This window comes from Ctenopharyngodon idella, chromosome 18 (genome assembly GCF_019924925.1).
Source record: "Ctenopharyngodon idella isolate HZGC_01 chromosome 18, HZGC01, whole genome shotgun sequence".
Classification (NCBI taxonomy): Eukaryota; Metazoa; Chordata; class Actinopteri; order Cypriniformes; family Xenocyprididae; genus Ctenopharyngodon; species Ctenopharyngodon idella.
Genome location: NC_067237.1, coordinates 10,392,197 through 10,464,285, shown reverse-complemented (window position 1 = coordinate 10,464,285; position 72,089 = coordinate 10,392,197). Strand labels below are relative to the sequence as shown.

The window sequence follows — 72,089 nt, the reverse complement described above, 5'->3', positions numbered from 1 at the left end:
CCAAATTATTTGCCATTATTATGTCAACACCTTCCACTGGCAAGGACACACCCCAATCACCACTTCTCCACTCACACGTTGAGATGACAACATTATTTTGTGTAGGAGAGAAGATAAGACATTTAACCCAATTCCTCTAATAAGCACACTAGTACCAGTGTCACTCAAAGAGGAAAATGGCAATACATCCTGCAAAATAAAGGACTCCAATGCTCCAGTGTCCCTCAATATCGTCACTGGGGGGGCACAAATCCGATGGGGGCTTACATGGGGCCATTCGATGCTAAGGCGGTGCAGATCAATCTGTCCACTGCTCAGGAGGTATCACTAGGGCATATTCCAAGGCTAAGGCACTCCTACAAAACCTCTCCCAAGCCCTGAGGGGGGAGTCAGTCTATTACGGAGTTTGATAAAATAATATTCATTTAGCCCGGTTCATCCACACTGTCCACCCCCAGTGAGCCCCACACAGGTGGCGGCCGCATCACCCAACGAACTCCCACAAAGCCTCACCCAAGCCCCAGGGGGAAGTCAGTCCATCAAGGATCAAGTAACAATAATAGTAGTAGTCTTTTATATATTCCAAAATAAACAATTAAATAACTAGATAAGTGAGGAGAGTATAAGGATGTGTATAGATTCCAATAAACAATAATAATAATAATAATAATAATAATAATGGTAATAATAATAGTTAAATAATTAATTTAAATTATGATCATGTATTTATACACTAATGTATTGACAATATCATTATATACACATATAGACATAATATATCATATATATATTTATATATATATATATATATATATATATATATATATACAGACATATATAGATTCATACTTCCGTTTCTTTCTTTCCATTTGTTCCAGTATTTTATAATTCTGCCAAAAAAAAAAAAAAAAAAAGCTTAACTAAAACTATATAGTTGGAAGAGTGCGTGTATCCAGTTTCAGGCGTCTAATATATTAAAATATGGAAGAAATGGGTTCCAGATGTTGGTAAATGAGGGCGTAGTTTTTTTTTTTTTTTACTGGTGGATGTGATTTTTTCTAATGTGATGTATTCTATAAGGGTGTTGATCCAATGGTTAATATGTAAGAAATTTTTAGATTTCCAATTTATTAGAATTATTTTCTTGGCGATAGTTAGAGCAATAAAAAGAGTATTTTTATATTTGGTTGGGAAGTTATCGATTTCTGTACTATTGCCAAGTAAACAGAGTGATGGAGATAGAGGGATTCTACAGCCCAAAATAGTAGAGTGTTTGTTAATGACAGATATCCAGAATGAATGAACAGGTTGACAGGACCATGTGGCATGAAAGTAGTCATCTGTGCTTCCCGACGTGCACTGTGAGCAAATATCAGTGTCCCTCAAACCCATGTTAAACAGTTTTCTTTCAGTGATATGTGTCCTGTGAAGAATCTTGTATTGTATAAGTTGGAGATTTGTATTGGTAGTCATAGAAAAAGTGTTATTACAGATTTCTTTCCAGAGATCGGTATTGGGGGAGAAATCTAAATCTTTTTCCCATTTTCCCATCGGTGTTACTATTATGTCATTATTGTTTGATATAAGTTTATAGAGTTTGGATATTAATTTTTTGAATGTTGTGATTTTTAATATGTCTTCCATTAACTGAGAGGAATTAAGTAGATTATTAGTTCTATTGATCTTTGATTTAATTATGGATTTAATTTGTTGGTATTGAAAGAACTGTTCCCCCCCAAGACCGTATCTCCGGGCTAATATTTTAAATGGTACCAATTTATTTTCTTGAAACAAGTGATTGAGATGAGTAATCCCTTTTTGTTGCCATAAAGAAAAATATATAGGTTTATTACTTAGTTGGAAGTCAGGATTGTGCCAAATTGGGGTGTGTCTACATGGTGCTAGTGATGAATTAGAAATTTTATTTATTTTCCACCAGGCTGTCAGAGTCGAAGTGATTGTAATATTTTTAAAATAATGCATTTTTTTAATTGAAGTAGGTAAAAAGGGAAGGTCTGCTATTGATGTGCTATTGCACTGATTTTGTTCCAGATCTATCCATAATTTAGTGTAATTGTTTTTGTTAATCCATATAATCATATATTGTAATTGGTTTGCTAAAAAGTAATGTTGAAAATTTGGAGCTTATAGGCCTCCTTGTGGTTTTGTTCTCTGCAATTTTACTAAAGATATTTTAAGTGTTTTGTTTTTCCAGTAAAAATGAGAAGTTAATGTATCTAATGATTTAAACCATTTATCTGTGGGTGTTATTGGGAGCATTGAGAACAGGTAGTTAATTTGTGGTTAAGTCTGGTTGGAGTATGGTTGATTTGTTCCAGTTAATTGTATAATCAGAAATTTTGGAGAAGATATTAATAATTTTAAAGGTTTCTTCTAATGAGGTGTGCGGATCTTGTAAAAATAATAGATTGTCTGCATAAAGACATATTTTATGTTGTGTGTTTAAATCTTGTATTCCTTTAATGTTATTATTTTGTCTAATTGCTGCTGCCAGTGGTTCTATGAAGATAGCAAATAAAGAAGGAGAGAGTGGGCACCCCTGTCTGGTCCCGCGATGAAGTGTGAAATTTTTTGACGTGATTCCATTTGTGGTGATTGTGGCCCTGGGTGAAGTGTATAATATTTTTATCCATTGAAAGAACGAATCTACAAAGCCAAATCTATGTAGAGTGTTGAATAAGAATGTCCAATTAACTTTATCAAATGCTTTTTCAGCATCGAGTGATACAATTATAGTTTTGGTTTGTTTTTGTTGGGCAAGGTTAATCAAGTTGAATAATCTACGGATGTTGTCTGAAGCACTCCTGTGTTTAATAAAACCAGTTTGATCATGATGAATTAATGTCGGAATGACTGACTCAATTCTTGTAGCTAGTGCTTTAGTAATGATTTTTAAATCTGTTTATTAATGAAAGCGGGCGATAACTAGAAGGATGCATTGGATCTTTATTTGGTTTTAACAAAAGGGTCATAGCGGCTGTGTTCATATGTGTCGGTATTGTAGATGTACTCTATTTCTGCGACTACTTTGAGAAATAGTGGAGATAAGATTTGCCAGAAGTGTTTATAAAATTTAGCTGGTAAACCGTCGGGTCCGGGTGATTTATTATTAGGCATATTGTCTAAGGCTTTACAGAGTTCATCTAGTGTGAGAGGTGCATCTAATACATTTGCCTGTTCTTTTGACAGTGTTGGCAGTTGTATTTCTTTTAAGAAATTATCTATTTCTGTTTTGTCAGGGTTATAATCAGAAGAATATAATTTATAATAAAAAGTTCGAAATACATTATTAATTTCTTGTGGGTTCTGAGTTGTTTTACCTGATTCAGTGAATATGGATGGGATAATTGCTTTTTTTTTTTTCCGCTTTAACTGATTTGCTAGATATTTACCAATTTTATTGCTATATTGATATTGTTGATATTTAAGTTGTTGGATAATAAATTGAGTTTTTTTTATTCGTAATGCTGTTAAGCTCTGCTTTAAGATTATTCATTTCGCTTAGTATTGTTTCACTGTGGTTAGAAGAATAAATATCAGTAAGGTGTCTGATTCTCTGTTCCAAATTAATTTCCAATTGTTGTTGTTGCTTTTTCTTGTATGATGAGTATGATATTATTTTACCTGTAATCACTGCTTTACCTGTTTCCCATAATAGTGATGCAGCTTTAATGGTATCGTAATCTTGGCAGTCAGAGAGCGAAAGAGCTGAATAAACTTCTTGAGCCCTGCCAGTGAGCACGCATTGTAAAAGCAGTGTACGTTCCTTACTAGGTCAACCTCTTGCCTCCGCTATCCGCTCAAACAATATAAAAAAAGATATCTGGGTCTCGATCATTAAATTTAGGGACTAAACGTAAATTTCCAGCAGTGTCAAACATTTGGAAAGCACTCTGAAAAGCATCAATTGAGCCGCCATTCAATCCGCCTTCCCTTATATCCAAACGGTATTTCTGCAGCTCAGTATTTGTCTGTTCGTTTCTAGTCTTTTCACGCTCTACTTCCAATTTCAAGCTGTAACAGTAATAACCGTTCCTGTTGCTCAAAAGTTAAAGAGCCAACATGAGATTTAACTTGACCGGCAGTAGCTGGCATTTCAAACAGTATGGACTGCTCTATCAGTTTTAAGTGTTTCTCTAACTGTACTATCTTTCACCCTCTTATCTCCAATTTCAATTCCATAATGATCCGCAATCTTGAATAATTGATCTTTTGTACACGAATCAAGCAAAGTTCCAGAATGAGAACTAATAAAATCTTCGACATGCTACCACTTTAAATACAAGCTACAACATAGGTGTGTTTTACAAACCCCAGCAGGAGAAATAACAAGTTCCCTTTCCCCATCTATAGAAGAAAAACTAACTAACTCAGCCCTAATCTTCGTGTGGTTACTGGTGAGGGGTATTTAAGCATCAACTCCCGCTGGTACAAGAAAAGCAACCAGCACGCTGGCGACTCACTCATATCACGGATATGCTCCCGAGACAATTGCTCTACTCACGGTCACCACACAAAAATAACAAAAGTTACATTACACTACTCGTTCCAAAAGGGAACGAGCAGCTACACCTAACAAGGGAACACCAATACTAATCAAAATTCCCCCCACGATAGGATTTGCAAAATCACTTACCTTCTAAAACTTCGCATCAAAAGACAGCCAAACTACGGATACAGCAATCCATCGCATTCCGTCCTTGAAACAGCCAAATCCAACGCGTATTTCCTTCAAAATAATGCATAAAACATCCCAAGCAATAGCGCTATACAAACAATCGCTCTTCCGGTTTTACATTCGGTTAATCAACACGCCGAATTTCCTTACAAAATAACCAAACATAAAAAAAAAAAAAAAAAAAAAAAACACAAAGCGCTTTCAAATCACGTCAAAAAACAACAGGAATTTTTCAAAAATTAAAGGATGAGCTCCCATTTGTCACGGCCAGCTCGCAAGCCGCGACAAAGTAGACAACACGTTGGATGAGGGTCAAAAAGGAATAACATTTATTAAAGTAAGAATAAAATTAGGAATAAAACTAAATGAAAACAAAACAAACAACTGAAAGGAGAACGAGCACGACACGAGGAGGGGAGAGCGAGTGCCATCACACTGAAGGAAACTGCTTAAATTTGCCGGCATCAGCTCCAACACAGGTGTAAGTCCTCAGTAATAATGACGTCACTCACCCTGACACCATCCTGCAAAACAACAAAAGGAAAACAAACAAGCAACCAACAAATATGACCCATACTGGGTTCATAAATATATTTACCAAAATAATTTTCAGGTCTAGCAAAGAAGCATCTTCTCTTACAAAGCTATGCGATCACAGATTTTTTTGCAAAGAAGGCAAGAAAGGATTACAGTGAGAGTGGCGGGTACTTTATTGTCAGTACTGGGCTCGCAGATCATGTGGGTAGGGTACTTTTTACTGTGTCTCGATGACCATGTCTGTCAGCCACCACCAAAGACGATTTTTGACCCAGGAAAAACCCTGTTCGGATCCAAACGATTCTTCTTATCATAAATGACGTATTTTGATTCAAAACGGCTAGTTTCGCCAAAAAGTGACTAGTTTGCAGGTATGATAAATTAGAAAACTGAATAGAGCCAATAGTCTGGAAACACATTTTTCCATACATTTCCAGACCTGGAAATTACTCAAATCAAATTCCATACTTTTCCAAACTGCGTAGGAACCCTGCAGTTCGTGTGTCTCTCTCTTAAACCCTCTAGCGCAGGGGTGTCCAATCCTGCTCCTGGAGGGCCACTGTCCTGCAGAGTTTTGTTCCAGCCCTAATTAAACACCTGAACCATCTAATCAATGTCTTCAGGATTACTAGAAACTTCCTAGCAGGTGTGTTGAGGAAAGCTGGAGCCAAACTCTGCAGGACAGTGGCCCTCCAGGACCAAGTTTGTACACCCCTGCTCTAGCGCAACATGTCGAAGCATGTTTTAGACTTTTGTCTTAACATGTTTTAGACAACTGTGTGCTCTAGAATTGTTTTTTTTTTTTTTTTTCTTATAAAAACAAGTGATGAGTCAAAATTATTTTTGGTTACACTTTATTCTATAATGTCTTTGTTACAATGTAATTATACAATTAACTACTGGGTAATATTAACAACATGGTAATAAAATTGGAGACAAATAAAAAAAAAAAAGAGACCATTTTCTACCAAAGATGTGTGACGAACACAACAAAGTACTAATAATGGCCACCCCATGGACAAACTGAACAAATGAAATTTAAATGTACATTGGAGTAGCTAAGAAATAACATTGAAACATGAGGGGAAAAAAGACTTTGAAATCCTTTGAATGTTTCTTGAAACATGGCTCATATGCCTTAAAAAGTCTGTGATTGCCATCACAGTGAAAACACTACAGTTACACACAGTAATCACTCTACAGAGTCCACTGACTTTGGCTTTGTGCAATCAAACTCGTATCATACAAGTGAGATCCTACAAGACAGAGTTCAAAATAAACCTGATCCATCGTTTAGTACCCATGGGAAAGAACAAGATATAGAGAGTGAGTGCTTTGAACAGGGTCCAACTCCTTGAAACTCTGGACCATTACATTTCAATGATCCCTGGTGCCACCCCATTACATAAAAAAAAAAAGAGTCTTTTCTCATCTGCCTGGCTATTCTTTGTGCTACAGAACATTCTAGACGAGTCCCAACTGAATTCTACTTATGTTGATCTAAGTAGATCAACATAAGTGTTTCCAATAGTGTATGGCTATACAGGTAGGTCTGAAAAAGTTTACACCTCCTTATACATCAGTCAATCGGATGTTATAGTTTGGCTTATGCTGCATTCACTTCAACTTCCATTAAATTCAGTTCAATTTAATTCAGAAAGTTCCAAAATGTCCCACTTAGAAAATGTACTATGCCACTTGAAGTCAACCATCGAACTTGGAAACACAACTTGGGTTGTTGTAACATACAGGCCCGGTTTCACAGACAGTGCTTAGCCTAAGCCAGGATTAAGCCTTAGTTCAATTAGGGCATTTAAGTAGCTTTCATAAACGTTCACTAGAAGGAGGAGAAAAAAACAAACAAAAAACAACAACATTACTGGTGTGCATCTTGAGACAAAACAATGGCACTGACATATTTTAAGATCTGTCAGTACAAGTTACTTAAAGTTACAACAGCTCAAATGTGCATTTTAGTCCAGGGCTAGCTTAAGCCTTGTCTGTGAAACCGGGGGACAATGTCACACAAGTGATGGTGGAACCAAGGGACATGTGGCATCATCTTTTACAGCTTGGGTGCTAAATGTCTCTCTTTTTGACAGCTGTACATCTTCAATGCTACTGATAATGTTGTCATTTTTGTTTCTTCACAGTATGTCATGAGCATCATAGACAATGGAACTTCTTTGTCAAAAGTTGTAGATATAAAATGGGAATATCCCACATCTGACTTTGGATGGAACACAGCATTCGGGCTGGAGCTGGAGCTTGAATAACAGCCAATCCTATCCATCTAATTTTATGGGTAGTTAAAAGTTTGGATTATGGTTGGAATTTGAGATGGGGTTAGAACTATGTTTGTTTGACAAGAATGTTGTTCCTGGACCATCAAAAGATCTTGATCCAGAAACACATCCTACATGGCAAAATCACGGTCACCGTTTATTCTCCGTATAGACTTCCAGATTCTATGTACCTTCATCTTTCAAATTCACTGTAGGTAAAATATTATTCTGTTGGATCTGTCATAGTACCACATTCCCACAGAAGTCTCTTGAAACATCAACAAAAATGTATCTCCACCCAAGAGCTTCTAAGAGAGCACCTAACATGGCAGGATGTAAAAGTGGCAGCAGCTGCGCAAATACGCGTGCTACGGGTCACAATAACAGAGTGTATTCACCTAACAGGCCCAGTCTGAGGAACTTGGCAGGTTAGTCTCTAGCCTCCATGACCCCACAGGCTGTCAGAGTGAATGGGCCAACCAAGGGATAAAACCGCTTTTCTCCTGCTGGCTGCCCCAGCTGGGGCTCTCACCTTATGATATTTATTAGCAGAAAGATGGTGAGTAAGTTTGCCAAGAAATTTGAGGTCTTAGGGACTGTACTTTTCAAAAGACTGTGGCAAGGTCAAAAACGAGGCTGTTTCCTCTGAGGCTGTTTACTCTGTGAGTCAGGGAGAGAAATGAAGGTTAGTGTGGCTAATTCAACTGAAAGGCACTAGTTACTGAATTAGAAATTCATACTTTTTTTTTTTTTTTCCATCATGTTTTTTAACTGTTTTTGTAGCTGGTGCATGTCATATTCACCCACTTATTTTGAGTGAAAAGTGTTAATACAAATTCTAAATGCTCTTTCAAGAGAAACCGTAATATCAAATGGAAACTCTTTGTAAGTTTTATTTTCTTATTAGCAGTCCTTGTTAAGGCAAGCATCCCTGTTACTGCTCATACAGTACTGGTTCTGGTGGATTCAATTCTGCCCTACTTTTTTTCTTTAAAAATGCATACATCACATTACTAAATTAAAACTAAATTAAAGGTTGCAGGCAGCATTTCATTGTTACGTGTTTGTCTTTTATGTGTTTGTCATGTTTTTTTTTTTGTTTTTTTTTTTTTGTTTTTTTAATCTGACATGTAACTCCTGCACATGGTTATGAACCAGACATGAATGATATCTCCAATTGTCATATGTTCTCCATGTTTGTCCTTGGACTTTTGAGTTACTTCCTGTTTCTGTGCCATATTTGTAGTCCCTTGTAGTTTTTTATGTTGATTAGTCTTAATTGTTTGCTTGTTACCCCTCGTGTATCTATAGCCCTTGTGTTTCCTTTGTTCCTTGTCAGTCGTAGTGATGGGAGAAACTAAAGCTTTGAATCAATTAAACCAATTGCTTCGCAAAATGATTCACTGTTTCGAAGCATTTGAAATACCACATGCTGGTGACCCCTGCTGGCCAGATAAGTGTAAATGCCACAAAAACTCAGGCCAAACATGCACGGAAAAACCTTACACAAACTATATGGGCCAACTGATCAGAAGGAAGGTGCGACTACTGAAGAGAGGAAGGCAGCACAGGAGGTAGGTGAAAGTTTATTTCAACAATCAAACACTAATTTAAAAGTCACTAAAAGACTACAAACATGAAGCAGAGAAAACAGGCCGAGGCTTACCAATGGCAGAAATCGTTTGGAAGGAGGTCTGGAAATTTAAGTGAAAGTCCTGTTTGCTGATTGAGATTTTGTATTAAGGAAATATTCTTAATTGTAATTTGTTTGAAGTGTGTAAATCTCAAATACTATCAGTTAACAACATACAATGAATGACAATATTTGTAGTCAACCCTCTTTTTAAAATTTTTAGGTGCTTGGACTCAACAGCCCAAACAGTTCAACTCAGTTGGGAATCAATTCTCATATACTTTGTACAATAAAATAATAAAATAAAAACATTTGGAAAAAAAACTCAGAAGTCTCAGTTTGTTTGTAATCCAACAAAATTGAAGAAAACAGTAAACGATATTCTCAAAACAAAATATTACACACTCAGTAACTCAGAAGTTATTTCAACAGTCAATGAGTCAACGTACAGAACGTAGTTCTGAATTTTCACTTTTTCAATTCGATAAATCGCTCTTTCCCCTCAAAATGCTATAGTCTTTTCAGTTAGATGAATCAAATACTCAAGATTCACAGAATTGATTCAGTTAATATCAGTCCATGAATCAACTGATTTGGTTCAAAAGATTGTTGATTCTTTAGAATCGTTCGGTTCAAAGTTAATGTCTCTCCGTTGAAAGTTTGAAGGGGAAAAAGAAAAAGAAAAACTCAGTGAGTTTGCGTCCTATTTGTCCAAAAGCAAAAAAAAAAAAAAATTCTCCTACCAGTTTCGATGAGTTCAAAGACACAGTTCAACAGGCAAATCGAATCCGTGGGTGTTTATAAAATCGAAATCGAATCCGCCTGGAACAGGAGAAACTTTCATAGATAATCACAATCTCTCTCTCAAAAAAAAAAAAAAAAACCGCCTTGCAAAAACACAAAGCAGAAAAATGATTAATCTTCCATTCAAACACTTTCATCAACAAATACCATGTATACACTTTAAACATCATATTAACTCAACATCTCGACACTTATTGAACACATTGACACTTAAACATGACACTTTGTCACACTTCATTGACTCGTCAGCATTTTCACATGTAACTAACTTTAGCCCACGCGCAAATTAGCACTGGCTTGCGCACTATGCATAAGCGGCCTATATAAACACTAATAATTTGCTGCCGAATTTGCAACAGTTTTCTTGCATAATGTCAAGTTAATATTTGAAATATAACTCACCAAGGCAAGAATTTGATATCCTATTCAAACAAGGAAGTTAATTTGCGGTGCTTTGATGCTCCGTGGGTCTGCATCGGCCTTTATTTCTAATTTCGTCTTCTCACTCTGGCGACAGCTTCTCGAAGTTATCGCATTCACTCAGAAATCCAATCCTTTCGTTATATTTAGGACACTTTTCTCAAAATCTATCGTTCGATGCGGAGTTTCTGGAGATCACTCAGTTTGCACCTGCTTCGTCTCTCTCTCTCTCTCTCTCTCTCTCTCCCTGCTCACGCTGACAGTGGCGCCGGCGCGATTTGAATGCGCTGTTACCATTGGCTCATTGGAGTGTCTGTCACTGCAGCACGATCAATGATTGGACAAAACACTTTTCCTTCTAAATCACTCGATTTTCTCTCTTCTTTCCTTTTCTTAATTTTTTCATCTTTTAACATATCTTTTAACTCCTTTATTGGTAGCCTGGATTACCCGGGTTACATCTGTGCTTCTCTATGCTCTCTGTGTTTGTCCCAGGACTTTTGTGTTACTTCCTGTTTCTGTGCCATGTTTGTAGTCCTTTCTAGTTTTTCATGTTGATTTGTCTTGATTGTTCCCAGATGTTAGTGTTGTCACGATACCAAAATTATGACTTTGATACGATACCTGACTGAAATAGCTCGATACAGATACTGAGTTGATACCACGGCAAAAAAAAAAAAAAAAAAAAAAAAAAAAAAAACGATAAAAGTAATTGAATCGCATGACAAAACTTAAAATTCATTTTTTTTTTATAAAAAAAAAAAAAAAAATCACATGTGCAATTACTTGTGACCATTCCCTCACCTTTTTTTATTTATTTACTTTACAATAATTACATGCCACAGTGAATATTCTTACAGAGATGTTTGCAATAATCAACAAATATCAATATCACATCATATCAACAAATATCAATCATGCTAACATTCTGAACAGGTTGGGATAGGGATGGGAGACATGACCAAAATCTTATTTTGTTATGAGAAATTTATTTATTTATTTATTTATTTATTTATTTTATGAAATTTTATAATCACAACATAGTTATTTAATTTGACTTGTATCTGTTACTAAAGCAAAGATGCAATCAAACAATGACACATTCTATATAAGAAAAATACAAATGAAATAAACAGTGCTTTACATTTTTCAGGTAGGCTACAGTAGGTCTATTTAATAGTAGGATTCAAGAAGAAATTAAATAATCTAATGTAAAAAAAAAAAAAAAAAAAAAAAAAAAACTGCATAGACCACTCTATAAATTAACTATACACTGATTCTTAAAAAAAATATATATTAAAGTTATTCAGTCAAACACTGGGTGATTTTCTGTTTTCTTTTGTTGTTTGATTAACATTAATCACACAGACAGCAGCTGGTTTATTAGGCTACTGTCCCTTTAAGACCTGCACATACCTAATATACTGCAACACATCTGATTATCTTCTCAACTGTTTTGTTCCCTAGTAATAAGACATGCCCAACTCAGTCGACTGTGTTTAAGTGAATACTTGCCAGGATGTGCATTTTGAACCAGTCAGGGCTTTCGGTGCACGGCTGCATGTGCAGAGTATCGAGATACCTTTCTAGTACCAGTATATCATGCAACACTAACAGGTATGTCTTGTTAGCTCGTTACCCCTTGTGTATACAGTATATAGCCCTTGTGTTTTCTTTGTTCCTTGTCAGTCATTGTTTGCTGTTTGTTTCTTGTGGATAGCTGTTCTCCGAGATCCCCATGTTCCTGACCGTTGATTTGTTTGGATTACAATTAAATCCCTGCACTTACGGCGCTTTTCCGCTACATGGTACGACTTGGTACGGCACGGCTCGGCCTGCTTTACTTTCGGTTTGCTTTTCCACTGCATTTTACTACCGCTTCAAAGTGGGTGGGATTATAGACTGATCATTATAGTTGCGCCACCTCTACTGCCATGGATCCGCTCCTCGGCTACCAATGAGACGAACATCTGCACCTCGTCTACTGACCACGATGCAGCCATTTCTTTTTTCAAGTTGCGTGCAATGGTCATTTAAAGCAAGCTGTTCAAAAAAGTCATGCGAACAAACAATACGGTGGCTGTTACTGACTATTTAAATCTACTGGGTTTGGTGTCTTGTGTTTCAAATACAATGACGCTGACGATTCTCTCTGACCATTCAGTGATCTGCAGTGCTTACAGTGTTTACATTTTAGTATCGGTTTGGCTCACTTGGAACCTCAACCGAGGTGGTGCTATTTAAGCGAGCCATACCGTGCCGTACCGAGCTGTACCATACATTGGAAAAGTGCCATTAGATCCTTATCTTTGCATTCCTTGCATGACGCCAGTTTTGTGGCCTGCTGGAAAGAGGTGCTATTTTATTTGCATTCAGACATACTCTTTACATAACACATGGAAAAAAACAACAACATCATCATATACATTTACTTTCTGCTAAATAGGGAATATAATATCATGGACACTTGGGGATAAGCAGAAAGCCACACTCCAAAACATGCTTGCAACCACATAGTAATATTCTGGTAACCACTAACAACAATTAGTATCCTGGCATGATTATTTCTCTCTCTCTCTCTCTTTCTCTTGTTGAAGAGTACGCTCTACTAAGACATGGTAAAAGGAATAGTTCAACATCACTAGACAGACAGTTGTCTTAATGTGAAGTCTGAAAGGGTAACCCTGCGGCACTAAAAAGTAGCGCACTGTGACCTTTATATCCCATCCTATCATCTTCAGTCAGGAATGTTTTAAGTTAGAGTGCCCATCTCACCATATGAGGTTAGACAGACACAAAAGTGTGAAGAGAGATACACACAATGATGTTTGACTGTTCTTTTGATGAAGCATCAGATCTGCCTCCTACTGTAACTCATGTCTGAGCAAGACAGTCATCATTTTGGCATGCCTGTCAGATCCCGCTGACACTGAGGGAGATAGATCTGGCTCAACCAAACAGGAAATATGTTCCACAAAGCTGGTGGGTACCAAATGATGAGAAAGAGGAAAGTGACAGCAGAAAAACAAAAGATACAGTATTACTGCTTGTTTAGATTAAATAGACAGGATGGCGTAAGTTGTTTGTTTACCTGTACTGTGCAATGAAGGTTTCATTTGGCACATAAAAACAGTGGCTCTCAGTGTGTTGTGGTGGGTCACAGATTTGGTTTGTAGACAGCAAGGAAAAAGAATAATAAATGTAATAAATGCGGCAACTTATATAAACATGCATAATTATAACAGCAAAATAAAAAAGGCTTAACACTAAAAAAAAAAAAAAAAAAGTATATATTTATCATCAATAAATCCATTTTATTTGAATCAGAATTTTAACTAATTGAATATTGCTTGTTCCACAGCTAGGCATATTTTAACCATGTTCATACTTTTTATCTGAATAAATTGAATTATTTTTTACAATGAACAGATTTATGCTGATTCTAGGCCATTTGAATAAATGCATTTTGAAAATATGGTTATTTAAATAAAATAGCTGCAAGTAGTGGTCACAATTTATATTAACCACTTACTGCACACCCCCCATTTTGGCAAGTGGGGCATAAATGACATATCCAAAATAAAAAGGTTAGTGCTGATGAGTCATTCTGAAAATACACAAACCCAACATATATTTAGAAAGCCAACACTTGAGAGTTTACAGTTCAAGACTCGGAATTATTCAGACTGTCATTAATATGGATATTAAAATCAAACATATATATATATATATATATATATATATATATATATATATATAAAGAATATATTTTTTAAATGTACAAAATATGTCTTTAAATACTATGTACTTACATTAACATAATAAATATATTATTATATAAATTATAAATGGTATAATGTATTATTGCTGCTATTTTAGCTGCTGTTGAGGTGGTATATGGCAGGTAAGGTTAGGGACAGGTTGTGGTATGGTTAGGTTTAAGGGGTGGTTTAAAGTGTACTGGAATGCTCTACAGTGTAATTATAGATGTAATTACATGCAGGGGTCAGGAAAGTGTGCACTTTAAATCCCAAGGATGATGCATAATGCAAAAATAATGATGATAATAGACTTTAACACAAAGCTCAATAACACTACACAAAATACATAAACGTTAACGCAGAACACTGAACAGCAGAACTAGAGGGCTTACATACACAGGGCTAGATGATTAATGTAACAGAGGACAGGTGTGAACTAATCAGAAACCAGGCAAAACAGTGACAAAGCAAACCATGCAACTTGATAAGTAAAAGAAACTAAACATGACTGTGACAGCAGGTTTATGTTACATCTTATGTTGTTAAATTAATGTTTATTGCATTATTTTAGTGTCATATATGTTACTATGATGGTGTTTTGTATTTGTGAACTTTAATTTATCATGTGGCTTTCTCTTTGCCACCAGTGTTATGGTGGATGTCAGTATATGTATAAAAAAAAAAAAAAAAAAACAGCAGTGTGGCCGAAAAGGGCTATTGGATTTTATTTATTTATTTATTTATTTATTTATTTTTGTTTGCTTACTTTTTACCTTGCTTGAAAATCACAGGGGTGTTTGAAACTAAACTTAGGACAGTTGAATAGCCTTTTTACTATGATATTTTGGTGTAATACTTACTGTAGTAGCCAGAAATCCTTAATCATCAATATTTTAGTGTTTTATTTAAGGATGTTTTGTTTATTTTTGTAAGTAAAACAATTGAGGTATAGTCTTAGATTACTACTTGATGTTCAATATAAAATCTAGGTCCTGAAGTAAAACCAGTTAAGAATCATGCATTAATAACTAACAAAAGTGTACTTTGACTCATGGGAGTGCCATTTTGGCACCAAATAGCGTAATCCATAAAGTTAAATGAGTTATTGCTAAATTGGAATTGACAATCTCTGAGTGAAATAATATATACTCATTAACAAAGCATCTACAAATTATTTATGTAATTTCAGCAATGTTTTTACTTGTAATATTTTACTTGTACTTCTGCTGCACTTCCAATATCCATTAGCAAGTAACTCTGAAACCAATAAATGTCACTTTGGCTTTCACCTAATTAAAACAATAGATTTCACACAGCAAACTGTGGTGTCATTCACAAAGCTCTTTCTCTCTGCGCTGCAACTTCCTCTAGCCACTTATGCAGAAGGATGGCATAAATAACCGGCATTAAAATGCCAAGCAATTGGTACAAAACCACATTACTGAAATTAGCTAGCACGCACTACTGTAAACAAGACTGACCACCTTTTTTTATGGGCTGGATAGGTGGGAATACTGTAGAAGACCATAACTGAAAAAAAAAAAAAAAAAAAAAGTGACCATAATCAGGTTTCACTGCTCATCATCACAGTCCATGGCTGTGTCCTAAATCACCACTATTCTCTGCAATATTAGAGGAGACATCCATTTTGTAGAGGTGCCCGAAACCATAGTGGACCTTATCGAGTACACTCATTAAATCCGATAATGTGCTGCAATAACAAGCGTACATGTGATGTACACTCAGCGGCTAAAGAATACCCATAATGCACTGTGAGGGTGCCCCAAATGAATACCCACATCCCTGCAGAAGAGGCTGAAAATGCTCGTTCAGGCAAGCACTGCGTGTGACATTCACAACTACCCTGTCAGCTTTTTTATTTTATTATTACAAGCACAAACTACGTCAAAGCCAGCCCTTCCAGGGGCACTCAGTGTCCAAATTCACCCCTTCAAGTTGACTATATTAGTGGAATAATATAGTGGATGGTGAATGAAGGTATAGGGGCTAAGACACAGCACCGGCACACAAGGTGAGGCACTTTTATAATGCCTTTATGAATACCTCAGAAATCCATGTCTAATGTAGATACTGTAAACACTATGAGATGGACAGCATCATTTTTTTTAAAACTGATCAAAAATGGCATGCAGTAGTTATCTCGGGGAAAAAAATGGCCAGAAAAAGTTTATTTTGTGTGAAGTAATCTATATTGCTCTGACAGAGCACATGAAAGTTCTTTATCTAACACAATTCTCTCCACACTAACTGGCATTTACATGGACAACAGCTCCACCTCTTGACAGATTATTAATATAACACAGGATCTGTCTTCAGTATTCTCTTTTGTTATAGGCTACTTTGTACTCCAGAAACAAAAATTATCTTGAACATAATGAAAATAGGAATGAAAATATAGTTAATTTAAAACAAACTGTATTGATTGGCTCTAGGTTAAAGATAATAAGGTAAAAACTAATGTACCTAATTATATTTCAGGATGTAAATGAAATTAGAAATAAAGTGTCTGTAATTGAAATGAAATGGACACTGCTCAATGTAGATATGGATCCACTCCAAGGAACGCAACACTGACGGTTAAAGTGTTGCATTAAAGTGTTGCATTCTTGTACAAGCCAGTGTGTTTTCTGAAAACACTGGTGCAACACTGGCCGAAATGAAAATGAATATAATAATAATAATAATAATAATAAAACATTAAAATGAATTACAGCTAACTACTGAAAATTCTCCATTACTTTTTTACATGTATGAAAAAAATCATTTATACATAATTAAACACAACAATGCTGTTTTTAGAGTTGTTTCAAGCATTCTTAAATGATATTAAGTTAATTCTAAGGGGCCATTTACACAACACAGTTTTCAACTAAAAACGGAAAACTTTTTATGCATTTTGGCCATTCGTTTACACAACAACAGCGTTTTGGGGGCCTGAACATGCAAAAAAATGGGTTTGAAAACGATAGTTATGCCCAGTTTCACAGTCTAACCAGACTCCACAGTCTCACACATCTAAAGCTTATAGGCTGGCCACACTATTGAAGATTTTAAGCCTGATATACACCCACTTTAGCCCGAATTAAGGCTTGTTTCTAAAAAAAAAGAAAAAAAAGAAAAAAAAAAAAGTAATTTATTGCTTGTCACTAGTTAGTCCTTTTAAAAGTAATGTTTTTCTCATTTGTTTAACAAAACTCACCGCCTTGCTCTGATGTCATGCCGAAGTGTGTCAAAAAATTCTCGCGAGGGCGAGGCGGCCTCATCGGATTCTACAGTCGAGCGCAGTTGCTCTCCACCGACTGCGCTGACCAAAAGCACGAAGCATTGATCTGTTTTAAAATGTTTTATTTTAAAACTCTATCATGTTCGTGTAAAAATAATGTGCGAATAAAACTCTCTGACAGTGCGATATCTCTATGGGTTATGTGATTGTTGTCATTTATAAAAAAAAAAAAAAAATATATGAAAACATGTCTATAATAAAAGTAAAAAATGATTGATACACACATCTTTCGAATGGGAATAAATAACAAGTACTTTGAGTGTATTGTTCATTATGTTTATTTTCATATAAAAGCAACAGAACTTAAATTACATCCATTTTATCAGCAACACAGCGCACGAGTGTGAATCCCGCGATATTCGCCTTTGATCTCGTAGGTGTCTGATCCACTACGAGAACAGAGAACTGTCCGTCTTGCCTGTGTAACGGTGTGTAAAAGTGTTAAATTGATGCATAAATGGGGACAGCGCCATCTGTCTGCTGCGTGATGGCATTTAGCACGTGAAATAGGGACCGCCCACAGCAGAGATAATGAGACATGCTGTGGGTAAGTCGCACGTTTTCAGCAGCCGGAGAATTATACGTTAAAATGATTAAAAACACATAACTAACTGCTCTATTGCGGATTTATCCTGCAATGAGCCACTTATAGAACTGTTGATATGTGTTTGGCGTCGAATGTGTTGTTTTATGTTGAGTTATTTTTAGTTTGTATTATGAGGCCTAGTCGTAATTAATTTGTGCATTGTCTCTGCTTTATGTAGAAGTCATTTAATTCTCCATGCTGTTTCCCTTATTTCTACGTGTTCTCCATTGTGCAGGTATGTTGTAAGATGTGTTGTTTTTATGTTTAATGTATTAATTAATTGTTAAAATGGAATTGTATATGTTCGCCGCTAGGTGGGGATGTTTACCCTTCGAGTTAAATTGAATTGAATTGTTAAGTTTTTCATTTATTTGTGATCAATTCTCTGAAAATGTCTATTGAAGTTGTCAAATTGCAACATTTTATACACTATACAATCACAACGCTTAAAGATTTAATTGATTTAAAAAGATTAAAAAAGAAAGTACTGTTTTAAATAAACAGCAGAGATAATGAGACATGCTGTTTCCCTTATTTCTACATGTTCTCCATTGTACGTGCAGCTCCGCAGAAAGACCACCGAGGCAAGACCGTCACACCTGCACTTTTTTTCACTCCTCCCCTCACTGCAGCCGCCTATTCAGGCGAGGCTAGGCGCATCTCAAACAAGCCTAATGTTACTACAGTCGACATGTGTGGTCTCGCACTCCCGACCAATCTACTAGTGTGTGTATTTGGAGAATTATAATGCTTAAAATTGGTTGAAACTGGCCTTATGTCTGTGGTCTCCCACAGTCTTAAAATTGGTTAAGATTTGAAAATCGTCTAGTGTATCCCAGCCCTTACTCTCAGCCAAATTCTGATTACCTGCACCTGTCCCTCATTAACAGGACCTGTATAAGCACACTTACCTCACAGTCACTCTTTTTCTGGTCTCCAATGTGGATATTGGATTCCTTACCTGCTCTACTCACCTGTGATATCTCCTGATCTCTTTGTGATACTCGGAGATCCCCCTTCAATCTTCAGTCTTCTTCCTTTGATATTCCAGTGATCTCCTGTTATCCAGTTACTTACCATAGTCCACGAAGAGATGTATGCTCTCCCTATTATCAAGCTCATATCACCAACAATACTCTGTCACCCTGGTAAATGAAAGAGACACTTATTCAATATATATCTACTTAATATTACTCTGACTACTCTATTACTCATCTGCATTACTGCTCTGCTTTGCTGTTAATAAATATACCAGTTTGGGTTGAACTTTGTGTTTTATTTCACATCCATATGTGTATACACAAAACAGAGTGGAAAGTCTAACTAATTTTTTACTCAGGAAAAAAATAAATAAATGTAGCTGCAAGCAGCGATGATAGGCCCAAGCCCCGGTGGCTTTAGGGCAACTGCATGACGGGCAATATGCATTTTAACTGGGTGAATGTACATGGAATATGTCAAGTCATTTGAATACGCCACATTTACTGCAGTCAGCTGGTGCCCCTATGTCTGTGAACCACAACAGCCACATCCATATGATCATTTAAATTTAGATGAATATCAAGTCATAGGATGTCATAGGTCACTTTCAAATGAGTGCAAAGTTATATTTTGAAGCTCAAAATGTTGTATTTCCAGTATTTATCTCAAGGTCTTTTTATATTTTTATTAACCTACCCTAACCTAATTATAAAACTATATTGTCAGTGTCCTACAAATAAACTGGTTATATGCCTTTGATCTGAAATATAGTACATTAATTTTAAATTCATTCAGGTTCAATTACCAAACATAAAATCGTAATTTAATTTAAATCAAACAATGATTTTACAAGATATGAGACCCTTCCTGTTTCTCTTTTTTGTCCTTACTTTAATCCCACACCCTGGCAACACCGTTTGAGATATCCTATAAACGTTCGCAATCTAGCATCTCCAGTGTCTTTGTTTCATGTTTCAAGTTTGGTGGTGATTGCATGAAGTCCCTGAGAGGAGTACATAACTCAATAAGCCTGATTATTAAAAAAAAATCCACATTCAAACCAAAATATCTGACTTCCTCTTGGTCAGAGCTAACAACCCAGAATGGCCAACTTCCTGTTGGGCAGCGCTTATGACTATGAGTGAGGAAGTTGTTCGGCTTGATGAAGTCTATATGTGTACTTATTTCTATACATGTAAGTGAAAGTGTGTATGATATGTGGCCAAGTTTTCGGACCGCATTCAAGGAGGAGCTGTGGAGCCGTCCTGCCACGCCCGGGTACCAGCTTCAGCCCGGCCTGGCTGAAGGCTGGCGATTCCAACGTGTGTGCAAAATTTCAAGAGTTTTCGAGCATGTTAAGGGCCCCAAAAGTGCCCAAAACTTTATTAACTTTATTATTATTAAGTAATAATAATAATCCTTAGAAAAACAGTTGGGCCCTAATGCTTTTGCCCCCAGTTTTCCCGAAGGACCATTGAGGGTTAATTTGCTGTCAATACACTTAGGGGAACTCCCTGCACTTATCTGTGCATTGGTAAGGAGACAGCTGAAACGTGCCATAAGAATTTCAATAGCTCTGTCAGAAATTGAGATTTCAATGCTCACACCACTAATCAGCTCAGGAACAAATCTGAATGAGTGGAGCAAGCCATCTCCTTTTATACCCATATGTCCAGGGAAGTGGCATGCAAATTCCACTCATCAATTCTCATTGGCCTTTTCCGAGTTATCAGAGGTGTTTGGGGCTCCCAAGTGCGACCCCTAGTGTCACTACATCGGCACAACGTTGAAGTGAGTGACAGATAATGAACCCATGTTATAAATGATTTATTGGTGCACATCTTTCTCTTTTTTCTTTCTTTTTCTTTTTTTTTTTTTTTAATTCAGTGCCCTCTCAATCTATATTCAAAGTAACTTCCCATTTATTCAGTGACATCTCTTCTTTGCTGACGTGTTTTTGGCTCGAGGGTGGGGCCTGACACTCACATAAGATCACAGCAATAGTAAATGACAGTGATTGAATTAATTCCTTCAAAATCAAGTCCCGACCTACATTTTTCTTGTTCGAGAAGAGCTCAACTTCAATTTCATGTCGACTTTAAGTGATTTAAATTTGAATAAAGGGATACAGAGGGTGTTATTGCATGATATTTTGTTCACAGTTGATGGGTCTAATTTATTGGTCTAAAATACCAAGAACGAAACCTACTCCATAATAGGTATTTACCATGGTGATGATCACTAGTAAAACCATTTCACCTTCTTGAGAATGCAAAGCAGAGTTAAACAAACTAAACTCAAATTGGCATAGTTAGCCACCGAAACCAGGTTTGTGCAACAGACCTCACATCAGTTGACTGTCTGAAATGTGTTTTGAAGTCTACTTCGTATGACAGCTTAAAATTCTAAATTTAATTATTGCAACGTTAAAAAGACCATGCATTAAAATTGTTCTTTGTAAGCCTGTATCCCTTCCTTTCTTATGTGAGGAAGTAATACAGTAATACAATACTTTTTTTTTTTTTTTTTGGACAAGACTCACACATTAATGATGCTGTACTTTTATTTTTCTTATTGTTGTTCTATTTGGTGGGTTTGTTCCTTATTATTATTATTATTATTATTATTATTATTATTATGCGATTCCCGTTTTCTACTGCCTGAATATGTCAGACTTCAGCATTTTTTTTTTTAAGAAATGTTCATTTTCCCTCCAGATGGAGGCAGCATTTCATTGCAGATGCAGACATGAATGAAATATTGTCCTCTTTTCTATGAGGTCCTGTTGGATGTAACCCAGAATTATTTCCCTGCACTACATGTAAGAATGGCACAAAAAAAAAAAAAAATTGCATTAACATCTACACTACCAGTCAAAAGTTTTTGAACGGTAAGGTTTTTTTAAAATGTTTTTAAAAGAAGTCTCTTCTGCTCACCAAGGCTTCATTTATTTGATCCAAAATACAGCAAAAACAGTAATATTGTGAAATATTTTTACAATTTAAAATAACTCTTTTCTATTTGAATATATTTTAAAATGCAATTTATTTCTGTGTTGGCAAAGCTGAATTTTCAGCATCATTACTCCAGTCTTCAGTGTCACATGATCCTTCAGAAATCATTCTAATATGCTGATTTGCTGCTCAAGAAACATTTATTATTACTATTATCAATGTTGAAAACAGTTGTGTAAACAGTGTTGAAAACTCTTCATCAACATTGATTTCATATATATATATATCAAACCAAAAAGTATTCAGACACTTTGACCTGACCATGTTTTGCTTAAGTGTTATCTGACATAATTGAGATTAATGCAAGTACTTACAAGTGACAAATATGGTGTTAAACATACATAAACATGAACATATTTGTGTAACTTTACGTACAATGTAACAATTCACAAATGAAACTTGCCTGTATGGAATCAGCTAAGGACAGGGCTGATCTCCTTTGATTCTTCTTATTACAACAGCACAAATCATGATGTTATTTTAAAAGTATTTTAGAGAAACTGAAAAATACTATGCAATACTAAAATATGTATTCATATTTCTCCATTATTTCAACAATCTCTGAGTTATTAGCTCTTTCTGTCTTCAGTGAACAATAGTTCACAAAATATCTTGACAAGCGACTGGATGGGTGAATCTCATGAAAGTATTACTGTCACAGTCACCAGCTCAGTTACCAGCACCAGCACTACATTTCCCAGTGTCCCTTCCGTTCCTCACCTGCACACGATGTCCAATCACCGGCACCTGCAAGTCATCACCTCTCATCAGCACTCCCTAGATAAGCAGTCACCATACTCACCACAGTGTCTGGTCTCATATGTCTATTGTGTTGTGTTGCCTGTTCCTGTATCTCCTGTTCAATTGCCAAGTAAAGACTTATTTGAATGTATCTTCTTTGTTGTGTGTTTCCTACACAAGCAATGCGTTACAGAAGACCGGACCACCCATGGATGAATGGGAAAGATTCTCTGTCCTTCACGTCCCTGTTTTTTCACCTTGCCGTCACCAGCCATCTGGAGGATGCAACCCTGAAAACCTTGTTCTGGATCGGGGCGAATTTCCATGGCCCCAGCAACCTCCCAGACACCTCCGGCTTGAACTGGAGGGAAACCGTGTTGAGGTGTCTGGAGAGCAAACGGCCCCGATCCAGAGCCCAGCCTAGCCCAGTTCCCAGTCAGAGACCCACCGCAGATGGAGTGAACGACTCCACCGTGACATCAGAGCCCAGGAGGAGCGGCCGAGCATTACATCACTCCGGAGCCTGAGGGGTATCCATCTGAGGAGAGGTCCGAGTCGGCAGTCCCATCCAGCGCCGAGTGAGTAGGTGTCGGAGATGAAGGGCTGGTCAGAAGCCCCGCCCACCCGCCCGTCACTGAGAGTGAGTTTACTAACACCAACTCAACTCCTCATCTGCCTAACCATTTTATACTGGACTCACTGGTCTCACCCAGCCTCCCTCTCCCACATCCTCTCCTAGATGTTTCGGTCAGCTCATCGTCCCAGCCTTCCTCCCAGACCCCAGCCCCGTCTGCTGTCCTGCCCGAGCTGTCCCCCATCGCTCCTGGTCGCTCCATCTACACCTCAGCCCTCCGGATCCCTGCATCCATCTCAGGGGGTCGTCGCTTCGGCTCCGTCACGGTCGTCTGGGTCGTCGGCATCGATCCAGTCCATCAGCCCTCCATCTGCGCCGTGGGTTCCTCCTCCGTCATCGACGTCGCCTCCATTCATCCCCAAGGTGGCGCAGAAGCCGTCACCACCATGGCTCTTCCCTCCAGCGCTCCACCGCTGTGGTCCACCATCCTGGCTGGGGACTGGGCCACCACCTGGCTCATCCTCCAGCTCAACCGTCCTCCTCCTGAGCCACCTCCAGCATCTTCTTCCATCTCACCTTCATCCACAGTACATCCCTTCAGGGGGATGTACTGTCACAGTCACCAGTTCAGTCACCAGCACCAGCACTACATTTCCCAGCGTCCCTTCCGTTCCTCACCTGCACATGATCTCTAATCACCGGCACCTGCAAGTCATCACCTCTCATCAGCACTCCCTAGATAAGCAGTCACCATCCTCACAGTGTCTGGTCTCGTATGTCTATTGTGTTGTGTTCATGCCTGTTTCTGTATCATCTGTTAAATTGCCAAGTAAAGACTTATTTGAATGTATCTTCTTCGTTGTGTGTTTCCTACACAAGCAACGCGTTACAATTACTAGGTCAAATTTTACCCTAAAATCAAATAGAAAAAATACTTTTCTGACTTTAATAAATAACACAGGACCAAACGAGTCACACAATATTAATACTCTAGTAATTACTATTAACTAACTAGAGGCACCGATCCTGGAAATGGTCAAGCACCCATGGAAAAACACGAAACATTCCTTTTTAAACAATAAACATTTCATTGCAGCTTTCAGACATGACTTTCTTCTTGTTTTTATAGTTCTTTTGAGGAAGTTTCTATGGCGTTACTTTAATGACAAATGTCGAGAGCGCATTATTGCAACACGAGATCGCATCCATGCAATGCGCGAGCATGAATCTCTCGCAGGAGGATTTTGTTTCACTCTCGCACAAAACTGGACATGCGCTCAAATATGCCTCTGCTTTCACTCAGATATTGTGTGTGTGCACTCAAACTTTGTCCTGTGCACTCATGAATCTCTATGTGCTCTTTCTCTAGAATTCTCTTTTCTCTCCTGGATTTAAGGTTGCCAGAAAAAACACCAGACTTTCACGATTGACTGATGAAATTACAGTGTATCTTTTTACGCATCCATCATTGTTTCATACATTTTCAAGCTGGTTTAAGTCAGCCAGTTCTCTGTATATTTATTTTATTCTTTAATAGTTATTTGAGTTATTCTAATTGTAAATAGGTATTAAATGGTTAAATTAATTTTATTTAGTGAACCACTAACGATCACCAGGTAGGCCACCAGGGTTAGGATTGTACTGTGGGCACCCACTGGCAGAAACATAAATCGGCGCCTATGCTGCCAACCATGGTGCCTTGGGCCACCTGGGTGCTATCAAAATCAGAGTCAGGCTCTGTTCTCTCAGCTTGGCCAGAGTATGTGTTATTAAGCAAAGGGGAGGGAATGCGTAGAGCAGTGCAATGGTCCACTGATGAGCTAGTGCGTACGTGGTGATAGGGGCATCCTTGTCCTTTAGCGGGAAGAACATAGGACAATGGGTGTTTCTGCACAAGGCGAAGATATTGACCACTGCCTGGCCGCATCTCAACCACAACAGACTCACTTCTTGAGGGTGGAGGTGCCAATCTCCATAGAGTGGGTTCCCCCTCAACAAAAGGCCTATGCCCCTGTTTAGAATGGCTGGGACGTGGGTTTCACACAATGACAGAAAGTGATCCCTGCTCCATACTAGAAGCTTGTGAACTAACCTGAAGCTTGGTGGTGTGCATCCCCCCTTGGGGCTTCATATGTGCTACAGCTGTGGTATTGTTACAGTGCACCAGCACATGATGCCCCTTCAAGGGGGGCAGAAATGTTTCAGAACCTTCCACACAGTGAGGAGCTCCAAATAATTTGTGGGGTTCCTTTTTCCCTCATAACAGCGAAGACAACTTAAAATACTGTAAGACATCATTAGAAACTATAAAGGGTCTACTGTTATTTGTGTACACTCACAATAACAACAAAACTTTGTGCTTTTGTAAAATAAAGTAAACAAATAGGGTGCACTTTCTACCCTCTCTGTCTCTGCAAACTTCTTTCTGAAACATTTCACAATATGTTCATATCAGAAAAAATAAAATTCTCTGTTTATGTAATTCGTATGAAACCAACAAGAGGTACAGTTTCTACCGTCTCTGATCACACTGCTGCTCCTCACTATGAAATATTATTGTTTAGCACATTAAAAACATCTACGTTTTTGCAGATATCTACAAACATGGTATTTCACAGTAAACACTGATCTAAACATTCTAATATTCATCAGTTGATCAGTTCAGTAATTGCTGCTCCATATTCTGCAATATCAATCTAGCTTACTGCAGTGTGCAACAAGTGTCTCATACCAGCCACCGAGCGAACGCACAGAGTAATGTTAAAGGGCACCTATTATGTCTATGATGTTCCCGAAGTGTGTATGTGAAGTTTTAGCTCAAAATACCCCACAGAGAATATTTTATAGCATGTTAAAATTGACACTTTTTGGGGTTAAGCAAAAACGTGCCATTTTAGTGTGTCCCTTTAAATGCAAATGAGCTGCTGTGCTCGGCCTAAGAGGGCAGAGCTTCAAGAGCTCATTCTCCGGAGTCAGGACGCACTATAATGTCAGAAACTGCGAATATATGCTGCATGGAGATAGAACAGGTATAGTTTAGTTGTTTAGTTGTATGTTAGCTTCATGCTTTTATCCACTATATTAATGCAAGCCTGTTGTACCGGACCCCTGTCCGTTTATTGTACTTCACACAAAATATGAAGTGTCCATTTTCACTCTAGAAAATCACTGTAAGAGCTTAATAAAACACAGTGCAAGTGTGCATTAAAATATTATCCATAAACTCTCTCTCTCTCTCCCTTGCATTATCATCAACATACACAGCAAAGTACACAGAAACACTCGTTACAATTAACAGTAGACAAATATATAAAGATCTTATGCCTTTTCTGGGGGTGCTAAATAAACTGGTAAACTTCATATTCGTAAATCAACTCCGATGAACTATAAAGAAGTGCATGCTCTCACCTTCATTACTGCCATATCCAGTATCACTCTGGAGACTGTAATCTAGATCACGAACAGTTGGTACTGATTCATCCTTGAGTAACAACTTTTTAGCAAAACCTGTGTTTTGTATTGACCTTTTGTATTGACATTCGTTCACAAAGCAGTATGGTGTAAAATGATTCGCGCAAGCATAAATGAATTTAGGTATATGGGGGCGCATTCCCTTCAAAAATAAAACTAATCCACTGAGTCTTCTGCGGCTATTAACTATGACTTTTGCCTCAATAAAATCCTAATTTACTGCTTACTGGCAGGAAAAAAGTTAAGCATTGGTGACGCAGTGCCTTGAGGGGTTGTGTAAGCTCTATCAACCAATAAATTAACATATTTCTATTAGGGATTTGCTGATCCGATATGGGTTTTTGTATTGGAATTTGGTATTGGTAAGACAGGAACAATCCAAATGCTGTGTGTTACCCATGGTTGTTACAAACATTATAAAAGCACAGAAGGTATAGTGTATTATATTCTGCCTTCTGTGTTTCTCTTATGAAGTAGTGTATAATTAGTGAGGTATAGATTTGCTAAACTGATCAAGAGAAAACAGTACTGGTATCAGATTGGCATCGGTATCGGGCATGAAAAATTGGTATAGAGCCACCCCTGGCTTCTTTACGTGCTTCAGACAATCATCATACCTGGAGTGTGTTCCCATAGCATCAGCCACTGAGACAGCATTTTTTTTCAAGGTTCGTGGATTACATATGTAACCAAGGTGTTTCTTGTTTATTAATGGTAGTTACTACAATAGTGTTACTTCTAATAAGTTTTCTGAGAAATCACACTTGTCTTTATGACACACTTTTAAAAACATCAAAAAGTAGTCAGCAAAAAGGAGGAGCAGCCTTTCAGCAAAAATAAAAATAAAAATTGCCAATCAGAAATTATCTCTTGCTATGAGTCATTTTGTGTGTTTGGGGTTACTTACATTTGGTTAATTGACATGTATACCGAGGGCAGGATCTTGAACAGAGGGAGTGTTAAGAGAGAAAACAGTACATAATTCTAATATTCCGCCACTCATTAGTTAATGTCAAGTTACTAAATAAAGATGGAACAGTATTTGAAAGTGTTACTGGTTTATCTTATAATGCATATTTTCAATGAAGCATAAGTGTTTAACTACAGTGTTTTCAAAGAGTCAGTTAATATCATGACAGAGAGAGAGAAAAAAAAGAAAAAGTTTATTAGAGATTTTTTAAAAACTCATTTTTTGTAAACAAATCAGCAGAAGTTTTCCACACACTGAAAAAAAAAAAAAAAAAAAAAAATATATATATATATATATATATATATACAGACCAAAAACTCATTTTTGTGCCAGGGATAGGTATAAATTATTTGTTAAAAGTAATAAAATCAAGAAACTCAAAGTAAGCCTTCAAAAGGATATTTCAGCATTGGAACTACCTAAAGACAAATAATAATAATAATAATAATAATAATAATAATTTTCGATGTTTTATTTATTTATTTTTTATTTGGAGCCCATGCTGAGTCTATTCCAGCATATCTAGATGATACACTGAAGAATCAGTTCTTGTCTTGTTAATGCTGAGGTTCAAGCAGCAAGGTGGTGTTACTGCAGTGATGGCACTTGGTGGTGTTACTGGCAGTAAGTGTGGCATTGTTTAGCTAAGATTGGTTGGACTGAAGAAGCAGTGAATCAGCTCTTAGACCCAACCTGCTCAAGTCTGTCTGAGTCTCTGGTCAGGATAGGGCTGATGCCCCTGAAGCTTGCGTAAGGCTGCTTTGGTGTCCCACTGTGGACTGGTGGGGTTCCTGTATCCATGGGGCAGATGTAATCTGCTGATTCATCCATCCTGAGCTTTCTCAGTTGTCTGAAGTGAGTAAAGCCAAGCTTCTTTGGCTAAGACAGAGAAATTAATAAAAATACAACATGACAAAAAACACAAACATGATTAATTTGCAACTGCATATACGTTGCATAAAATGGATGACTTCAATTATTGTTTGTAATATCTTACCCTGACTTTGGCAGTAGTGGTAAGGGGTGTGTGCCCACTGGCGTTGGCAAACTCTTGTTTCTCCTGTTGGGCCTGGAGCCCCACCAACATGCTGAAGTTGGTGGCGAGGTGGCGTCTGAGGAGGGTTTTCTGAGGAGGGATGTTGAGCAACATGGCCAAGGTCTCAGAGTGAAAGCGAGGCTCTAGGATCTGATAAGCAAAAACACACAACTTAAAAGACATATTTTACCCAAAAATAAACATTACATGAACATAATTTACTCACCCTCATACAATTCCAAACCTGTAAAACTTTCTTTCTTCTGTGGAATACAAAGGAATATATTTTGAAATAATGGTCAATAGGGTCCATAAAATATTTTTCTTTGTGTTCCACAGAAGAAAAATATAGTAAATATAATAATATAGTATAGTAAATATAGTAATATAAGTAAAATAAGTTTGGTTATCATTATCAAAACTGTAAAAATAGTAAATTAGTTTACTAAAGTAAAAATATACTAAATACATTAATATTCTGGTTACACTTTATTTTAAGATCAAGGAAGGGATAAAAGAAAATTGTAACTGTTGCTCTGGTCTCTTTTTTCTTGGGCTCTTCTTTGGTCAGGCTCTTCTTTTCCTCCGAGTCCCTTTCTTGGGGCACTCTCTCATTGCCTCCTCTTTTCTTTGTCTCTTTCTCTACACTCTCTACACTCTCTCTCTCTCTCTCTCTCTCTCTCTCTCTTTCTATCTCTCAGGTAACATTCTACATATATGCTGGGTATGATTATGTTTTTATCATCTCATACATTTATTTTGCAACTATTTTAAGTGTAACCATAACCAGATATTGTCATTAAACCCTTTCAATTACAGATGATGTGCTAACTAGTTTTGATTTGGTATTAACTTTGAAGTGCTACCTATTGCATTACAATATCATCACACTATAGCAACGCTCTCCCGCATATTTTGCTATTATAACTGCGCTTATTTCCATCGTTGGTATATATAGCAGTGGGTGGTAATAGACAGGGAATGTACAGTTTTACAACGTTTCTTCAGTCATTCGGCAACCCTGCAGCTTGAACCACAGTAGGCAAACCACCCTTACACTGTAAAATAAAGAGTTACCTAATATTCCTACTATTTGACATATGTCAGGGTCAACGTGATTGGTCTTGTTCTTGGTTTGGTGACAGGATCTTGACGTGTTTGTGTGAGCGTACAACTTAGAGATTGTTCTCTGGGCCGTGCGCTCTTATATCTGTGTCTTGAGTGTTCGGGGCATGATGTCTGAATCTTGACACTTTGGTCTAGTCTTGGTTCAGTTTTGGTGTTGGGGTCCTGACATTCATGCTCCATGCACTTCTGTCTGTCTTGTTTCTTGTTTTCTGTTTGGGCACATGGCAGATGAGGGTGTTTGTCTGCCAGGTGCTTCTGTCATGTTTGTTGTTGTAACACAGTTCATTTACGGGAAGAAGGAGGCAGGAACCGGTGAACGTTTGACAGACTTTAATAATAACATAAAATAAACCAACAACAAAACAAAAGTAAAATGCCAGCAGTCCCTCACGGCCGACTGCCAGCCACACAAACATAATAAAACACAACATAAAATCCAGGTCTGGTCCTCTCTCATCCTTCACTGTCGTCGCTCCTTCTTTTATGCTTCTGGAGCTCCTCCGTGAGAGATACGAGACCGGTGCCAAACGCAGGTGACGCTCTTTAGCAATCACACCACTGGCCTCGCACCATTCCCTCACGGCTCTCGCCCCGCCCTGCTTGTCACATATCCCCATCGCCCCACGAGACTGTGCTCTACTCCCCCCCCCGGGGGCCAGGAAATAGAGGGGAAAAAAAATAAAAAATCTTGGTCCATTACACTGTCGCTCAGTCCTCAGCCAGCCGAGAGGCTCTTCCTCACGGTGCCATGCGATGGTACTAGACGCTCGGTGGACGGCTCGATCCTCCTCCGTCCCCTGGCGGCCGGCGATGGCTCTTCCGGCTGAGGGCAGCAGGCAGTGAGTCCCCCGTTCCCTGCTCCTCCCCTTCATGGCGGACGGCAGCAGGCTCCGGCCCACAGCGAACAGCAGCGACTCCTCCGCTCCCTCTCGGACGGCAGCCGCCCCACCTCAACCCAGGAGCACGGCAGTGAGCTCTCCGTCCCACCTGCTGTATGCTCACTCCAGCACCACCGCCTCAGGCAACCACTCGCGGTCTTCATTCTTCCGCACTGCCCGACCTCCTCAGCACCACGATCCCCCTCAACAGCAAGGGCTCTCCGACAGCATGTCCCTCCTTCCTCCCGGGTTTCGGCAGTTCGTTTATACGGGAAGAAGGAGGCGGGAACCGGCGAACATTTACCAACTTTAATAATAACATAAAATAAACCAACAATAGTCCCTCACTGCCGACTGCCGGCCACACAAACATAATAAAACATAACATAAAATCCAGGCCCTGGTCCTCCCTAGTCCTTCACTGTCGTCGCTCCTCCTCTTATGCTTCCGGAGGTCCTCCGTGAGAGATACGAGACCGGTGCCAAGCGCAGGTGACGCTCTTTAGCAATCACGCCACCGGCCTCACGCCGTTCCCTCATGGTTCTCGCCCCGCCCTGCTTGTCACAGTGGTGTACTCTTCTGTCAGTCTTATCTTCTGTTTGTGAAAGCACATGGCTTCTTTCATGTTTGTTTTGCCATGTGCATTATTGCACATGGCTTTTTGTTTGATTCTGTGTGCCATGTGCTCTTCTGTCAGTCTTTAGTCGTGGTCCTGCAACCCTCGTTACCTGCATGGTCATTGGTTCATTTGCCTCACCTGCTCTCCCTCGTTACCCTTGTAATGGTGGTTTCCCTACAGTGGTTCAGGCTGCAGGATTGTTGAATGACTAAAGAAACGTTATCAGCATGGTGGTGTAAAACTAAAACCTATAAACTTAAGAAAAATTATTCTGAGATTTAAATGTACATCTTTGAGGGAAACCATTTTCTATCCAGATGGAAACTGTATCGTCAACGTACAGATTGCAGCATTTAAAGCAGATTTTGAGCTGTAATATTTATACAATCATGGTTGAGCCAAGTTTATCAGTCTCTTATTTACTGGAAAGGACAATTCTGCTATCCATATGATACATATGGCCTATTTAATGTACTGAAATATTTAAGCATCATTAGCAGTAGTGTTTTAGCGACCAGTGAACGTAAACTCACAATTAAGCCTCCATGAACGCCGCTGCCTCTCAGGTTTGGAGCATATTCAGCCAAATCCACTGACCTCAACCACTCCATCACTCGATGGTTGGACCATTGCACCACCTCAGAGGGAGATGTCTTATTCTGGAGAAAAATAATCATCAAAAAAACAAAAACAAAACAAATACAGTTTTTCAGTGTTAGAGCACAAAGAGTTAACTGAAGCTTTGACTCTATCCATGCATGCATGCATGCATTTTTAATTTTTGATTTGCCTTACCTCATCCCCTGGCCTGCGCCTCAAGCAGTTTGGGTTAAACTTGTTGACGTGGAGGACATGGATGGCACATTTAATGCTCAGATGATGGAGTTGACTGGTGACTTTCAGGAACAAGAGATCGTTCTGAGAGAAAAGAACATTACTTTCAGTTAAAATCTGGAAAAGAACTGTTTCATGGCATTTTAGATGGAGGGATAGAAGGAATGTTTGGTCTTACCACTGTTAGATACTGAAGCATGCGGCCATCAACCTTGCTTTCGTAGAATTGATCTTTGTACTGTGGTAAACCAATGTCATCAAGCCAACCTACAGAAAATTAGGAAGTGGAAGAACATATGCACTTATTTGAACTGCCAAACAGAAAACACGTGAAATCGCATATATGAATATTTATCTATGGAAAAATGTAATTACCAGCAATGGGTTGAGGTAAAAAAGAAAAAAAAATGCAGCTTTTAAATTTCATTATAAAAAAGATAGTTCGAACTCAACGTTCGAAGCTCTGTATTGTATCATGCCTAACAACGCCCCTTAGCTGTTCTAAAATCACTGTAAACCACGACGCCTTATTGCTTTATTTTAAAATGAAATTTACAATTTCTTAATAATTTTAATCATGTTCTTAAAATATTTGTACAAATCTAGCTAATTTATTAATATTAGTACATACGTGTAACCCAGATGTGATCCAGTTCTGATGGTTTCTCCATTGTCTTGTTACTAAAAGCTCTTAGAGCGAGTTGCAGCTTCTTTCTGTGCAGAGGATGTTTAATACAAATCTCCTGTTTAAAACAGAGCACAAAAGTCATCATAACTGTTGTACTGTTTCAATGAGACTTGTACACCAGTCTATCTTTGTGGTTGATAATACAATTTATTGGGATGTAAGAAACAAACTTACATCAAACAAAACAAACATCATGCTGCATCAAGTTGTTAGCATTTTTGTTATGATAGCTTTGCTGATATTATTATGGGAGCATTTAAGATTTGCTTTTGTCACTTGCTTGCAAACATTTTCAAATCATCTGCATATTACTTAGTTACTAATATAATCCACAGTGACAGGCCTACATAGATCTCAACAGCTAAATAACTACAATATAAAATGGTACATAAGAATAATAATAATAATAATAATAAACCTTCTCAAGCTCCTGTGGGGTGGCAGATAGGAGGGTTTGTCCACTATCCACCCACTGACGGGCCAAACTGACATACTGACCCAAACCACAGTCTTCCAGCCAACCACACACCTGCTCTGTCGTCCACTTAGAGAAGGGTGTGTGGGAACTGATGAAGACAAGATAATAACATGATAAGAGCAATAACAGTTCTTTATCTGTTATATAAAGGAGATTATGTCCCTCCAATGTCTATTGCAGCTCTAGAATGTCTATTCATTATGGGAACTTTACCGGGATGAGTGTCCAGAATCAGGGGTCCGTGTTAGCCGTGGCCCAGCTGTAGCCCTGAACCCTCCTCTCCTGAACTGAGTGGGCTCCAAGTCGTCTGACAGAACACCTGTCCTCTTCATCCTCAAAACAAACACACATTCTTAGATGCATGGATGATCTCAGAATTAATTAATTAATTACTTTATTTATTTATTTTGCTACACACAAATACACAGGGAAAATGGGGGTAATTGTAGGTGTTTTTATTATTATTATTATTTTGTGTGTTACAATTGTATAGAATTAGATTTGTGCCAAAATATATTGAATGTAACTTTTCAAGAGACTAATGAAAATATAAAGTGAAACTGAATAAATAAATAAATAAATACATGAATATATCAATAAATAATGTACTTACAAATGTGCTTCCAGAGTATATAAAATATTTATGAATTTTACACATATTTTGTATTTTATGTACTTGTGCATTTTGTTTAGTAATATATGTATATTATGAGAACACTGCACAGTACATGTATAATTTGCAGTTAGTGTTTTGTGGATTCTGGTCTTTACTGTCACCACATAATTGCATCCAAGACTTTCATTTTCATACTGGATATGCTGTTTTGACAATAAAGAATCTTAAAGTTATTTGCATTCATATTTTCATTTACAGTTTAACCATTCAACTAGTTTTGTAAAAGTCACAGTTGAAACTGTGATGATCATTTTTTTTAAATGTTAGATGATAATGTTCAAATAAATAAAATTATCAACATGATAAAAACAATTGGCAATAAGAACATTCTTTTTTTATGTAGAATATGTAATATTCTTGAAGGTCTGTACCATCTGACAGCAAGCCACATGATTGCAATTTTCATACTGTTTGAATTCTTAAGAATTGAGTAATCATTAATTGTAATGATGATAGTGCATATGCTAACAACAGGTAACAACAGATAGTGTGCTGGCCAGGGTTGTAACTTTGATTACAACATTGGAGTGAGACTCTCTTGACTGAATATATTACACACATGTATATGACACAGGTATGCTCTTTAAATTGTAACACCACAACCTAATCAGAGCCTACAATGCAGAAAAAATAACATTTAGCATTGTCAGGAACAAACACATAGCATTGGACATGATTCAGTATTATATACAGTACTTTAATGTACTACAATTAAACCTCTTATTTTTTCTCACGCAGACAAATACTGAAAGCTCTTGAAAAGCTTATGGTGAAAAAGTAGTAGTAGAAGATAAATAGATATGAAATTCCAAAAAAAAAAAAACCTCCTAAATTTATATAGATAAAATGAAATAGGAATCCGTTTACAGACGCTCTCATCCACACATGTAAACACAACAGACTGATGTCTTCACTTCCAGGAAGCGTTGTCAATTGCTCTCAGCTGAAAGTAGCTAAAACTGGTCGCTAAATGTCGCTAGATGACGTCATACTGGCGAGTCCACTGATCTATATTAATAATATAATATATAGTACTGCTTCCAGGTCAAGAAGCTGTCAATCAAAACCTCAGTAGCCAATGAGAACGCACCGCTCTTAGCCCCGCCCCCACAAGAGAAATGTGCTAGAATGGCAGACGAAAACTCAGGGAGTGCAAACAAAAATTTCAGAATCGTAAATGAAAACTCTGTAAGCTTTTAACTTTATATTTTCATTAGTTTCTTGAAAAGTTACGTTCAATATATTTAGGCACAAATCTAATTCAATACAATTGCCCCTGGTCATAATCTACTTACTTTCCCCAAAGTTTGCGTATGCTGGTATTTTTGATGTTTTCCTGTAACACAGGAGACTGCTGGCCAGAGTCGGCTCCAGAACACACTGAAGAAAGATCAGAAGTGGTTGTGTCCTTCATTTTCTCTGTAATTCCTGTGGATAAATAAATAAATAAATAAATAAATCTTATAGCTGAGTGGCAATTACCATAAAGCAGCAACAGAATGCTATTTTAGTATTAAGGAATTATCAAGAGGAAGTCAACATATCAGATAAACACAGCCTTATAAGATCGACTAGGAATGTACATTATATAATCTTATTCTTTTTTTTCTTTTTTTTTTCATAACTGACACGATCTATGTTGGATTTTTCCTTCATGTCAGTTATTTATGAATATTTACATCACATACCTTGTTATTGTGTATATCTTGCACAAGTGATGATAATGGCATGTGTTGAAAGACTGGAAATATTTGTGCAAAGAAAAGGTAGAGTAATTCTAATCTCATGTTAGCATATGTATTGTTTTAGTGTTATGTTTGTAGTATTAAAACAGTGTAATAATGGAATATTTTAAATGTTTAAGTTCTGCATGCTTGCCTGCTAGGCCTCCATCGAAAGAACATTATTGTCAACATTTTTACCACTGGTGTGGTCCATAGCTAGAAAGGAATATTCCTGTAAAAACATTCAAAGTGTCCTTTTAAAATTTCAAAGCAGAGAGCAAAAGGGAGAAACAGTGTAAGAAGAGATGGAGCTCTCTTGATTGTGGAACTGGCTTTATTACAGTGTTTTAGTAGCTATTATTTTGTGTAAATTTACATGCAATTACACTAACAACAAAGAACTCTCTGTCTGCAGTTTTTTTGGTCTTCAGTACTATTAGCTCATTGTTAGAGATTTGTAAATTAAATGAAAGCAGCTGTGCTAATGGAGCAGGAGGGACTAACGGAGCAGGTTTGCATAGGCCAGTTTCCAGTCACCCTGCCTGTCAAAGCATGTTTGGGCATATGGCAGCGATTTGCCTGCCTTCAGTCACAGGGTGGGTCCTGAACAGGTGGGGCCCATATGATAGTTGCTCTGGCCTCTGGTAGAGACCCTTTTATTACAGCCCATCAAAGGCACAGGGTTTCAGGGATGGTAGAAGTGGTTTTGCTCCAGAATAGGGGTGGAGGAGCAGCTAGAAATATACAGTACATTTGAGTCTTTAAAAAAAAAAAAAAAAAAAAAAAAAAATTACTTTACCAGAAACGAGAGGGTAGCTATACCTAAAATGGGCGTCAAGACATGATCAAACACACACATACACAAAGAAGCAGGACTGGGAATTGAGAACCTGGTTCCAATTAAATATAGAAGTATGCCACTGGAAATAACAACAGGGTCATGATTTCAGATGTAAATATTAAGGTGTGTATATGTATATACATATCTGCTCTGATATGTTGCGTAAAAAGTTAATCAACTGGTTGGTCACTTTACATGTCAGTTAGATGGACTTTTCTAAGTCAATTCTTGGCCAGAACAAGCTCCAATACGGACCAGATTTTATGCTGATAATCAATACGCAAGCTTAATTGTTCTCTTTCATCTTCAACAGGAAAGTATGAAGTTATTACATGATAAATCCCCCTAGGCATAAAAGCATTAGCAGTTACTTAAACCCTGACAAGGTATATTGAAAGGGTCTCATACTAAGTTTGATGTCTTCATTTTTGTTCTCTGAAGTCCTCTGGTCTGATGTGTCACTTGTCTTACTGTCTCTATTCTCTGGGTGACTCAACACTGCTGGGAGTGTCTGATGTCTGTTATCAGCTGGTTGAATCTATAAAAATGGGTAAGAAGTGAAGGGAAGGTTAATACTGGCTGCTGCAGATGTGTTTAATACATCTCAAGAAGCCACCTATCATGAAATCAGCATTATACTTTAATTAGTTTATATTATGATAACTATAATTCAGTAAATATAATGATGACAGATTGATAACTCTATACCTCCTCTGATAGAACAGGCTCTACCAGTTTCCCATCCACAACCTAAAAAAAATAGAGTGAATCATTGGAAAGAACCTTGGCATGTCAACATCATTTTAGGATGTGTAAAGCTCTGCGTAAACCACACACACACACACACATGCACACACACACGCGCACACACACACACACCAAAAAGAAATAATTATGTGTCAACAGCTAAACAACTGTAAATTTAAATTGATTCTTTGGTCAAACCTTTTGTGCTGAGCTGCTTTTAAAGTCCTCCATACTGATGGACCTGTGTGAAAGCAACATTATTTATATTTGACATGAAAAAGCAACATTATTTATATGTAACGTCATTTTCCTGTTTGAAATTAGGATATTTGGGTGCACAGATTCTTTTACCTGGAGTTTGCATCTTTCTGAGAAGAAACTGAAGACAGCAGTAGAGGAGATGAGCTACTGAAGGTCAACTTTACCAGAGGAAAAAAAAAAAATCAAAAACTGTTCAGGAAGTGGTGTATCACAGAGTCAGCAGCCACCTTTATTCATGAACCTACAGATACACACCTCAGTGTGAGCTGTATGTGTTAAAGTCTTCATCTTTACGGTCCCATTCTGCTTTCCATCTTCGCTGCTGTTCTGTACTGATTTGTCTCCGGTGCCTATAGAAGATATCAGTTATATAATAAGTTTTTTTTCAACTCCTGTGTATTATACATTTAATGATTTGTTCAAGCCTGATTAGCAAAACGTTTATCACTTGACGTTGACAGAGTAATTTGCTGATCAGTAAAACTCTATTATGCAGATTTTTTATCACTTTAATGATGTAATGCCCTTTTTGTCTTATAAATATTTTCTGGCAAATCTATCTCAAAATGGTTTTGGTGGGACCTCAAACTGATAAAACAAGGCAAAACGTGTTTGAAGAATTTACCTTGAACTAAAGTCATGATGTCATTCATCTCTCTAAACTGACTAAGGAGGAGAGTGAGCTCCTCTATTCGACGATCCTGAAACAAATTTGAATAACATATTAATAACAAACATAACATATTTAGTGAATAATTTAAAAATAAATTACATTACTTCTAAGCATCATATTATTAAGGGTATAAAGCCTGTGGCATGAGCAGAAACTGAATTATAAATTTTGAGTTCAAATGGCACATAAGGCAGTTTCTGCCACAGGTATCCTGTAGGTCCAAGTATTTGGCACATCTGGGGAAACTGGTTCTGGCTACAGTTCCACAGACATTCTACACACTTCAGTCCATAAACACAGGGCAGTGTGAGCAACAAAGGACCCAGTGTGCTCAAAATGACTCTTGCTCACCCTGTGAACATGGTGAGATGGTGAGGAATGCGTGTTAAAGGGTTAGTTCACCCAAAAATGAAAATTCAGTCTTTAATTACTCACCCTCATGCCGTTCAACACCCTTAAGACCTTCATTCATCTTCAGAACACAAATTAAGATATTTTTGATAAAATCCAATAGCTCGTGAGTCCTGCATTGAGAGCAAGTTAACTTAAACTTTCAAACGCCCAGAAAGGTACTAAAAACATATTTAAGTTTGAGATTGTTTGAGATACGCTTCGAACCACTGATTCGAAACAAATTTCAAAACACTGCTTCATGAAGCTTTACGAATCTTTTGTTTCAAATCAGTGGTTCAGTGCGTGTATCAAATGATCTCAAAATGCCAAAGTCACGTGATTTCAGTAAATGAGGCTTCGTTACGTCATAAGTGTTTCAAAATTTCAATGGTTCACTTGACCTTGGCAGTGCTCCGAACCACTGATTCGAAGCTTCTAAGCTTCATGAAGCAGTGTTTTGAAATCGCCCTTCACTAGATATTGCTGAATAAAGTCGTTATTTTGTTTTTTTGGTGCACAAAAAGTATTCTCGTCGCTTCATAACATTAAGGTTGAACCACTGTAGTCACATGAACTGTTTTAAATATATGTTTAGTACATTTCTGGGCATTTGAAAGTCTAAATTAACTTGCTCTCAATGCAGGCCTCACTGAGCCATCGGATTATATCAAAAATATCTTAATTTGTGTTCTGAAGGTGAACGAAGGTCTTACAGGTGTGGAACGACATGAGGGTGAGTAATTAATGACAGAATTTTTATTTTTGGGTGAACTAACCCTTTAATACAGTGATCTATATTTTGGAATTTCTGTTAGTGGCCATAACAATTATGGACTTTAGTGTTTAAATATTTAATATTTAAAATACTGTTTAAATAAAGAAATAGTTTAAAAAAATATATATATTTATTTTTTTTTTCTTTGAACATTCAAAATTTAAAATAAAAAAATAAAAAAAGAACTCTATAAACCTTTTCATTATTGGCAGCAATAAGTGATTCCATTCCTGTCTTTAAACTTTGTAGCTCTTGATCTGTTGACAGATACCAAAAAATGAAAGAGACAAACATTTTAAAACAATACCATTACAGTGAAATATGGTACAGCCCTGTGTAATACTAAATGTGCAAGATAAGCAAGATGAAATGTTGACAATCTACTACCCTGAAAATAATTAAAGTTTACAGACATGTAAAATGGGAATTACACTTGTTTTAAACATTTCCAGGGAAAACTGTAAAAAAGTGGAGCAATAAATGGTTATAGCTTCATTTTAGAGTCATCAGCTTACAAGACACTCACACAGCCATGAGTTTATAGGGTCACATAAAACAGTAAGACAAGTGAGAACTCACACAATCAAATGCAGAAATTAGTTGTATGTGCACAGATGAATTCTGCATTATCTTTCTAGCAATATATAAACAAGCTTACGTTTGGTATTGAGTCTCCTTCTGTATATCTCCTCTAATGGTGAGCGAATGGTAGTAAGAAAGAAAAAAAAAAAAAAAAAAACATTATTAGCTACCACAACACACAGCAAACACAAACAGCAATTATTAACAACTGCTGTTAATATTAGTGATTGACTGATAAGTATTTTTAAAGGCCAAAATCTAAAGAGCAGGGCAGCCAATGGCCAGTGTAATTCAGATCAGATTTAAAGGTTAAGGGCATAATTTCTGTGCCACTATGAAGGCACCAAAGGGAATTGAAAGAATAATGACTCTAGCTGTGTCCATAATCGTGTACTGTCAGGGTATGTACTGCATTTGATGAAGAACTTACTTCTTGGCCATAAATAAGTTTGGGTCCCACTTTATATTAGGTGTCTTGAACTACTATGTACTAACATTTAAATTAATTATTGGATACAATGCACTTATTGTGTACATATATGTTTTTGCATTGTACTTATATTTAAGAAATACCTGAAAGTAATTACAGATGTAATTAATTTCTTTAATTACATCTGTAATTGCACTGTTGACTATATGCTTACCTCTTAATCCACCCTTAAACCTACCACTAAACCTGTCCCTAACCTTACCCATATCCCACCTCAATAGCAGCAAAAGTATTTTACAATACAACATGAACACAATTTGATGCATGAACATAGTAGGTAAAAAGACACCAAATATGAAGTGTGACAAAAGTTTGTTCTATAAAGTATATAAAGCACTTCTGTCATACGTTGTCATGTGACCTAAAACATCAGTATATATATATATAATATATATATATATATATGTATGTATATATATATATATATATATACTGTATCTAACTACATTTGGATGCTGAGACTGCATGAAAAACAGGTTTCCCTGAACACTCTTACTGCCTGCCATTGGTCAGACAAACATATATTTTTTAAAACATTAGCCAACACACTTATGAGACAAATATCTCAATTGGCCAAATATTGGCTAATCTATCTGTCTATCACTAATTAACATGCTCAGATGTTTTAGACAGCTGTGAAAAAAATGCAAAGAGCTAAATTGCCCTTAACATTAGTTTTGACTGCAACACCACAGGCGTTTGAGATCAGAGTGAGAGAGAAATACCTTTTTCTGCACTGTCCACAGACACCGGAGCACTGGAGAGTAGCTGAGCCTGTAGATTCTCTATTTCAGAGTTCTTACAGCTTAACAGATGCTGTAAACTCATGATCTCTGCCTGAGAGAGAAGAATGATTTCTATCATTATAATATTACCAAAATGTACAATTAAATTAATTAAAATTGTTTACATGATTAACAAGTCATAGTAAATGAGAGTAATGAAAGGATATCTATTATGGAAGGCGGGATTTTTTAACATAATGACTGCCCACATTTACGGTTACACTGTATTTTAAGGTATGCTGTTTCAATGTAATTACACAATTACTGAGTAATATTAATTAAATACATGTACTTACTATGTAGGGTTTGGTTTAGGGATAGTTGCAGGTAATAATGTATACTGTTATTACTTTAGTAAGTAGGCCTACATGTAACATGTAACTACCACATTAAAATAAAGTGTTACCACATTTACATATCTGTTACATTGGGGTGGATCTAGAAATCGCACAATGACGATGGGGATTAACAAGACCTCTCATTTATAGCAAATACTCAGGAAACACAGAAATAATAAAGCACAACTACGTAGAACTCAAACATGGAGCAATGAAGAGAGGAAACTAAGGGTGTAAATACACAGAGATAACAAGGAGACTAAATCAACATAATCCAATTAGAAACCATAGAAACTAACTAGCAAACAGAACTCAGGAAAAGCAGCACAGAGAACAGAATGAAAACGAAACGAAACCACCAAGTCCGTTACAATATCAACATCCATTCAGTACTTTGCAACCATCAATATGACAGGTTTATGTGATAAAATAAAGTCATTAATAATTAATAATTTGCAGCAGCTCTTTTGTCTCATTCTGTCGCAGATCTTTTTTTGACATGCCACACTGATGTCAACGATGCTGGATGTTATTGGTTCTTTGAACATAAGTTTGAATATATGGAAGTACTGTACAAATTAGATTTTAGAGCTACATTGGAACATTGTCAGTGAACAACAACTTAAATTTGAGCCTGTTCCTCAAACAGGACACAAGACTTATGAGTCATATCAAAGACTATAGAATAACACAAGACATGTCACTCGTATTGTTTTGAATGGGAGAAAGTGTAACGCGCAATATGGTGGAATAAGTCCCGCCTTCAAAATAAGAGCCAATCGCCGACTTGTAAAGTCATTGCGTCACTGCAGCGGCTGTCAGAAGCACCGGTTTCTATAGAAACAGTCAGACGCGCGCCTCTGAAATTTTTTGTCATGATTCAAGCGTTTAGAAACTAAATTTATGAGCCGGTTTTTGTTCGATTTCATTGGTGATTTCAAATATGAAATTTAATCGTAAGGTTGGCGAACAGTTTTGGAGAATTTGATGTTTCCCCACTCAAAGAGATAGGAGCTGCATGATGCCCAGGATGCCTGAGAGGCGTTTCAAAGATGGCCGCCGAGTGAAATGACTTGTCTTAAAGAGACTTTGGTCATATTTGTGTGGCAGTACCTGTGTCACCTTGAGCTTCTGCTCATACTGCATCTTCTCTTGTTCCAGCTCGTCAACTCGATGCTTGAGCGTCTTGAGCTCCTGGAGCAGGTTCTTTATAATATTGCACAAAATAATATTAAAAAAACAACAACAAACATATTTTAGAAAACATTATAATGAATATATTTTTCAGATTCCCCTAATGAGTGGTCTAATTATTTTGACAAAAATCTACCATGGTAAAAATACTTTCTGCATAAATACCATTGATACCAGAGTTATTATTGTACACATTATTGTAATACATTGTGGTTACCATGTTAAATTTAGGCAGGACTGCCCAATCCTGTTCTTGGAGAGTAACCTTCCTGCAAAGTTGAGGTCCAACCCTGCTCTAATACATGTCTTAATTAGCTGGTTCAGGTGTTTTAATTACAGGAGGGTTGGAGCTGAACTTTTCAGGAAGGTACAGCTCCAGGAACAGGACTGGGCACCCTTCTTTAAGCATTAAACAATAGAGAATAATTTTATAACAATTTAAACATAACCACAGCCCCAAAACTTCAACTGACAGGTAATAGACTTCAACAGTGGGGCTCCGGAAGTAAAAGGTCATATTCTAACAATCATCCCAGTCCTGCCTGAACTTCTTGAGCAATGTTATATGCTGCTGTAGAAGCCATGGATTCAAACCTACATTACCCAAAGTTCTGAAAAGAGCTTGCTCAATTAGATAAGTCACCGTTACCATGACAATGGGAACTGCAGCCAGCAGGATAGTTTTTTCAGACTAGCAAGATTATATTAGCTACAACTAACGTTATAGGTGGCATCAGGTTTTTTTAGGGTTAGAACATGAAACACAGAGAAGTGGAGTTTTCTGATAAGAAAATACATTTAAAAAAAAAACACCACCATCATTTAAGGGGAAAAAAAAAAAAAAAAAAAATCGCTGTTTGCATTTTAATAGGCAAATACTTAATCTATGAATGGATCATTATTACAGTGATTATGTTTCTAGCATTTTTAATTTCTTAAACAACCATGTCAGCCATATTCCAGGATGGCAATGCCAGTATTCATCAGGGTTAAAATTGTGACAGAATGGTTCAGAGAGCATGAAGAATTATTTTCACACATGAATTGGCCTCTCTGAGTCCTGACCTTAAACTCAGTGTAAGTCTTTAGGATGTGCTGGAGGAGACTTTACAGAGAGCTCACCTCTTGCATTGTCAATACAAGATCAAAAACTGATGCACTTCTTGATGGAAATAACATCAGAACATTTATTTCCATCAAGAGGTGCATATATTTTTGGTCAAGATCTTGTATTGACAATGCAAGAGGTGAGTTCTCTGTAAAGACTCCTCCAGCACATCCCAAAGACTTTAAATGAAATTAAGGTCAGGATTCAGAGATGCAAATTCATGTGTGAAAATGATTCTTCATGCTCCCAACCAATCTGTCACAGTTTGAGCCTGATGAATCTTGACATTGTAAGGAATATGGAATATGGCCATGATACGTCTTCCTACATGGCTGTTTAAGAAATGAAAGCTACACAATCTATGTTTTAGGGTTAAAAGTACAATTGCCAAACATATAACATGCTAAAAACATAATAATTACTGTAATAATGATCCATCAGTATTTGCCTATTGAAATCCAAACAGGATTTTTTTTTTTTTTTTTTGGCTGGGCAGTGTATTTTGCAATTCTTTATATGATCCTAGTAAGATGTTTGTAAAAAGTGCAGCATTTGAAAAACACTGCATTCTAAATATTATGTACTAGTAAAAGTGGGTGGTCACTGATGAGCTCTATTAGAGCTCATACTAAAACAAACATTGTTAATCAAAAACAATACATGATTATAAAAAGATGTCATCCCTTTTATATAAAACACGTCTAACACTAATTCATAAGCACAAACAATGTATTGCCAGCAATCACAAACTGTGAGATCCAAGGGGTGCCTACACTTTCTTTTCCAAAGTGACCACAGTTCTACAGTGTTTGAGTTTGTCTAAATGTCTAGATCTCAGACCTACCACTGGCTTTGGCTCAATCAGAAAGGCTTGCACTGGCTCACTGCCACAACCTTCCTCTGGGACCATCTCCACTGGCTTCTCTGGGATCTTAACAGAGATCTCCTGCCGAATCCTACACATCTGCTCCTGAAGCTCACTAATCAGATTCACTACGCTCTGTCAGAGAGGAATTGGGATAGTAAAGAGAGGAAGAAGAAATAAAAGAAGGTAAGAGGAAGTGGAAAGAATGGATTATGGGAAGCAGACATTCAGTGGTTTCCTTCCTATCTCTGTTCTTCAGGTTACTTGAATAACTAGATTACAAAATCTCTTGTCATCTTTGCAAAATGTAAATCCCAATATATCCTTTCCTATAGTCCTTGTCTTTACCCTGCCATTAGCAATCATGCCTAGCAACATAAGATTATATGATAATCTGTCATTCAGTGTTGTTTCACATAGACTGTTAGTAGCATTCAAATGAAGGTGTGTATTACAGTACATACAGAACTTTCACATACAGATGCTAGAAGTTGGTTTTCTAGACCGATGTCTGTAAGGCAAGAAGTGTCAATATAAGAGTTATTACAACATCTAACTCTAGATGTGTCTATGTGTACCATGTAATTCTATGGCATCTAATTCTAGTGTTTTTGTTTGTTTGTTTGTTTGTTTTTAGCAAGGTACTCAACCAAAACTACCAAAAAGTTAAGCATAATCACAAAAGCATGCTAGTTTCTTACAAAATGGTGTTTCTTTCATTTTGCTTTTCCAGGTCACTCGCGTGGTTAGGGTGGAACATTTCAAGACATTCAAGAACATTATTTAACAGCACATATACTAGTCAAACAAACCGCAATGAGAAAACATGCTGTCTGCTCCCATCAGCCTGGGCTTTCTGAAATCAACTTCTTTAGACACGTAAATATCTCACTGACCCATTTCACACAAGCCAAGGTCTCAAATACAAGAGCCTTTGTTAAAGAGCCAAGTCACTAAATGTCTTTTCCAGGATATACTGTGTGGGTAATCATGATTTGAACACAAACCAGCTTCCAATGTAGCGTTTGAAATAACTTCATCGTCTGGGTACTAATCTTTAAAAACATATCAAGTTAACTCATAATTGAATGCATAAAGCTGTCATTAGTTGAGGAACTTGGCTTTCCTGTGTGAACCATAATAGCTTAATAACCTAAGAAAAGCATACTGTTTCAGTATGTCAGGCACCAAAGACAGTGACAAAAATAACTATAAATTTAAAAAGCAAAGACAGCAATAAAGTTTATTAAATTCAAGAATTTCAACTGTCAAACATAGTTTCCTGTAGTATCTTTCACACCAAAGGAAGCTGTGTTCTAATAAAAGTTAACAGTCGTCTACTGTGTCCAGCACGTGGATAAAAGAACTTTCATGTGAGACGCCATGTGACACCAACAGCGTGGTAAACTAGATGGTAAACTGACCTATCTATAGCAGGTAGAAGACCAAGACCTCAGAGAGAGAGAGAGAGAGAGAGAGAGAGAGAGAGAGAATGGCATGCTGCTGGAATGCTCATAGGCAGATTGGTGCCATTCCTTCACTCTATGAAGCCAAGCAGTTGTCAGACATCACACTGAGGTCATTCTTAACACTCTTTCCAAGCTCTGGCTATTTGTCAGTTAGACTCAGCTTCTAGACCTCTCTGGATCATTACACAGAAATTTGCTCTGCTTGTGTTGAATGAAACCCATTATGTTTAAATGAAAGGCACACAACCACACAAACACATACAGCTCATGCCAGCACATCATTATACCAGAGGAAAGGTATATTTTAGATCAACCAGTTCTATACCACAGCAGTTACTATGAACATAGTAATTACATGAAAATAGCACACAGTAAATTAAAAGACACAAATTTGTTGACATAAGCCCAAACGCAAGCGTACAAGCACTCTGTTGACCACTTTTGTGCCAGCAGCTTTTTGTTTAACACTTTTCATTTTTCCCTGAACAACACGTAGTACCGTTTATAAGACTTTGTGTGAAAACACTTCAGTGTTGTTTACTTTGTTTTTTTTTGCATATTTTTACACGCCTACTTACAGTATACATATTGATAGATGGATAAATCTATTAATAATTGGCCCTTTTGAGATTATTGGTCAAAAACTAAGTCCACCTTAACAGTACTGGTATTTTTCTTGTGTATGAAAATAGGTCACATCATTTCATTATAGCAATTTTGTGTAAATCTCATCATTACCCCTCATTAACCATTGCCCTGTAGATTAGTATCAGCACTGAGCATTGCACTGAGAACCATTTTGGTGGCAAAATCAGAATTTTGATATCTATATAGCACACATGCATGGTTTTTAGCATGAATAAGAAGGCTTCAGGGAGATAAGATCCCTGGTGTTATTTCAGTGACTGAAAATTGCTGTGAGATGGCAATGATAATGTCCACATTGTAACGAGACTATGCTCAGTCTTCAGTCTACATTTTTCTAATCTACTTTGTGTGCAGTCTGAATCCTTTAAGGTTCATCTTAAGTTTTATCAGGGTTGTACCTCAGCTTTATGTTGTCTCTCAGCATTGTTGATGTGTTTGTCCTCCATGTTCCCCAGCTTCAGTTTTAGATGGGACACTTTCTCCATCAACCCCAGCTTCTGTGACTCTAGAGAACTCCTGCTCAGAAGCTCCTATGAGAGTCCACACACAAACATACTTGTAAACACACACATTTTGCTTACACACAAATAAGTGAAACCGTGCTCTGAAGGAGGCACAAAGTCCGTTCAAAATCTCTGTACTTTGCTGTTCCACAATGGCTAAATATACACAGGTTATGAGGGCTAAATTTATCCACTTCTCTTGCAGGGACTGACACATGAGAGAGAGTATGAGGCAGAGCTTGAGTGCTCTGACAGTGGTGGGAAAAGTACATTACATTTGAGCATAGTAAACAGAAAAGGTGTTAAAATGAAGTGATTGAACAGATTATAGATAAAATGAAAAAAACATTTTCACAGATACCTGTATTTTGATAGGACATCAGAAAGTGTGCACTTAACATGAAAAGATGAACATGTGAAATTGTGTAAATGAACACATGTGAAAAAGTATTTTCCCATATGAAGACGATCAAATCCAAATACAGATCAATCTTAACTAATGATCACCTGAATGCCTGCATTACCACCAGCAGCTACAGCCCTGATTTCAGTCAATTGGCTGATCTGTTTTAATGCAAGTCATCTGAATAAGTGGTTGATTTCTTGAAACAAAAGTTTGAGCACCCCTGGTGTAAAACATAAAAGTAGCACCTTGCCTTCTTTGATATCGATGGTTAAACTCAGACACTGAACAGGAATCTGTATTTCACAATACAGAAGCCCAAAAAACCTTTCAAAATGTCAGTAGCTTGTGCTGAGGGGTTTTAAGTGAGCTTTTGAGACTTTCAAAGACAGCATATGGAAAATATTAGGCCCATGTCACTGGAATTGGATTTGCCTTTGAAGGCCAAAACCTCAATGACCACAGGCACATGCCCTAAAAAGCTTCCAATCTGAACGCTGGAGATTTAATCAGCTATAGAGCTTTCAAAGCAAAGGCAAAATATGCAATTAGCTTACAAGATGAGATTTACAAGCAGAGGAATGTGAATTTAGTCCTTGAAAATGGTATGGATAAGTACAGGAGTCTTACCATGCCTTAAAAGAGTTTATCTTTATAAATGGCCCTAATGGCTCTTGCAGGTCTACTAAAATGTCAAAGCTTCAAGACCACTCTTTGCTTTTCTCACTTCTCACTTACTTTCACACTACACTTTTTTTTTTTCTGGACACATTAATATTTATTATTTTCCCTTCCACTCCTCCTTCCCTGTCTGGCTGATTACAGAAGAAAAAGCAGGTCACCTACTGTCAACTTATTCCCAAGCTAATTCCAATGCCCAAATCAACCCTTGGAATACTGCCGCAACTTACATATTTGGGTTGCCAAGGTGATGTGATGACTAGACCAAAGAATCCCGCCAAAGAATTTCCTCACAGGTGCCTCACTGTTCCTTCTCAGGCACATCAGGTGCAGATTATTCTATTAATGTTAGCTGGTGCTTTAGAAAAGCTAATAAAACTGCTTTGTAATCCAATGATGTCAAAGACTCTTTTCATGTAGACAAAAATCTCTCTGAGAGCTTGTGATGGATTCACAACAATTCCACAGTGTTTAAAATAACTCCTAATAAAAATATGCAAATGAAAATGATTTAAAAATAAATATTACCAATACCTGTTGAAGCATCTCCTCAGTGGAGTGGAGTTTGTGCTGATATTCCCCAAGAGAATTCTCCAGGTCTCTGATCTTTTCTCCCTGAACCTCCACCTGATCCGTCAACACACTCACCTGAGAAACAGGTTTAAATCAAGTTTGTTCATTTGAGGTACATAATCTTTGTCTATTGTGCTTCTAAAGTTGTTTTCAGGTCTACGAGAAAAAAACATTAATTTGAGTCTAATCACACTCATTATTGTACTCAGAGTCAGACTAAATTCATATATGAAAATATATTATACAGATTTTCAAACAAATTAAAGCAATCTAGCATATTCTTGTCAACCCAGTTGATCAGGAATACGCAGTCCAAGCACCTACTCTGCACATGTACTTGCTGTCAAAACCCAACAAGCCAGAACAGGACTAATCCGTAAAGCCCTGTCTGTTCCCATGAAACACAAAGATTGTACTGGCTTGGCTTTTTTGTTTCTTCTTTTTTTTTCACACGTGTTTTTTTTTTTTTTTTTTTTTGTACACTTGTATAATGGCTTCAATTATTTTATATAACAACTTAAAAGGTTTTTCAAAAAGCCTTCATAAAACTGACATCTATTAATGTTTAATTTGAACAGATCGGCAGTTCACAATATAGCTCAATTTTGTAATCTTCTTACATTGCCTACAACATCCATCAGACCCCATATGTTTCAATATCTTCCATTGAACTATACTGGACTGTATACTGTACAGTACTGTAGCTTGTCAGTTTTTAAAGTTGATGCAGCCAGTGTTTTTAAGGAACAACTGGTCATTAGATTTGTTAAAGTTTGACAGGTTAGTAGTATTAAATCCTTTTGGTTTAAGGCATGCAGTTAGTAACATGTAAATTAGATATTCATAAGCAGAACTGTATATTTTGCTGTATCTGGTTATATCTGTTATATTTTTATAACCTGCTTTTACTTTTGGACATAAATTCTGATAGCAAAGTTGACATGCATCTCTTCTCGTTTGTTTAGTGTTTTCACTACAGCCAGTCACGACTTTTGGTGTGTGTTTTTTTTTTTTTTCTTTTCCCATGTTGGTATTTTTGGTATTTAATGATACAATATAATCAACCTAAATCCCTAAATTCAATGTTATGTGATCAAATGATCCATAGTATGTCTAAAAGGTTTACCTTTTTATTTCAATATTGATTATGTGCAGTATTTTTATCCAAACATATAGAAATGTTCTAGGAATAAGATTGAATTCATATAATACTGATATAAACTTATATGATATAAACATTTCTTGCAACTTCATATTGTCTAGATGGACATTAGAAAATTATTTATAACAGACTGCCCCATGTTTACCTGTAATACAAGAGACTCTTTATCCCCTTCTAGACGAGACAGTCGCTCCTGGTAGCTCTCACCATTGCCTGGGCCTTGCACATTGACCTGCGGTTCACAGGTGGTTAGAGTTATGTTTACAATCAGCAGAGAAGAAAGCGAAACACTATAAACCATGCAGCGTGAGGCCCACAGCTACCTTTACAGAACAGTAAATGGCTATTTGTAGGTTTTTTGTTGTTGTTGTTGTTGTTGTTGTTGTTTTTAATTCTGATTCATCTGCTGAATATGTCACAGCAAGTTTGCAAAACGTCACTTTACCCAACCCACCTAAGATTTTAAAAAGGAATTTCTTAAGAGGTTTATTTTTCTGATTAGGTTTTTGTGCACAAGCTCCATGCAGTAATGCTGAGGGACTTGGAATATGGCAATGGTGTGTGAAATACTGTGAATATACTAAAAAGATTTGAGTCTGAATTTCTGCTCTATGCTACATAATGTGAAGCACAGTGAATGGTATGCATTATGCCAGAGAACACTTCAAAGAACATGAATGGTTGTTCTGATGTTTTATTAAATGTGTGTTATATGCATGTGCACAGGCATATAAAAATGCATGTTTGCAATTTAGGGGGAATAAAGGCAAAAAAAAAATATATATATATACAGTGGTGGTCATAATTATTGGCACCCTTGGTAAATATGATCAAAGATGACTATAAAAATAAATCTGCATTGTTTATCCTTTTGATCTTTAATTCATAAAATTAGCAAAAATCTAACCTTTCATTGAAGGAAAAGAATTGAAAGTGGGGGGAAAATCACATTATGAAATAAATGTTTTTCTCCAAAACACGTTGGCCACAATTATTGACACCCTTTTATTCAATACTTTTTGCAACCTCCTTTTGCCAAGATAACAGCTCTGAGTTGTCTTCTATAATGCCTGATGAGTTTGGAGAACACCTGACAAGAGATCAGAGACCATTCCTTCATGCAGAATCTCTTCAGATCCTTCAGATTCCCAGCTCCATGTTGGTGCTTCTTCTCTTCAGTTCACTCCACTCATTTTCTGTAGGGTTCAGGTCAGGGGACTGGGACGGCCATGGCAGAAGCTTCATTTTGTGCTCAGTGACACATTTCTGTGTTGATTTTGATGTTTGTTTTGGATCATTGTCCTGATGAAAGATCCAACCACGGCCCATTATTGGATTTCTAGCAGAAGCGGTCAGGTTTTGATTTTTTATCTGTTGGTATTTGATAGGATCCATGATACCATGTATCTGAATGATATTTCCAGGATCTCCAGCAGAAAAATAGGCCCACAACATTAAAGATCCAGCGGTATATTTAACGGTGGGCATGGGGTACTTTTTATCGATGTGTGCACCAAACCCATCTGGTGGGTTTGCTGCCAAAAAGCAAAATTTTTTAGTTTCATCTGACCATAGAAGCCGGTCCCGTTTGAAGTTCCAGTCGTGTCTGACAACACGATTGATTTTAACTTCTGAATTATTGCCCTGATGGTGGAAATGGATATTTTCAATGCTTTAGCTATTTTCTTACAGCCACTTTCTATTTTGTGAAGCTCAACAATCTTTTGCTACACATCAGAACTATATTCTTTGGTTTTACTCAATGTGATGAATTATTAAGGGAATTTGGCCTTTCTGTTTTCTCATGTTTATACTCCTGTGGAACAGGAAGTCATGGCTGGACAATTTCATGTTCATGATCACCCTGGTGTGCTAAAAAATGTAAATATGAATGGGAATATACTTCAGAGATATTTTACTCATAAAAAATTCTAGGGGTGCCAATAATTGTGGCCAACGTGTTTTGGAGAAGAACATTTATTTTATAATATGATTTTCCCCCCACCTTCAATTCTTTTCCTTCAATGAAAGGTTAGATTTTTGCTAATTTTATGAATTAAAGATCAAAAGCACAATGCAGATTTATTTTTATAGTCATCTTTGATCATATTTACCAAGGGTGCCAATAGTTATGACCACCACCGTATATATTATGCAATATACAGGGCAGAAAAGTGACTTCAGTTAATGCAATTACACTACTGCCTTCTATTCTGTTCCAAGATTACAGATATTTAACAACACTGGTAAAAGTCATTGTTTATGTCATTCCACTTGTCTGTATTTGTAATGTTCCAAATATAAGCAGTGTGGAGTGAAAGCAGAGTGGAGTAGGTAGTTCTGTGTTTTTTGAAAGTCTGAGCATCTGCATTCCCTTTCGAAATGGAACTCAACACTGCGTCTTGGATTGACGCTATGGCGCGCTATCAGTTTCTGAAGCACGTGTGCAAAAATGACAATTTCATTGGCTGACGTCAGTCTAATGAAAATCTGATGTCATTACCAGAGCGCCCATGAGCATTTGTCTTCAGAGGCAAGTCTCACCCCTGGAAGTTCCTGAAAAAGTACTATCTCACGAGCAGGGACTTTTTGAGGTGGGAATTTTTACCCTGAACTTTATTTAGACCCTGGTTCCTGTGGTCGAAACACACCGAGTACCACCCCAAAGTCCCTAGTTCCTGGGGAAAGTTCCTGTGGTGGAAATGGGGCTTATGGAAAACTCAGACAAGCATTTCAGGAAGTGTGTGCCTCTGTGTCCCAGTTTTTTTTTTTTTTTTTTTTTTATGCTCGAGGACACACGATCTGTACATTTGGTGTTTGGGTGAGGAGCATGTGCATTCTTGAGGGTTCTGAATGCACCTATTGTGAAAAATCCTTCATTCTCGAGATATGACAGACAAGCATCTGCACATCGCAGTTCGGGCCCTGCTGTAACCAAGGCACAATGGAGGTTGGAGTTGTAAGGATTGCAAGTCGAGCTGGCTGTGAAATTCGAAAAAGGTACGGCTGTGTCACGTTCTTCAGTAACCAGTTTGAGTGATCTTAATGTGTTGTCTCTTGATGTGTTGTCTCTTGATGCGATTGATGCGAGTATATCGCTTGTATTGAGCCCTCTCAGCCTGCCAGTCCCGCATACAAGGAGTTGTTAGATTTTATGGCCAACGCCACTGACATCAGGACACGTGACAAGGGGAGAACATGGCAGGATCACATGACTAGAACATGACACAAACAAGGGAAGCACATAGCAAACAGGAAATATGAAACAAAACCAAAACTAGATGTGACAATAAGGACAGCATGATCACAAATCAAATAGCTGTGTTGCTGTTATGTGTCTCTCTTTTAAACCTTGTACGATATGATCTGTTTCTCTGTCTCACTCTCTCCCAGAGATGGCAAACATTCATGTATTCTTTATAATTTGTTCAGATTTGCATTTCTATGCATAGTAAAAGTTGTTTTAGCAATTTTCAACCACTGAAAACTTGAGAAGACAAGATCTAAGGAATGTAATAAAAAGCTGTTTTGTAAAGAAATCAAATCGCTGAGGAGAAGTAGTGTTCCTCCAGGCAGGCTCCCTTTGGTAGCTGTTCTTTAGGGTTGAATGAAGAATAGAACCCTCCCCAAATGTCTAGGGTTTTAAAGTAGGGTCCTGAGCTCCCTGTTGGAGCCTTATCCAATCCATGTATAACCTAACAAGTTGAGGTAAATTTCCTTATAGCATCTTTTCTTGTTATTGAGCACCTTTTCGAGTGCTGGGTCTTTGAATCCCGGTCAAGTCTAGGCAAGGTGAGAGCTCTTTTCCCCAGCTGCTCTGGGGTAGCAGAGCTGAAGCTCCCCTGCAGTTCCCTAGGGTTGAGTTTTTAGGTCCGGCATAGTAAGAAACAATTGCAGTTCATGTATATGCTCCCCCTAGACGTAGTGGTGGGTCAAGGTCACAGTTTAAAACTTTCTCCCTTGGCAAGTATTCCCTATGGGGCTGTGTCAAACAAAAGAATTTGACAGCTAAACCATAGAGCTCTGCTCTTGGACCTCATGTGGCTAATGCCTGGCCCACAAGGAAGAGAGGAAGGTTGTAAAGGCCAGGACTTTCCTTGTCACTGAGCATAGAAGCTTGGGTAATGGCCGAGGGAATATTACCACTTGAGAGCTTCTATGAGTCTTAGGATGCACCCTGAAAGATTGATGCATCTCATTCTGTTGCGTCAATTTGATATGCCCATTATGGTTGTGCATAGGCATAGCTAATGAGACAGGCATTCCCTCAGCATGACGGAGTGGGTATTTGTTCCTCATAGCATCAATCCAAGACGCAGTGTTGAGTTCCACTTTTAAAGGGAACGTCTTAGGTTACAATAGTAACCATGGTTCCCTGAGAAGGGGAACAAGACACCATAGACCAAGGATGTCAAAGTCAGTTCCTGGAGGGCCACTGTCCAGCAGAGTTTAGCTCTAACCCTAATTAAACACACCTGAATCAGCTAATAATCAACTAGGAAGGTGTTTTGGAGCTGGTTGGAACTGCACTCTGCAGGACGGTGGCTCTCCAGTGTTTGACACATGTGCCATAGACTGTCATCGGACAATGAAATTGTCGTCTTTGCACACGTGCTTCAAACATCAGTCACGCTGATGGCATTCCCCATAACGTCAATCCAAGACGCAATGTCTTGTTTCCCTTCTCCTCTTATATAAAGTATTGCTTGGCCATTTTTTTCTGATTTTTTTTTCTTCAAAAAGTCTAAAGTCTGAAAGATACTTTATTTTATTTTAAGGCAGAGGTCTTCAACCTTGCTTCTGGAAACTCACTCTCCTGAAAAAAAATATTTCCAACCTACTTCAACACATTGAGCTGTGATTTTCAAGTAATTTTCAAGTAATCTTGAAGACCTTGATTATCCGATTTAGGCGTTTTTGACTGGGGTTGGAGCTAAACTCTGCAGGACATTGGACCTGCAGGATCAGATTTAAAGAATCCTATTAAATGAAATTATTGTCTAAGGAACAATTGAATAAAACCAATATTCACACTAGATATGGCACTCATAATTCTTCATAATCCTTTAGTGCCATGCACACATCACTACATTCATTTCACATCAGGCATTATTAAACATATATAGGGCTTAATCAAAATGCAAAAGAGATTCACTAGGAATCGCACCAATAGATAGTGAGATTTTGATGAGCTGTCTAATAAATTAGATATTAAAATAACCCAGACAAAACTCACTCAACTCACTCACTAAATAAAAAAATAAAAAATAAAAAAATGAAATGAAATATAATAATAAAAATATTAAAATAAATAAATAAATAAATAAGCTTTAATGCAATTTTCATGCTGGAATTTTTCTACTTTCAGGTCAATTATGGATGGTTGTGATTGATGCTGTAGACTGCCACAATCTGACATACTTTACCGGGACTATACAGCATCATTTTACCACTGCAATCTAGTATTTTTTTAGAATGCAGAATTGGCACTTGACCACACCACACATCTGCATATACAGTTATATATTATTATGTGGCCATGAAAACAGTTAAATAGCAAACCATGAAAAGATTGTGCATGGATGTGCATCTCGCATGGTTCTTAATGTACCTGCCAATTCTACACAACACCTAGAATGAGATTAACATTTTCATGAGCCCTATCTGATTTCCAAATAAATCCACTTATGAACAAATTAAGTTGTTCTTTACATATTTCAAATGCAAGATTAAGCATTTAGATTTATTAGTGACAAAAATGAAAAAGCATCCAAGAACAGAAACAGACATGCTTACCTTTTTCAGCCATGCAAAATGTTTGTAAAAATCAAAGTCCCATTCCATTTTGCAGGGCCATTATAAGATCCTTTAGTCTGATACTATCACAACTATCTCAGACAATTCCAACAGAAATAAAGAGTATTAATATTTTTTAAAATTTAGTTTCATCCTTCAAGCACACACTATGTCTCCTTTTCTCTCTCGCCTGAGTTTAGCCTTTGGTTTAGGTTCCTGAGCATCTGGTTTGGAGCAGCGGTCTGTAATATCAGGCTTCACTCTTGCCAGCTGCTATTTTTTTTCCCTCCCTTTCCTCCTCCTATATTCTCCTCCTCCACTCTTTTTACTTCTGCCAAACCATTTTTTCCTATTGTTTCTAAACTTATTCTCCCCCTTTCACTCTCTCTTATTAACAAGTGCTGTGTTTAGGGGCTTTCTGTAGGGGAAATACTTTCAAACATGTGAAGAGAGAAAGTGAGTATGCTTAGATTAATAGAGGTGGGTGCCCCAGAGGAGCAGTGCCCCCTAAGAGAGGCCATATCGTCCACTTGAGAACTTATGGAGGTACCAGACAGCTTGCATTTTATTAGACGAGTGTCAAATGAATTTACCAGCAGGATATTTAAAAAAAGATGCAATATTTGCTATGAGGCTGAAGACAATAGGTGGATTCTTTAACTTAACTATGGACACAAACAACACCTGACATTAAAAGAATAGGGTGAATATCACACACAAAAAAAGTGTGATATTTCATCCAAACTTCAACAGAAAAATAAATAAATTTTGAATAAAGAAATGGACCTATTTTTAGCACCCTTTTTATTTTATTTTATTGTGACAATGTCATAGTATTTGGTAAAAAAGGCAGTAAGATTAACTGTGCAGCTATATGGTCTGCATGGACTTTAGATGGACTGAGTATGTTAACTTCCGCTAGAGTTCTACCACTGAATTATACTGCTAACCCAAAACATTCAAATTTACTGACATACAAATCGTTTCTCAAAGTCTGATAGATAGGCTATGACCCAATCATCTAGCCATTACAATTTAGTCCTATAGCCATATATATATATATATATATATATATATGGTAACACTTATATAAGGTTCATTAGTTAACATGAACTAATAATGAACTGCACTTCTACAGCATTTATTAATCTTTGTTAATGTTAATTTCAACATTTACTACTACATTATTAAAATCTTGTTAACATTAGTTAATTCACTGTGAACTAACATGAACAAACAATGAACAACTGTATTTTCATCAACTAACGTTAACGAAGATTAGTAAACACAGTAACAAATGTATTGCTCATGGTTACTTCATGTTAGTTAACTAATGTTAACTAATTAACCTTACTGTAAAGTGTTACCATATATATATATATATATATATATATAGTGGAAGAATACTTATATATGGGATCACCATTAGGGAATCACTACATATGAACCACTTAGCCAGATTACAAGGGCTCACCTGAAAGGGGCATACCACTAGTAACGTGCCTAGTAGTGAATTCCTCCACCAAACTTCCTACCAATGAGTGCTAAGAGGTAAAAAATTATGTCCTGGGTTCGCTAAAGTCTGCCGGCTCGAATTCCAGGCATGATTCACTAACAGAGAAAGCTTGTAGGTGGCCGTCTTCATAGAGAGGGCACTAAGCTAGACTGATTGTAAGTGCTCAAATGGATCATTCTGTAAGGCCTGTAAGACCAAAGAAAGATCTCAAGAGGGGATGAGGCGAGGTCTTCCAGCACCTCTCAGGACCAAATTATCAGGTCATACTTCCCAAAAAAAAAACCCACCTAGAGTGTCGTGGTTTGCCGTTATCGTAGCTATGTACAGTTTTAGGGTGGAGGCGGACAGGTGCCTCTCAAGGTCCTGCTGGAGAAAGGAAAGCACGAACCCACCTTTTTCCATTAGAGCTCCCACCTCTTTTTCCAGTTGACCCAAAGTCCCAGTCAGGCTAGGTGCTCGAGGAACAAGTCCCTGTGCACACATAACTCTTGCAAGTGGGCTAGGATTAGCCAGTTGTCAAGGTAGTTGAGGATGCCAATGCCCACCTCCTTTAATAGGGCAAGGACAACCTCCGCGACTTTCGTGATGATGCAAGGAGACAGGGCAGCCTGGTTTGTTAAGAACCTTTCTTTTTCAGTAACCAGTTTGAGCGATCTGAATGTGCTATCTCTTGATGCATTTAAATCCACCTGATGAAGTAGTTCATTTACTACAAAATAATTTTTTTATTTATTTATTTTTTTTGGTCAGGTCAGCACTGGGTAAAATCTGTTGTTTTATATTTACCAGTCAGTGAAGGTGGACAAGGCTTAATAGATATAAAAAGCAGAATCAAGGCTAATAATTATGCACACCTGAATATAAGGTGTGTTTTTTTTTTTTTTTTCAGCCTTCATGAACAATTATATATCACTTATAAATGATTAAATACAAAATGAACAGTAGTTATTAAGATTAATGTGGTTTGGAATTGGTAAGATGTGCCTAGGAAAAAAAATAAAAATATGATCAGAAAATCAATGTGCCTAATAATTCTGCACGCACTGTATATGTGTATAGAGTTTCATACATTTACGTGTTAGTATGTATCCATGATTTCAGATTCCGTTCTAGGGGGTGGCATAGAGCTCCCCTGCCACACCCATGACCCAGCTTTGGCTCCTGAAAAGAGAACCACTAAGTGATAAAATTAGTATGACCTAGTACTTTATATAGTTCTGCTTTAACCTAAGGCCATGGGGTGTTATGCGTACCAGTCCAGAGGTTTTGATAAACAGAGCAGCCCTAAATGTAACACCCTGTATGGAAAATACACTTGCCTAGGGGCAGCTGGTGCAAATGGACAAAGTAGACCAAACAAAAACACACTGCATGTCCAACAATTTAAAAAAACATACAATATATGAGCACATGCAACACTTGTAGGCATTTACTACCGCAGTCAAATTTATCTTTAGAATTATGGAGCTTACCAGCTATGATGTCATCCATCTGCTCTAAGGAAGCCTCCAGCATGAAATTCACAACTGATGTCATGCTGAAAAATTATCTGATTCTATACTTTAACCAGCACTGTACACAAATACAAATCCCCTATGTATAGATCCACAAAAAAAATAAAAAAAAAATAAAAATAAATTCTTTAAAAGATCTTTATACTCAATATGGATGTGGCTTATGGCTTTAGAGCTTCCTTTAATTATATGGTCATCAGTCAGTCTGCTGTGGGTCCTTCTGGCCAATGAAGATTCAGCAGGGGTGTGGAACCTCTTAAGTGTATTTGTATGCAAAATATATTTTAGTAAACACTTACCAAAAAAAAAAGTGTAAAGAAGATTTAGTTTGTCAAACCTTAAATGAGCACTTTAACTTCTCCTTTTAAGATGTTCTGCAGTTCTGTAGACCTTTACTTTTACCCTACACAATAATTAGGAATTAGATTAGGAACTAGATTTATACATTTTATAAATAAAGCTTGCTACAGTGTTTTGAGCGAGTTTTAGTACACATTATTACATCATTGGTGGTAGTTTACTAGAATATTTTGTTCACTAGATATGGGTCATATTATTCTTTCATTGTAAGTAGGATTTTTGTAATGTTTTATTATCTAAAGTAATAGCACAACTCTCCTCAACAAGCCACATATTTTGATGTATCATTCACGTCTGTAGCACAAATGGTATTGGGTAGAATTAGGGGTTTGTTCAAATACCTAACTCTAACTGTGAACAATAGTAATAGTGTTGCTTGCCTTAGTGAACAACACTAATAAATGATGGCACATAGTGGCATTTGTCTTGTTTTCATAGGCCATTAATGAACATGTTGACAGTCTTAAATGGGTCTATAGCAATTTAACGATGGATCCAACCTCATGGTTGAGTCTTGGAGCAATAAAAGTTCCAGGCAAATGTTAACTATGGAGTTAATATTGTGCCATAATTAAACAAACAAATTTAGCATTTTGCAAACAAACACGATCTACTTTGCAAAGGAAAACTCGACTCGCAAAGAAACAGAACATGATGTGCAAATACAAAGGTCAGTTTGAGCAAAAATGCAGAGGAGTAACAAATATATGTATTGTGTTTTACAAATATAAATAAATGAGCCTACATCGTATTTCACAAATAAATACAAACCATCCTACAAATGGCATGTAATCTTTGAACAAATACCAAATCTAGTGCATACAAACGCACACCTGTCTGTTACACAAATGTGATTTTCTCACAAATGCAGTTCAAATGACAAATGCACAAATGCCTTTTCGCACAAACTGACCTTTGTATTTGCACATCACTTTCTGTTTGTTTGCGAGTCGAGTTTTCCTTTGCAAAGCAGATCGTGTTTGTTTGCAAAATGCTGAATTTCTTTGTTTAATTATGGCACAATATTAACTCCATAGTTAACCTACTTTATGCAGTAGCAGGTTGACAGCATTATCTTTTATTCTTATTCAAGCAATTCCCTGATGCTCTACTAATTATAACAACATGTTCATTTGTTATGAGGCTTGTTTATCTGTTATGAAGGTGGAACACGTGAGATTGGAATGTCAACATGAGCTTGGCCTTAGGTAATTACTCTGGTAAACAAATAACATGTCTTCTTAGAGTTTCTGTCAGTCATCACTGTAATAAGTGTAACACACCTGACATTTATGCTGCCTAAACAATTACCATACCCAGACTAACACAAACACACAAACACACACACACACACAAACGCACACATTTGTTTATCATTTACTCACCTTTATGTTGTTCCAAACCTTCTATAACTTTTTCTTCTGTGGAACCCAGCAGGGGAAATTTTGAAGGATTGTACTGGCCGCTATTTTCCATTAGTTCATGCATTGACAAGCAGAGCTGTAGGAGGTGATGCAAATTACAGAGGCCCACAATTTATGAATTTCAGTTTTGATGTCCAAAAGCCATACAATGGTTAGCCCTCTGGACTCTGAATCCAGTGATCTGAGTTCAAATCTCGGTGGGACCTGGTTTCGCCACGAATGTGACCCCATCCAAAAAATCTTTTCGACAGCAGTGAGCCTCAAAAGCTCATCTAGGGAGTGTCCCTTCGTGCCATAAACCATATTTCCTCTGTGCTGGCAACTTTGTACTGGCTACTGTTTAGTTGTAGTTTTAATTAAAAGATTGTGCTTTTGAAGGGTTAGTTCACCCAAAAATGAAAATAATATAATTTATTACTCACCCTCATGCCTTTCCACATCTGTAAGACCTTTGTTAATCTTCGGAACACAAATTAAGATATTTTTGTTGAAATCCGATAGCTCAGTGAGGTCTCCATAGCCAGCAATGACATTTCCTCTCTCAAGATCCATTAATGTACTAAAAACATATTTAAATCAGTTCATGTGAGTACAGTGGTTCAATATTAATATTATAAAGCGACGAGAATATTTTTGGTGCGCCAAAAAAAACAAAATAACGACTTATATAGTGATGGCCAATTTCAAAATATTGCTTCAGGAAGCTTCGGAGCATTTTGAATCAGCGTGTCGAATCAGCGGTTAGGAGCGCCAAAGTCACGTGATTTCAGCAGTTTGGCGGTTTGACATGCGATCCGAATCATGATTCGATACGCTGATTCATAATGCTCCGAAGCTTCCTTTATCTCGTTATTTCATCATAACTCGTTATTTCAACATAATATCTTATTTTGACATAACTCGTTATTTCGACATAACTTGTTATTTTGAGATTTTAAGTCATTATTTCGACATAATATCTCATTATTTCGACATAATATCTCATTATTTCGACATAACTTGTTATTTCGAGTTACTGTCTCATGTTAAGGTTTGGGGTTTGTGAAGATAGCCTAATAAATGCACAATTTATTGACATAGAATTCAGTTTAATTCAGTTTAATATTTCATACTTATATCTACTATAATATGATATTGATAATCCAGAGAGTATTTACATTAGTGAATAAATATATAGATCCGCATTGAATACCTGTTTGTCCTAATGGGTTAGCGGTAGATTTTCATTAAGTATGCCAGAGGTTCTGGGTTCTAATCCGCCCTCGTGTAACTTTCTTTTTTCCTTTTCTCATTAAAACCAAAGATGTTCATCAGTTATTGTATATCAAAAGCAGGAAGAGACACGTTTATGTGAATTTTGTTTTGTGCCGTGAGATGTTTCAAAAAGTGCCGGACGGGCAGGCCTCATTCACTTGCCTCATTCACATTGGCTTGCCATGTGCAACTTCCTCGACAACAGGGTCAAATTAATAGCGCAAGTTCATCGTCAATTCTTCATTCAATGCAGAAGATATTGATTACAACTTCAGCACCATTGGACTGAACCATCAAGAGTTTCTCCTGAGCCTCCAGATCCGGATGCTTCTCAACAGCTAAGGCATTTGCAAGTATCGTACATTTGAACACTACAGTTTTTTTTAATTGGTTTGGTAGTATTTTCACAAGTAAAGTACATTTTCAAAACTCTTAGTACAAAACTCCAAATTGATCACACTTCTAACACAGCTAGTCATTCTTTCAAAACCTGATCTCATGCTTTAATTCTAGTTGCACATATTTTCATTCCACATAATCCTTGTGTCAAATCACAAGATCATTGTGATATGTAATGAGAACATTAGGTTTAATCACCAGAACACAACAGTAAGATCTTCTTTCAACTTAGTACTTTTAACAGTCAGTTCATTCAGTAGCAAACAATGCAAGGTACAGGTTTCAAATCACCATCGGTTCTGAATGAATGTTACTGTACTGTAAAACTGTATACACAGCCATCACAATAGATGTTACACTTACATTCAAACAAACTGACAAAAGCCGTATTTAAAAAAAATAATAATAAAAATAAAACATAAAACATGTTTATAATAACACATAAAACATGTTTACAGTTTTTTTTAATTGCTTTGGTGAAATTTTCACAAGCAATTGGTACATTTTCAAAACTCTTAGTACTAATATCACAACAGATCATCAAAAGTGCACTTTTTTCAAACATTTCAGCATATTTTCAATTGTGTTAGTACAATACAGAAAATCACAAAGTATCCTTTTTCACAACACAAAATAAGTGTTTCATCTATATAAATGTTTCATTCACAGTAACTGCCTTTCATAATGCTATTACTATCAAACTTTTGATTTGCATCTCTTCTCATTCATTTTTATACATTTGTCTATTATTTAATCCAACTGGACTTAATAATTAATCAATGGATCATTTGGTACACCTATAGATTTCTATAGATATTGATTCTATAGGCATAGTTTCTATAGAACTTGTTTGCATTTTCCGATATGGATAACCAAATGTAATTAATTCTTTTTACATTATAAGCAATTTATCTTATATGATGACCACAATTGTCAAAGTGAGTGTGTGGGGTCATGGTAAACCCTGCGTTGTGAACCAAATGTCCCGACTAGGTCTAAAATTACTGGTATCACCATCCTTTTGGTTTGGTTGGACATTTGGTTCACAACGCAGGGTTTACCATGACTTTTTTTTTTTTTTTTGGTCCCCATGAGGAAAACGGCTTTTAAATCATACAAAATTATATTTGTATAAAATGTAAAAATGCAGAATGTTTTCTGTGCAGAATAGAGTGATTGTATAACTGACTGTAAGGACTGACTGTATAACATCAGACTGATTAGAGGCATTACCATGGTAGAGAGAGACTGCCTCATTATTGTAACTCACCCTTCATGTAAAGATCAACTACAGTATAAATTCAGTCATATGGTACAGTTAGAACATTTACTGTATTGCCAGCACACTCTGTTCTACACAAAACCTCATGACCGTGTCATACTTCACACCTTTTGATAACACACTGAATAGATATTATTACAAACATTACGGATTTTATGTCAATTATGTAATTTAGGTAATGTAAGTGCATTTTCTAATGTGGCATCTGAAGCCTGTGTAACTAATTATTTCAGCAACAAGGGTGATTTGAAACATGTATCTTGCATTGTTTGCTATTGAATTAACTGAATGTTAAAAGTACTAAATTGAAAGAAGAACATACTGTTGTGTTTCAGTGATTAAACCAAATGTTCTCATTACATATCACAACGATCTTGTGTTTTGAAACAATGATTATGTAGAATGAAAATATGTACAACTAGAATGAAAGCATGAGATCAGGTTTTGAAAGAATGACTAGCTGTGTTAGAAGTGTGATCAGTTTGGAGTTTTGTACTAAGAGTTTTGAAAATGTACACCTTGGATGTGAAAATAGTACCAAAGTGAAAAAAAAAAAAAAAAAAAAAAAACACTGTATACAACATGATCAAAGAACACAGCAAAAGTCATTTTACATACAAGCAGAAAAAGTATTTTATTTTATAGTGTTTACAACATTACTGTGGTTGCATTGTGAAAAAAAGAACTGTAAATGGAGATCTGAAATACACAAAATATTAATTACCATCAAGCCGGTCTTCAACATTTGGCCATAAATTTTCATCAACATCACAGTGAATGTCCTCATTGTTCAGGCACCGTGGGAAAAACCTTCTGGCAAGACGAATCTAGGCTTGACATTGCTCTGCAGTTATATCATTGCAAGCTTCATTCATGGCTTGAAGAAGGGTGACATGCTCATGGGGATGGCGATCATACACCTTCCACCTTCATGTAGAAAATAATTCCTCGATTGGGTTGAGGAAAGGGGAGTATGGGGGAAGGTAGAGGGTCATGAACCGAGGATGTGCCCGAAACCATTCCCGAACCAGCTCTGCATAGTGGAAACATTGTCCCACACAATAACATAGATGACATCTTCATCCTGATAGGCCTGCTCTAGTTCATTTAGAAAAGCCATCAAGTGTTTAGTGTTGTATGATCCTAGAACTGGTCTACGGCCTACCACACAATCTTCAAATATAGCCGCACACATCGAGATGTTTCTCCCATGTTGTCCAGGCACGTGGATGGTTGCCCTTTGGCCAATAATGTTACGACCACGGCATCTGGTTTTTGCCAGATTGAAATCCGCCTCCAACAAAAATACACTTGTGATGATTCACAGCAGCATCCAGCTCCATCACTCTCTAAAATAATAATTTGATTAGCTCTTTTACAAATAATAGTTGACATTGTTAGTCTGTAGTACTCTAAATTGCATGTCTATCACATGCAGTAAAAGCTGAACACACATTACACCGATTTAGTGTTGTACCTGAACATATTCTGAACGCAGTTGTTTCACCCGGGCATTGTTTCTCTCAAAAGGGACCAGGTAAATTTGTTTCATAGAAACCTGGTGTTTCTTCAAAAGGTGGGCAATAGTTGGAAGGCCAATTGATGCCACATTGGCAAAGGTGTCATTGCTCTCCTTGATAGCCTGCCTGATTTCAGACAGCCGTATGTCATTCCTTGCCCTGACCATTTCCACCACAGCAAACTCCTGCTGGTCAGTTAGAACACGTGGGCGACCACCACCATCAGGTTGTCTCCTGTTAATTCTGAGAGCAAAGCAGTTTTGCTGTCAATATTTTACTACTAAATGACATAAAACTGTGACAATTATATGTTGTTCTTTATACAGTAATGCCATTAACAGTGCTATATTGTAAAAGTATAGTGAACTATTACTGTAGCAGACTTACCGGTTTTCTTGGTGAAAAGTTCTAATGATAGAGCTGACAGTTGCCCTTTGTAAATTAGGCTGAACTAACCTGGCAGCCTCTGCCATGGTAAGGCCTCTGTTAACAACATGGTCAACAATGATGGCCCAGACTTCATTTGAGATGACACTACGCTGTCTTCTACCTACATTTCTCTGTAGACCACCTCTCTGTTGAGGAGCACCACCACCTCTTTGTCTAGGCCCATGTCCACCTCTTTGTTGAGGAGCACCACCACCTCTTTGTCTAGGCCCATGTCCACCTCTTTGTTGAGGAACTCCACCACCTCTTTGTTGAGGAGCACTGCCACCTCTTTGTCTAGGCCCATGTCCACCTCTTTGTTGAGAAGCACCACCACCTCTTTGCCTAGGCCCATGTCCATCTCTTTGATGCAGGTTTCCTCTCTCTACAAGTCTGTCCTGCTCCATGTTTGAACATTGCAAATTCTCACACACAGTTCTACTTATGGTATATAATTGTGATCATCAGATGAAAGTAATTAGTAATTGGTCTTTCTTGCTGAAAGCTCTTACAGCAGTTTGTAACTTAGAAATTATCAGACAACAATCAGACCAGTTGAAAATCTATGGACATATAAATGATTCATTGATTAAACATTAAGATCAGTTAAATTAAATGAAAGACTATTAAACTGAATGATAAGACATGCAAATCAAAAGTTTGATATTGAAAACATTATGAAAGGCAGTTACTGTGAATGAAACATTTATATAGATGAAACACTTCCTTTGTGTTGTGAAAAGATTACTTTGTGACTTTGTGTATTGTACTAACAACAATTGAAAACATGCTGAAATGTTTGAAAAAAGTGCACTTTTGATGATCTGTTGTGATATTAGTGCTAGAGTTTTGAAAATGTACACTTTACTTGTGAAAATAGTACCAAACCAATTAAAAAAAAACTGTAAACAGCGATTTAGTATTAAGTTTGAACCCCTTTGTTAAAAAAAGGTGCTCTATAGTGAGAAACTGATGGCTCTTCCAGCTCGTTAAATGACTCTTTTCATAGCTTCATTCCCCTGTAATGCTACGGTTCAAATTCATTTCCACTCTCTCATTTCCTATATATGCGTGATTTGTCTGTGTGTTTAGTCTAGCTATGTGTTCGGGATTTAGTTGTTGTTTGGGGAGGGAGCGTCATCAGTGGATCACCTGCAGGGTTTCCCCTTGTGTAGTCTCAGCCTTAGACGTCACGCCCACGGACCGTTGGCTGAAAGTCTTGAAGTCGGCTTGAAACCTCAGTGTGATATGTAGTTAAGTAATTTCACAAGAGAGCATGAAACCATCTAAATTGAAACATCATTTAGAAACAAAACACCCGGGCTGCAAAGACAAAGCTGTGGAGTATTTTCAAAGACGTACAGGCACTCAACACATTTTACTATGTAGCTCACATTATTGCAAAGGCCAAGAAAGCCCACACAATATCAGAAGAGCTTCTCTTACCTGCAGCCATTGAAATGGTCAGAGAGGTGCTGGATCAATCTGCAGCAGATAAGCTGAAGACCATACCACTGTCAAATTATACCATATGTAGTAAAGGTCTGCAACCCGAGCCCGACGAGCCCCAAAGAACTCACGGGTTTCGGGTCGGGTTCGGGATAAGGTTTCATAAATAGCTTCAGGTTGGGGTCTGTAACTGAGAAAAACTATATAGGCTGTCATGTAAGTCTTGCGTGCCGTCTTCTGTGTTGTGCTCGAAAGAGCGGGCGAGAGTGGGAGCACATTTATAATTCACATTTATATTTACTTTTTGCGCATGTGATCCCGCTTTCGTGCACTCTTTCAGTCACAACGCGGCACACAACACTCAAACCTCTGACTATGAGTGCAATAAGGCAAACAATTACTGAGGGAAAACTTATTACGGTGCCAAATGATACATTTAAAGCAGCACAACGAATTCTACTAAATAACAGGTGAGCGTCTATAATAGACGAATACGTGTAAACTCTATGAATAAAATGAGCCAAGCACGTTCGTAAATCAAATAGCCACGTTTCTCTTGCATCTCTCAGAAATCAGCTTTGTCAAGAGCAGGCTACTATCACCTAAAACACTACATCATACACATTTTGTATTATTTTATTTGATATGTGTATTTAAATGTTTAAAACATCGTACGATATGATAGGCTACATGACTGAGTGCAAACTATATAAATGAAGCACGATAGCACGTCAAATGGCCTCTGTGCGTCTTTTCTACTACTTAACCTGATGTTTCTGTCTATTTAAACATTGTACGATATGATCTTGTCATTCAACCAATAAATAGCTCAGCAGTTATGTGCAGTGTAGGTCTTACAAAGCTGTCTCTATAGCAACGGATTTCGGGTTCGGGTCGGGTTCGGGTTAAACTATAACAGTACCATTCGGGTTCGCGTCGGGTCGGGTCAAACGATCTCGGGTACGGGCCGGGTTCGGGCCACAGTTTAAAGCCCATGCAGACCTCTAATATGTAGGCGCATTGAGAAAATGTCTGATGACATACAGTAAAACAATATTTCTCAACCGGGGGTACATGGACCCCTTGTGGTCTCCATGGCGTAATTGCAGGGGGTCAGTAGAATCATTACAAAAATGTTTACAATATTTTATCCTAAACTGACACGTTATTTTGTTGAATACTGACATTAATATAATTACCAAAACCAGAACATTTTAGGTTAAAGTTCAAGTTACTCTAGGTCACAGGAACAACTTCAGCTCGTCGGAAAACAGAGCAGCCATTATGGACAGGTGACTTAAAAAAAACTTGATGAACCATCTACCAGTAGACGTGGCACAAACCAAGAAAATTCCGGCCCACCAGAAAAGATAAGAAAAAATGACATATAGATAAGATAGATAAGAAAGCAGCAAAAGCAATTAAAACGGTGCCTTTATCCAATAACACTGTATGCCTTCAAATTGACTTGTTGTGCAAGTGTTGGACAAGTTAAAACAAACTACAAGTTTTGCTTTACAATTAGAGTCAACTGACATTGGTGGCGAATCGTACAGACATAAAAGACATAAAGACATAAATGAGGACATAAAAGATATCAACGAACATATTCTGTTCTGTAAGCCAATGCAGAGCAAAACCACCAGTGAGGATATTTTTAATGTTGTGGACGGACGGATTTAATGTATTTTTCACAGAACATTCATTGGACTGGCAGTGTCACTCACACATCTGCACGGACGGTGCAGCATCAATGACAGGGCGGATTCATCTCGCGCATAAAGCAGGTACATCACGGCATTAAAACAATGCACTGCATAATTCACAGGGAGGCTTTAGCTTCAAAACGAATGAGCCCCAAGCTACAAGAAGTCCTTAATGATGCCGCTAAAACCATTTATTTCATCAAATCCCGACTACTGAATGCCAGGCTGTTTAAAAAACTGTGCAATGGAGTCGGCTCTGAGCATCATCAATTACTGCTGCACACTGATGTACGCTGGCTCTCAAGAGGAAAAACACTTCAGAGACTGTTTGAGCTACGGGAGCAAGTTGGTGATTTTCTCTCTGAGCACTCGCATCCACTTGCAGCACTGCTCAATGACTGCAACTGGCTGACCCATTTAGCTAACCTAGCGTATGTTTTCAGCAGCCTGAACGACTTAAGAATTGCAAGGTAAAGACATGTCTGGCCTACACCTGTATAATCGAATTTCCGGTTTAATGAAGAAAATTGACCTCTGGGGCAGGAAATGTCAGGATGGGGATGTCAGTAGTTTCCCTCAGCTGAACGTGTGTATTTTAAAAGGTAGAGCTGATAAAGTCAGCATTCTACAGACAGTACAGACACACATGAGCAAACTTTCCTCTGAGTTCAAGTCATATTTTCCAGACATTGAGGTTCAGAATTCTAAAATTGACTGGATAAGGAATCCTTTTGCAGCTACCAGCACCCAGACTGCTTCCGTTAATCTCCAGGAAAGACTTATAGATTTGTCCTTAGATAGGGGTTTGAAGATGTTGTTTTCAGAGACACCATTGATACAGTTTTGGTGCAATGTTGTGAAAGAGTATACCCGATGTTGGGAAATGTGCTCTTTATGAACTGCTGCCTTTTGGATCAACCTATTTGTGTGAGGTCATATTTTCATCCATGACACACATAAAGATAAAACAGAGAAACAGACTCAGCTTGGAGAGAAGCCTTATTGCTGCTGTTGCCACACTTCACCACAGAATGAAAAATGTTATTTGTGACAAACAAGAGCAAATTTCACATTGAAAATAAAATGAATATATTTATTTTCAGATGGACCTTTATTAAATGTAAATAAACTGACATTTTCAGCAATACAATTGAAGGTCAAAGCGTATAAGTATTACTGTGTAATGACTATCCATTTCATGTTGTTAAAATACTAATGTATGTTTAATGTAAATCCTTGTTGATTAATTAATTTTAACTAGGACAAATGAGGATGGTTTAAGATATGATGGGGGGTCCAGTACTCAAAAAAGGTTGAGAACCACTGACATAAAACAACAGACTACAGTAGTGTTGTCACAGTACCAAAATTCCAGTAGTCGGTACCAATACCAGTAAAAATTTAAGGTTCTCGGTACCAATTTCAGTACCACAGGAAAATCTGTTGGAACTATTTTACTATTTTATTTAATATTTTTAAAAACATATTAAATATGATGGTAATCATACATATAAATATTTGGAGCATGTGTGTGTGTTTGTTTGTGTGTGTATATAGCCTATACCTCAATGAAATAAATTTTGAAATATAAAAAAATAAATAGGCCTAAACGAATGCTCAAACATCCATTTTGAAACAGACGTGCGTGTTTATTTTAGCTATTCCTTCAGTGAAACGACACACTACAGCCTGTAAAACTATGAAAAAAATATCAGTAAATAATGGTAACCTAAATAATAAGAAAGTTAAGTATTATTCTTAAAAACATTCATTTTTTATTTCCACACAAGATGCGTCATATAGCCTACTGCTCTGCGCTTTGAGAGGGATGTGGGACACGAGCAGGAAAGATCATTTCTCTTTTATACTATCTTCATGTTATCTCCTGATGTTACAAGCAACTGACACTTGTTGTAAAAGGTCTGAAGAGCTAGTTTTATCTTCAGACATTCAGGCTATGTTTGATTTTGTGCTACCAGAGAAAGCGAAACTAAAAATCACTGGTGTGTGAAACGCGCTATACAAATAAATTTGACGTTCCTTATAAAGTCTAGGCCTAATAACAAGCACAAACTGTGTTAAATAGAAATTGATGAGCAAGCAAAAAGGTTTCTGTTCTACAGTGTTTTTTCTACTTTACCACAGTAAAGAATGCGAATATAATAGGCCTAATTAAAAGTGAACCAAAGGAAGAAACGTTTATAATCCACTGCGTGAGTGAAGATTTGGGAAAAGATTCCATGTCTAGTGGAATAACTAATGGAATATTGTTAAAATCTCTGCTAATCGGGTGACCAGATCGCGATTCACAAAACAGAATACAGAGCCGACAAAGCTTAAATGTATGACATACCTCTCTCATTCGGCATGAACCAAAATGTTTCCATGGCTGCGATGTCACATTTAATTGCTAACCTATTAGCCTATTTCTTCTGTAAACAAAGCTTTGTGCTTCACTCGTGTCATATTCATGTAAAATACTGGCACAGCCCTATCAGTGGGTAACAAATATACCTGGATACTTGGTACTCCCGGTACTACTGAAATGCTGGTATCGTCACATTTTCAAAATTTCAGTACTGAAGTACCGGTACTTTTGATAACACTAGACTACAGCTACAGCAAGTGCTTATTACACTTTGCAGACATTGCTAATCATGCAACTTTACTTGTTTATGTGAGTCATGTCTGGGAAGGGGACTTGAAGGAGCAATTTCTCTGCAGCAGAGATCTCCCCACCACTACAATGGCAGAGGACATTTTCAATACTGTGGATTTGTACTTGGGTTAAGTGGGCCTGAGCTGGGAAAAGTGTGTGGGAATCACAACTGACGGTGCTGCCTCTATGACAGGAAAACACTCAGGGGTGGTGAAGAGAATTCTTGAGTGGGTACCAAACGCAACCTGGAATCACTTCTTTTTGCACCGAGAGGTATTTGCAGTAAAGAATATGGTGCCAGTGCTTGATGAGACATTAAAAGAAGCTGTCAAAGTGGTGAACCACATAAAACGAAGTGCCAAGAACTCCCGGTGTTTTAAAAATATCTGTGCAAAGACCTGAGCTCTGAGCACGTACAGCTGATGTACCACTCCGAAGTTTGTTGGCTCTCA

The 72,089-nt window shown here is 37.3% G+C and overlaps 1 protein-coding gene across 4 annotated transcripts; it reads right to left on the bottom strand.

The window, feature by feature from the left end:
• Positions 1–28,073: 28,073 nt before the first annotated feature.
• On the bottom strand, positions 28,074–56,286 carry ppfibp2a (PPFIA binding protein 2a). Of its 4 annotated transcripts, XM_051871014.1 has the most exons (24): positions 56,129–56,286; positions 50,478–50,564; positions 49,132–49,245; positions 47,409–47,540; positions 44,873–45,028; positions 42,840–42,932; positions 41,329–41,440; positions 40,190–40,222; positions 39,727–39,788; positions 38,316–38,391; positions 37,946–38,040; positions 37,781–37,848; positions 37,628–37,670; positions 37,391–37,432; positions 37,091–37,220; positions 35,413–35,545; positions 33,655–33,774; positions 33,382–33,529; positions 32,907–33,018; positions 32,454–32,542; positions 32,237–32,359; positions 31,975–32,100; positions 28,778–28,966; positions 28,074–28,659 (listed from the first exon to the last, which is right to left on the bottom strand). In XM_051871014.1, exons 1-24 carry the CDS (start codon positions 56,174–56,176, stop codon positions 28,456–28,458), a joined length of 2,535 nt encoding a protein of 844 aa, XP_051726974.1. In that variant the 5' UTR covers positions 56,177–56,286; the 3' UTR covers positions 28,074–28,455. The 4 variants fall into 4 exon arrangements, with proteins under 4 accessions (XP_051726974.1, XP_051726976.1, XP_051726977.1 ...); XM_051871016.1 differs by lacking the exon at positions 40,190–40,222; XM_051871017.1 differs by lacking the exon at positions 44,873–45,028 and having other exon boundaries at positions 56,129–56,285.
• Between the last annotated feature and the right edge of the window lie 15,803 nt (positions 56,287–72,089).

What these genes read in the sequence shown, in the direction of transcription:
- ppfibp2a (XM_051871014.1), bottom strand. Translation starts at nt 56,176, where the DNA reads ATGGAATGGGACTTTGATTTTTACAAACATTTTGCATGGCTGAAAAAG. An exon ending in TGTGGACAGTGCAGAAAAAG is followed by an intron (nt 40,223 to 41,328) that starts GTATTTCTCTCT and finishes GCTCACCATTAG; the next exon opens with AGGAGATATACAGAAGGAGA. An exon ending in CCCCACAGGAGCTTGAGAAG is followed by an intron (nt 33,019 to 33,381) that starts GTTTATTATTAT and finishes TGTTTTAAACAG; the next exon opens with GAGATTTGTATTAAACATCC.